Here is a 60,948-nt window from a genome sequence, read left to right on the forward strand (position 1 = left end):
CTCTTGGCAGACAGGATTAAAGAGGTAGCATCCCAAGTAGCTCTAAGACTTATGCTCTTTGTTTAAATTCTGTGTTCCCACACTCTAACAAATCTAAAGCATGTAAGATTGCAGTAGAGAGTAGGGAATGCAGGTCAGCTCTTAAAAGATCTGTCAGTTTCAGAACTCTACATGCTTACAATTTAACCTAGTTAAAGCCATTAAATTATAATTGAATATGGAAATGTACTGGCTAGAAAGTGAATCTGTCACGACCTCAAATCACTTCATTTATTGTAACTCTGAAATCCTGATCCATTATGAAACCTGTGCAGCAGTGCATCCCATGCTGACAAAGGGGCACCCTACAGATACAAATGTGGTGTCATCTCTGAGCCACATTTTAAAATGTGGTTTTTGAAAGCTACTAGCAAGAGTCGAGTTTGCTTTCCAGAGCCTGTTCCTTCCTGCCCAGCTGATGCCTGCCTGGCCAGCAGTAGCACATTGCTCATGAGGGGGTTTGAGCACACTCATCCTCACCCTAACAGCTCCTTAACTCCTGGCTACCTTCTGTATGTGCAGACCAGTCAAGAACTGAAATACCCTTTTAAACTGTTGATATCTGCTGACAGAGTCTCAACAAACTGATTTAAAAGCAGATCCATAGCAATTACACTAAAGTAGTTTCTGGAAAACTCCACAGGAAAAAAAAAAAGGAACAAATTTATTAACATGGGTAGTAAATAAAGCAATATACAAATATAGGGGGGATATTGTAACACTGCAGGTGACTTTGATTTGATTTATAAGAACACTTGGCATCAGTTCAGCTATAGGCTCTCTTACATACCTTGGATCATATTGAGCCAGCTTCTGCAAAAAATTACTCAAAACCCTTTCAAAATAAAAAAAAAATTCTACAAGACACACAATGTACATTTGACTGTGTACCTTAGTAAGCCTACGGTAAAAATGGCTTCTTACTAGGAAATCTAAATAAACTGGGATACAGAATATAGTGTTTGAATATTTTTTTCTTTCTCTGCTCTGTTCTTAACCAGTTAAAATCTCTTTCTATTGGAAGAGCTCATCACTAAAAGCATGGACAAACTTTTATACAGAATCTCTGGCCAAGGACTTTCTGCACAGCAGAAGTGAAACATTCCTGCTATGGGCCCTGTGAAAGAAGAGTATCTGACTAAAAATATCATCACAAAAACAAGCACAGTGTAGACCAGGAACTTTGGATTTCATACTTTTTCTGTCCATACTTTCAGCAATAAGATGTTTAATCTGACTGTATTTGAAATCTGCAACAGCATATTCAGCTTTTTTTTTTTTGGGAAATGACAAATTAAAATCACATCAGAAAAAAAGGCTGAGAGGTGAGATGGTGGCAATACCATTCTTACCAAAGGCTTCTAAAATTGTTAGAGAAGACAACACCCCCAAAAGCAAGCATAATTAGTCCATTTCTTCCTATAAAACTGTGTCACTTTACTATGTGATGCAGATGGTAAAAGTAAATTGCTTTAACGAAAAATAGTAGAATCCCAAAATGCAGTCAAATCAGTACAGCTGTATCCAAGAACTTTGTGGCACAGCATACAGATTTCTATACTGCAAAATGAACAAGGCAATAACTAATTTAGCTATATATTACACAGTTACTAAAAATACAAGCAGCAATCTCAAGTAAATGCTAGATCCCTCAGTAGTTAGACAAAATTTTATTATTTTCTTTATTAGAAAAAAATAATCCACAATAACTTGTCTTAAATTAATTTTTAAAATGCAAAAGACTGGATAAGCTAACACCAGTTCAAAAAGGATCCGAGTAAAACCAAATGATCCTTGTGACTATCAGCCCTATTTCTACCATGCACAAAACTCCCCCACAAACAAAAATGTAACAGAGAACCATAAAAAGAAACAAAACAAACTAAAAAGGAAAAAAACAAAATCTAATGAAAGGTGTACAGTTTTTCAGTATGAACTTTGGAAAACCACTCATGCACTGGATTGAACAATTTATTTCTGAACTCTTTCCTTCATACATGATGACTTTCAAAAAGGTTTTGCTATTTTGTAAGTAGCACAATCAGAATTAAATTAATCCAAATATTTGTGTGTGTGTAATGTAAACCACCCAAATTTAAAATAAATATTTGCTACTAACATGTCATATAGAATTAATGACAATTTTATTTTTAGAAAGTTCACAGAAACAGATCATTAGCACACATCAGTATTTGTTAAGATGGATAAGCACTTGCAAAAAAAGAGGTCCATATTCAGCATATTACTAATAACTAACAATGAAATAGAATGGGTATTGTCTATGCATAAACAAACTTAAGGTTTTGGTCAAAAAATATATATTATTTAAGTACACATTGTAAATAACAGGCTGAATGTACTATTTTTGTACTATTTTGTACTATTTAACTGAATGTGTTATTTTTAAAAAACATATCATAGCATATATCTACAAAACTGATTAGAATTTAGAACTGAAATTAAATCAAGAATTGTTTCTTGTATTAATCCCGTATCAGATGAATATTTACATTTGTTTTACTTAAGGCACAAGTCAATCTTATTGAACAGCAGCTCTTGCTCTTGAACTCAAACAAATACTTAAATATCTCACTGTAGCTCTGTCACCAGGGTACATCACCACATTCAGAGCTTAAACTATACCTGTATCTAAAAAATTTTCCTACTCATATTTATAAAATACTAGTATAGTGTATTCCTAAGCAAAATGATGAGATGTAGAGGAAAATGGCTGGATGGGACAGCCTTGTGGTGGCAACTCTCCCGCGTAATGTAGAGCTATACTGAGGCTAAACTGTAGGGCAAAAAAGGGAAGAAACCTAATGACCTCAATTTTTGACTGTTTTAATATGTTAGATATTGAATTGAAAGATAATCTGTGATCATCTGCATTTACCATGGGCTAAAAGGACTCGGGTAAGCTTTTACAGCCCAGCACATTCACAGACCAATTCTGTGTGCATACCCTACACCTGCTGCTGCTGTCATGCACTTGGCCTTTGCATTGCTGTGCTATGGATAACACAATGGTTTCTGTCAGGAACATCAGCTCCATTCCCCACTGGGACCAGCCAGCAGGATATACAGCAATGACTGACCTGTTTCTCCTGCCCACAACAGATGTTTTCCTAGGGAAGAATTAACATTAAAAAAATTAATCTGTCAAAATAATGTATGGCCTCAACAGCTTTGCCTCTAACAAGACTGGGAGCCAAATCTTGATGAGTTTCTTTACTATAAAATTGATTAAAGAAGTCAGTTAAACATTATTACATATGCATCTTTCAAAAACTGCACATAATTCTGGATCATCTGGTTCTTGATCACTGACTTCTGTAGGCTGTTCTCCAGTTCTTTTAAATGTACTTCATAGTGCTTTTCATTCTAATGAAAAAAGAAAAATGCATAGAGACTTAGGAAAAAAAAATCAATAAATCAAAATAATAATCTAAGACATGAAATAACTAATTTTTATAGCTTTATTTACCTGCAAAAGTTTTCAGAGGCTCCACAAAAGCAAAGGTGCTAGAAAAGGCTTTTATTTATGTTCAGTCAGGACTAACCTGAACATGTTTGGAGAGACTTAAAATCAAAAAAAGTCCTACAGTACTTTATAAGAATTGCAAATTCAGATTACTGTCATTAACTCAGGAAAGAAAAGAAGCTATCAGTACATTATTATGGGATTGTCATGCATCTAATGAAATACAGATATGCTTACTAAACACCATTGATCTGAGGGAAATTACAACTTCATACTTTTTTTTTGTCTTGCTGGGAAAACTTGACTAAGAGTCGTCAACGCAATATTATTTAAGTGATTTAGTTAGACTGGACATCTGTTAGGTTGATGGGAAGTGTCAATGTACAAAGTATATTGTCAAGTTGAATTAATTTACTGTTCTGAAAAGTGTGTATCAGCTGTATTAGTAGTTGTTTTCAGTAAAGGGAACATGTTTTTGTAAATGGTGATGTGGTAAGTGATTTCTTAAATCACAAACAGCATTATTTACTCACATGGTGAAATAAGAAGAGGAGATGTTTTTTTTCTTCTTGCCTCTTTCTCACTTCATCTTCAAGAAGTAGCAGTTTTGTCTGAAAGACTTGTTCTTTGTATGACATTTTTTCCCATTCTTCAGCTACCTATAAAAGCAATGGGAGAGAAAGAATATATATGTTATATATATAAAATATATTTATAAATTACATTATATAATTCATTATATATTATACAATATAATTATAAATATGTATATATATATATATGTATGTATATATATATATATATACATATATATATATATATATATATATATATATATATATATAACATATCTATTTACTCTTAAAGCCCAAATCAAATTATTTTCTTATCTCTTAACATTAATAGCTCTATTTCTTATTATTTAATTGAATACTTAACTTATTTCTCATGCCCAGGACTTAAACAAACCTGAGAAATATTCTGGCTAAATTTGAAACCTGTTTCAATTTGGAAAAAAAAATGAAATACAGTGGGAGGGGAACACTTTTTAGCTTATTTTCAAGTTAACACAAAATTCTAGTTTTCTCAAAACAAAAGAAATATCCTCAGTAGTGAAAAAATATCAGATGGTTATTTCTACATTTTTAATCTGAAGTTGCAACTTCATACATTTTTTCTGATTAAATTAATATAATTCACTACAATCTAAATTCCTACATTTCCTCTTGAATTTGATTGACTGTTTGCATAATTTCTACAAATTGTAAAATTCTGCTTAATACAGAATGAATGCAAACTCTTCCTCTAAAAAGAGAAGGATTTCAACACAAATGTTCTTGTGGACTTTTATAACAGAAAAAATAAAAGGTAAAATTAAGCTTTTGTACAGAAACTTTTTGCCATATGTGTGGGATTTAATATAAGGTGGTTAAAGAATTTTGATTTGTCAATTTAAAAAATTATAATAAAACGTTGGTAAATTGAAACTTGGTATTTATTTCCATAGTATCCAAATTTGACAAAGAAATTGAATTGTTCCATCCATATTTAAAACATGCAGAAATTAATAATAACTGTTCAGTATTTCTCCCTACATGCAAAATAGCGACAAAAAATTGTCCCATAATTTTTTCTCAAGCTTATTTTTAATGCTATTTTAAAATAGAAAGTAGCAAAATAGATTGAGAAATGTATTAAAGCACCAATACCATTTTTTCCCCTTCTTCCAAAGCAGATTCAAGTTGTCTAGTTAATGCATTATATTCTGCAATTTTCTCCTCAAGCTGCAATTTACTACTCTGAAGACTCTCATCTTCTTTTGTGAGCTGGTAAGCAAGTTCTTCATTCTGATATTCCATCTGTCCTAATTGCCTTTACGTGAAACAGATCAGTGCATTATAATTCTCTATAGCAGAAAAGTGTAGGAATGAATTTTAATCAGATTCTTCAAGTTACCTTTGAAGATCTTCATACTTCTTCTGAATGTTACAGATCTCTTCCTCTAAGCAAAGATTGTCCATAAAAGTTACAATATGTTTATCCTGTGAAAATGACAGTTTGTTTCTAGTTGAAAAGACCTGTATACAGGCTCTTACTGGAGTAAAGTAAGCCTGTCTATTAAAACCCATAAAAAAATTTAACTGTAATTTCAGATAAATGCTATGTTCATTCAGACAAATGCTCTATTATAATCAGGTAAATGTTATTTTGTATTATTGTACCTTGTATAATTATCTTAAATTAGTAAAAGACAGCTAAAGTTAGAGACTAAAATTTTGTTTGAATGCTTTAAGGCTGAAAAACTGCTATGTAACAAAGTCCTAAAAAACTCCATGTGCTGCTCATGCAGCCTTGTTTATTAGGAGTTGGTCAGGTCTACCTGATCAGCAAAAAAGGCTCCTTCACACTACAGTCACAGGAAGCATAAAAATAACACTGCAAATACATATGATTATCACAGGAGAACAGTGCAGCACTGGCAAAGAATTTCAGAAAGAAGAGAATATCAAAAAAGACAATCAAGTTCATAAAAAGAGATACATAAGCAGCAGAAGCTGAAGGAAGCAAGAAGCCAGTCTTCTCCTGCCCAGCACCCAGAGTGCTAAACTTTGCACGTTTTCTTTCAAATCTGAGAAAACATGAGATTATTGCTCCTTCTTCCACCCATCAACAACCTGTTAGGAATAAACAGGCACCTCAACAGCCTGTGGGTGTCGTCATTTAAAGGGGTGACCACCACCATTCTTTGGACCACCTCAAGCAGTCCCATCCAGCAATTTGAGCTCACCTGTCTGATTGTGTTTATCAGAATTACAGGCTGTTCAGGTGGCAGCAGACTGGTAGCAGCAGAAATTAGTCCAGCTGAACCTCAGAGAGGTTTTCTACAGAGGGAGCAATTGCTCCAAAATTAATTTTCCTAAATCTTGGTCATAGAGTCAAGGGTAAAGTACATCAATCACCAAGACTTAATGCTGAAATTGAACTACTGTTCCACCAGACTAGTGATTATATTCCCAATTATTTTGCTATACTTAAGAGGTTTTTCTGCACTTTTTCAAGTACACACGTAGTTAGATTAAAATTACATACATCATTTTATATGCTGTATAAATTTTGTACCTCAAAATTAATTATTGCTTAAGTACTTTAAGATTTAAGAGTTTATGAACATTCCTGGAGGAATCAAAAATCAAGACCAATGTTTTATATAAAGTCTACAGGACCACAGAGACTCACAGTACTTCAGCTGTAGTTTTCCTACTGACACAGAAGATGATTAGGCCCCTTTCCCAACCTGCCAACTTAAAAACCTTTGTCATTTGTGCTCTTATAACTTAAAAGCATATTACAATAAAGACAAAAAATAACAAAAAAACCCTCAAGCCTACCCTGCCATAGAAATTGATGTCAGAGAAAAAAAGAGTAGAGGAAGATTCATTTTCAGGCTTTAGAGAAAATACAAACATTAGTGTTAAATACAGCTAAAGATTGCAATTATCCTATTAAAGCATATTTTAAAAGTACTTACTCAACTAAAACATTTTAAAATTTTACACATCACCTAGAATATAATTTATCTGATTAAATATTGTATGGTTTATAAATTTGTCATTATAAACAAAAGTAATGTATAATTAAATTATTCTACTAGATACAAAAAATACCTAGACTTGCATTTATTTCCAGGGAAGAATTCTGCAACACATCTCAGGACATATGTATTCAAATAGATCAGAAATATAATCATTCTAAAAGTTACAAGTCTTGCCAGACAATGAATTCAAATAAATATAGTTGGCAACAGTTTTATTTGCATATCTGATTTCCACACAAGTTTTTGATTTATGAAGAAAATAACAAAGAAAACCTCACCACTCTCACACATGCCAATAGTAAAAAATGCCCCAGTGACTTTTTTTCCACATAATTTTCTCATTTGTCTTTAGAAATCAGCATGTTCTAACCATCTGAAGCTCCAGCTCCCTGAGGGTTTTGCATTTCTCTGCACAGATCCTTTCCCAGGCCAGAAGCTTTTGTTGGTTTTCCTCAGCTGCTTTCAGCAAGTCACAAACGTGTTCTAACTCCTTTAACTCGGCCTCCATTTTGTGCCTCAACTACATAGTAGCATCACAGGAGAAAAATGTAAATGTAAAACTATCAATTAATTGTAATACTTAATGGATTTTCATGTAGGTAATAAAGCTAAAATTCTATACAAGTTACCTATCATCTATTTTATAAAATATTGACAAAGATACAAGTTCGTTCCTGATGCTTAAGAATGTGTTGTCTTCCAATGTTCAGCTCCATCTGCTGAAAAATTTATAGCTCATCTCTGTATGGAGTCCCAATCTTAACTGTCAGCTAAAAATAAAAGGACTTACAATAGGTTTGCTTCCATGTACAACTTTCACAACTGTTCTGTCAAGAAGATAGTTTCAAAATCATCAACAATAAAATCACACTTTTGAAAGTGATGAAGGAATTCTGGAATTCTAAAATAGTAGCCAAACTACTTAGCAATTGTAGTAGGAATAATTGCTCAATTGTTTGCAATTGTGTAATATCCAAAAACCACCAGCTTTAGATAGCAGTCAGTAAAAGTCTCAGAAATTTAAAACCAAGAGATAGCACCTTGTGACTTCTAACAAGATCACAAAAATGTAGAAAAGATCTGTGTCCTACAGAATTGTTTGTAAACATTCTTTACTACTGCAAAACTTACCTTATCTGCTTCTAAGCATTTGTTTTCTGTTATTTTTTTGTTTTCATTTAAGAGTGTTTCACATCTGGATTTCAATTCTTCCACTGCAATTTGTTTTTTTTGAACCTAGGACAACATACATTTTTCACACACATTTGCAAGGTCCTTCATTTAAATATAGAAAAGATAGAATCATTAGTATGAAGCATAAAGGAAACCTCTGACTCAACACTCTGACTTCTAAATAATATCTCGAAGTTTGTCATTATTTGAAGTTACTTATTTTCATTATCCTAATTGTCACAGCATGTACAAAAGGGTTACCAGGTAAAGGGCACTGTCATATCAGCAGTGTGTTATCAACAATGGAGAATGAGCTAGGGTTGTGCTGTAGAAGCAGCCAGCATGACTCACACCTCTGTCCCCACATAACAACTGTCACTGACACTTCCCATCTGGAGTAACTACAGTCCTGAGCTAGGGAATTACACTCCACTCACTGCTTAAGGCTGGCTGTTACCTGGAACTACATCTACCATCTTAAAGCTGGCAGCAACTTTAATCATGATGATGCATTCCAAAGACAAGGCTCTCTGGCTCTACTCTAGATTTTTTATCATGTATTTCTTTTCTCTTGTCTCTTGTCAGGATTAAAAAAAAAAGTAAGTGAAGCATGTCAGTGAAATTGTGTCTATACTATAGTATAAATAGATACATATCTGAAACAATGTTCGAAAATTTCTGTGTAAATAAAGTGAAATGCTAAAAATTAATTGATAAAAAGCGCATTATAACTTTGGTTTATTTGTTTCACTTGTATTTCTATGTGGATTTACCCACTGAAATAAAACAACTCATATAACCCTATACTCATAACCATAACCCTAATATACATATTTCTTGAATGAACTTGGATTTCTTGAACATACTTAAGTGCTGATATGCTCTTAGGAACATGAAGATATAAAATGGCCAAATATAGGTAAAATATCATCAGTATATCCACTGAAGACATCAGACTCAAACTTTTTGAATATCTAATTTACTAGGTCACTAACCCACTTTCTAGCAAGCAAATCTGGTCAAAGCAATCTTGTCTTGAAGAGACAAGATTTGAGACTCTTGTTTTGAGACTCTTCAATGAGCTTCAAGTGGGCATCACACAATTCAGTACAGACAATGTGTACTTGTAACTGTGTGGAGACTACTCTTCCATAGTTTGTAATAGTCAATATTATAAAAATATTACAATCCCCATAACAACAAAATGGGTTTATTGCAAACAAAACTTTGATCATTTCCTCAAAATGGTTTACAAATTTTAAAAAATATACTTGAAGATTTCAAACATGGTAAGTCACCTCATATTTATGGTGTTCTACAAGGTTTTCCTGCAGCTTTGCTTTTTCTTGCATACGTAGCAACTCATATTCAACAGACATTGTACTTTTCTCCAACATAGCAAGGGAAGCCTTGATCATAAATAGAAAATATAAAAATTTTAAGAGTGTTAATAAAATAATGCATTCTACAATACAATATTACCAGCAAATGACTTGCTGGCACTAGGAAGAGTGACGCAAGTATTTTTCGTGTCAAACAAAAATGATAGTCTATAGTTCATTTGTCAGCTCATCAGAACACTTATATCACCTGATAAAAACCTGCAAACTCTTTCAAAATTGAAATTAATAATTGAGGCAAACTCAGTTTTTTAATTTGAAAGAAAGTTTAACAAACATAAAAGAATTTCTACTTAAGCAATTGTGCAGTTATTGACAGTAAGATAAACAACATCCTGATTAAGCAGATATATCAGCAGACAATCCTGTTCCTAACTTTGCCATAAATTTTCACTGGAAATTTTTCAGTATCTCATTTGTCCTTACTATTATAAATGGATGGCAAACCTTATTCTGCTGGTCTGGGGTCTCTAGACAGAAGGTCCAAAGAGAATTAATGTGGTTACTTCATTAGTGTATGAGATACGTAGAGCCATTAAACAATGATTTATAATCTCACCTTTAATTTTTTGTTTTCAAGGCAAATCTTTTCATTTTCAGAGTTAAGAGAATTTAGCTTTCCAAGAATTTCCTCTTCTGAGTTTCTTCTCCATTCCTCCCTTTTTTCCATGTCTTCCATCAGGCCTCTGATCTGCCTTGTTAGACAGGCAAGTTCTCTATAATACACAATGCTTCCAAAACTCTCACTATGAAAATTAAATTGAACCTTAACACATATATATACTTCATAGTTTATATATATATAATACAATATGCATTCCCCCTTTTATTTATATATATATAAAAGGGGGAATGCATTTATGTATCCAAAGAAAGGATTATCTACTTATATTCTGAAATAAACTCTCTGAAAGAGGAGAGTTTCTACTCCAAGTAAGGTGTCTTAGCTAAATTATAGAACACCAAATGATACTTCCAAGAGAACTATGCTTATGCACACTGTACAAAACGTAATTATATTGAATTTATAGGGTATAATGTCACATAATGTCCTACTAAGAACACTCCTTAACTCCTTAGCTACTTTAGGAATGTTACTTTCCATTATTAAAAGCAGCAAATTATGCTACACCCCATTTTTGCCTTTTTTTTTTTGGTGGATAAAGTTCACAAAATTTGTTTTGCTGTTTAGTCACCACACACTGCTTAATAGAACAAGTCTTGTTAGAATGGCACATTTCAAGCAAAGACTTGCATTTTCAGCTGAAATGAAAACAGCAAAAACCAGCTGGAAGCAGAATGAGTATTTATTCTTTCTTAGATGCCTTCCTATATACACTGGATCAATGTGGGCTAGACAGATTTCTGGACTGATGTCATCTACCTGCCCTCTGGTTAAATTTTAAAATCTACTGCAAGTATTTTCAGAAATGACAGATTTTCTGGGACAAAACCAAAATATTTAAATAATTTTAATGTGAGCTGTTAAATACTTGAGTATGAAGTAAATTCTTTGTGAAATAAACTTTGCCTTGGACCTAGGATAAAGCATCTAACCATTTCTTTTGCTGGTTTAAATTATTGTCCATATTTTGATCAACAAAAATGGTAAAAGGATATTTGTCATTGTCTGCCTAAAAAATAATTTATCCTTCAAGATTAAATCTTAATACATTAAGATTTGACTGCGTAGTTTGAATAAGATTGGATAATTTTGTTCTGCTTTTCCTTACATGAGTGACCTGTTTGAATGGCATCTGAGAGGAATCCTCTATCCTCTACTGAGTTGAGACATTAGTGGAACTGAAATAATTTGGCCATCTCTAGTCTGAAGTAGGACCTAGAAGACAAAGAACCTTCTTCTATTCTGTAAACACAAGGGTTAACACTCAAGCTGTTGAATCAGTTATTAAATAGGTGGTTATGTGGAGGCCACATAGGAGCTGCCAGCAAGTTCAGGCTGATCAGAAGTATGCAGGAAAAAGAATATGTTCCTTACTGGTAAAGGGGAATAAAGCTTCAAAAGAAGTGAAATGCAACAGAGAGGAGGCTAAAAATCTTAAACTTGTTCTTATTTCCAACTTCCAAATTCTGCTCAGAATTTTAAAATATTAATAAACCCATTTACATTATCAACAATGAGTATTGCACTACTAAATATCAACACCCTGTGACCACAGAAATAAATAAACAAAAAAGACCAACAGTCCAACTTACTTCTCAAGAGCTTCAATTTGAACTTCTAGCATTGTCTTTTCTTCAACTATTCTATCGTGCTGGTTTTTCCAGACATCAGCGGCTGACAGTATCTCATGCAGTTTGACTTCCTAGAGAATGCAGAAATTATAAATTATGTAACAAAAGAATGCCACTGAAGAATGCCATATAATTCTACAAGTTTTTAGATAATAGAGATATTTAATATAAGATAGTTTTATTAGATCTCTCTTGTACAAATCAATAGAAATTTTCTATCCTCTCAAAATAAAATCAACAAAATTACCCATATTTTTAAAAAAACCAAAGTCTATGAATAGATTATTTCAAGGCAGAGACATAGTTAAAACACTGGTACTGTATATCAACTGTAGAATACAACATTTCAAAATTTAAGATGGCAATCTTTTCTTACAAAAAAAATTGTCTTCAATACATCTCAACTACATATAAATTATATAAATTAATAAATAAATAAAATTGTGCCAAAATATTTTACGTATAAAAACAACTAGCTAGGTAAGAAATGAAACATTAGGTAAAATCCCTTAAATGAATATAGATAATTATCCAATACATGATATCTTGAAAGTACACCAGGATTTCAATGAGGAAGAATACAAGTGTGACTACAAAAAGTCAGAAGTTCAGGAGGTAGTTGCTGTCCCTCTGTACTGCTAATTTTTGTTAAAGACCCACTACTGTCTTCTCAAAAAAATCCAAGAATACAAAAACTATTATTAATCATCTCCTGGAACACTACATGGAAAAATATATCTTTAATACTGACATACCCAAAATTATTACAACACATCTAAGAGTATGAAAACATATTCTTCTTAGGAAATCCAAATAGGTCAATAAACACAGTTCTGATGCACCTGGCCTTTTTGAACAATTAGAAACTATTGATAGGCAAAGCAAGATTCCAAGGAACAACTTGAATTAAAGAAGTTTTATGCTTGGACTTTGAAAAGGCTCAGAGCAAGCAGCTTAGAAACAAAAAACTAAGTAACCACATGAGACATCATATATTAATAAATAAAGAAAACTAATACTTCAGACCTCAGTCATGGATTCTCAATACACTGTATTTCTGACTTAAGTCAGTGCTTATCCATAGAGGATTAACAGGAAGACCAGGAGAGGTTTAACCATAAACTGATGAGACTCCTCTTATTTTCTACAGCTTAAAATGTTCAACCTCTTGACTTAAGTCAACCACTAAATTTAAAAAAAACAAAAGCAGTTAATAGTAATGGCTTTCAGGACACCTACAGCAACATTTTCCTTAAGAAATGAGCAACAACATAAAAGATATACAAGCAGACAATAACCAAACAAATTTTTCTATTTTCCACAGGTGAAAGTCTCTTAGTTGTTCAATTTCAAACAATACAACACAACATTGCTCACAGCATAGTCACTTACATGTTCTTTTATTTTAGAGGTTACATCTTTCACAGCTTCTTCTAAGTGTTGAGCTCTTTGTTTCTGGAACCTTTTTGCTTTTTCCAGAGCTATCTTCTTTTGCTCACTTCTTTCCTTTAAGGCTAACTTCTGGCCTTTGTATTCAACAATTTGATGTTTCCACTCTGCTATTTTATTTTCTAGAGTCTGCAACATAATCAAAATCAACTCTTCAAATTCCAAGCCTTACAGATAATTTTGTGCTATAAAATAATTAGGAAGAGCTGTTACATTTATAACATCTGTTTCCATATAATCTTGGTATCTCAAATCTTGTGGTTGATACAAGGAGCCAGCTAAGTACAACAGTTGACAAAAATGCAGAGAGAATTTCTTCAACTGTCAGCATAAGTAAACAGCTGCTCTGCCCTATTATAACCACAGGAGGTCAGGATCACACTAAGAATAAATGCTTCGGGCATTAGTGGCTGAGGTAAATTCGAATTGAGAACGAATTTCATAGTGGCAATGCTAAGCTTTTGCTAGCTTTTGTCTAGCTATTAACAAAAATCATCTCCAGGATTTAAGCTAGCAAACGACTTCACCAATTTCTGAAAGTGAACAAAACTTTTAAATAGAGATTGAATGACAGAACAATTGCCTATCATTATTTTATCTAATGAAAATGCTGTTGGAATTCTATAATTGTACTAGGTAGAACAAGAAAGCAATTTTTATTTAGAAGAAAACATGAGGCATTTATGCAGACATAGCCATGTGATTTGAAATTACCTTGATACAGGTTGGGTAACAATCTCTAATTATTCAATTAGCAGGGGATGTATGCTAGTAAAAATGTTTAGAAAGTAGAAATACATTGTTTTCAGCCAATGTTTTCTCACTTATGCCTATGTTCTTGACAAGTTTCATATACTGTATTCTGAGGCCACATACAGCTCCAGCCTTTCACACATGACCTCCTCCTTACCTTTTTCTAAAGCCAGTAACTGATTCAAATGCCCAAATTTAACTTGTGCTTTTTAGAACAGAAAATGGAAATAATTTAACCTACTTTAAACAAAGTGAGATTAGGGATTAGTCCTAAGTGTTTCACTTTCAGTCAGTATTAAGAGGCTTATTGATTCTTCACAGACAATAAGAAGAAAAAGGCTGCGGCTGTCACTGCTCTCCTAGAACAGGAACTCACCATAGGGCTTGCTTGTCTCTTGACCATATGGAGACTTTCTTCTAGACAGCGCAGTTAAGTGAGTGCAAACACGTCTATGCACGTTTCACTTTGCTCCACCAGAACTGTACAAGTGTGCATAAGTTGAGAAAAGAAAAAACCCCAAGAAACAACCTTGCCATTCAAATAGTGTGTTCAGGCAGATCTTGCAAAACATAAATACTTATGATTTTATCAGGGATTTTTTTCTACCAATAATTTAATTTCAAAACAGGTCACAGCAATGCTTTGTTTTTTTTTTTTTTTTTCAATAAACGGAAATACAAGTAAAAACATTTTGACCTGTATTTTCACTTTTAATTCATAATTTTCTGCTTCTTTTCTTTCAATCTGACGCTGCAGGTGAGCTTGTACTTCCTTTACTGATCTTGACAGGTAGTCCCCTTTCTGTACCTTGATCTAGGAAAGATGAACATAAATTTATTGGACTATGCTGTATGATGCTCTCTGTATTTTTTCTACTATGCCATAGTTTCTAACTGACATTTGAATGTCCTCAAAACCTGGAAAAGATAAAACATGCTCTACAAGTATATTCACAAGCAGTAACTTGCAACTAACTGTATTAATGTCAAACAGAAATCACCAACTTGAAACAATTTATGTATAATTTTACGTATAATATTTAATCTGAATTTAAGTAGCAGGAATAAGGTCTGGAAGCATGAATTCAGACATCCAGGTTAAGGAAAGGCATCCAGCTAGCAGGATGACTAACACTAAGCCACACTGATCGGCTGTGCTCTGACTAATTAAACCTGAACTGACCTTCATTAAATTCCAAAGACCACCAACTCCTATTAGAACTATGGATGCATTTAATTCAAACTCCAATTTTGGGGGATGTGTAAATCATAAGAGAAGAGGAAATTTATGTCACCAGCACTCAGGTCAGATGATTCTATGAAATTTCTTTCAATTTGATTCCTTTGGCTCATTCTAAGTAAGAAGTAATAAGGTAGATAAGTATCATATTATCAGCATAGACTGCAAGAGCCTACAAGAATGTACCAGTGGAAGTGTTCATTATAGACACCAGTAAGAAAGGCAGATTCAGTCAAGTGTTGATGAAAATGCCATGTATTTAAATTAATATAAGAAGGAACAAGGGGATACCATAGACAATTATTTATCCTTTCAGATGCTAAGCACCCTAAATTGTTCAACATTAGGTAGTCTCCAGTCAGGGCATGGTATGCCACATACATCCCACCAACAGTGAGGTCTGCTGGCATTGGGGTGTTCAGAATTTTGATAGGCTTTTCTGTTCAGCATTTCTATTCTCAAGCAAAAAGATGTTTCCATGAAAATGTACTCCTTCACTTCAAGATAAAGACAAGGACATGACAAGAGCCTCCAAAGACTCCTCTATTATGACCAGCTGGTTAAGTTTACTGAGCAGCCAAGTGATACGTTCATTTGGTTAAGCAAAAAAAAAAAAGTCTTAAAGAAGAACCATGGCTCTTAAAAACCTGCAAGGAGTTACAAATATCATAGTACACTGCTGTCCTCTGAAAGGTTTAACTGAGCCTACACTGTCCTCACTAATATTGAACCATGCTGCATGGCACACACACAAAGGGCCCTGGAGGTATTCAATCTGTAACAAGGTTGCCAAACTACCAGTAAAATAACTTTCAAACTTTGACAGTACCCTCTTATACAGGACAATTCTTCCCTTTGGACAATTCTTCAGTGTTGGTTTTTGCACTGAGCCCTTCTTTTTGGTGCAAAGAATGAATGAGCTCTCGCCAGACTTGTCAGCCTTTGATGATATTAGCTCTGTTGTCTGTACTACCTTTCCTAAAAGAGCCATGGAAACCAACTGAACAGTAGCTGTTTAACTTACTCCATATTATTCCTTATGAGTACTTTTCCCCCAGCCCCAGAATATTGCAAATCAGTAAATGAGAAGTCAAAAGCTACACTGGGATATTAGTGTTAAGAATAACTGTATCCTTAGTTGGTTTGAATGCAGTTCTGATGGTTTTAAGATAATTCTGTAGGAAACACCTTTCAGGATTTTACTTTTTTATATGTCTTTGATAATTATTTTACTCAAAATTTACATATTTTTAATTGGGAATTTAGTATGTTGGAAGAAAATATTCATTCTAATGGAACTGGTCACTCACTTTTTCACACTGGAGCATGGATGAAAGTTCTTTAATCTGTTTCTCCCTTTCAAGTATTTTTTTCCTGAGATTCTTCATATAAAAAAAAAAAAGAAATTATTTTAATTACTGTATACAACAAAGTATCAGAAACGGATAGTGATGAATATTTCAGTTGTTAAACTAAGATTCAATTTTGTGATTATAAACCACAAATACTCCCACTTTGACACTCTTAGTGGAAATTGTATGACTCTGTAAGGTAGCCAATTTCAGATATTCAGCACAGAACATAGTGAATCAAATTTTAATTTACTTACAGTATTCTGAATTTCACTTTCAATTAGCTCCTGCATCCAAGTGTCAATGTTTTTACTGTTTAACTGTAACACAGGAAATATTAAAATTTTCTTCTGATTATAACTGATTTTGTATTTTTCAATGTTTTTTAATTGGTTACATATAGTTTGCTACATTTTTAAACCCGGTACGTGTAACTAGAAAAGCTCACATATTCACAAGCTACTTGGTGGTTATAACCTAAAGATTCAATTTATTTTGTGCATGGAACTTTGTACCTGAAGAAACAAACCAGGGTTATTCCACACATCTATTTATTTCTTTATTTTATCTAGAAGGGCTCTAAATACCATAGGTAAGTGTTATTTTACTTGATGTTCTAGACTGTCAGATTCTTTGCTCAGCTCAGTAAAATACTTCCCATCTTGGATGGCTTTTGTAGTTCTGTGACAATCCTTTTTATCTGTCTATGTCAGTGAACACAGTTTTCCTGTTTCTCCAGGTGGCACATTATTTCCCTGAAAGAGCATTCATAATTATGTAACATTTAGTTTCACTCTCAGGTCACTGATATTGCTAATTCAAGGATATCAACATAAAACAAGTCAGCTCCTCCAGCGAATCCTTTAAGAAAAAGTTTAAAGATCAAAGAATCATTTAGGACTTTCAACAAGGATAAAAGCCTGTCATATTACAGGATGTACCCTCAAACAGTTTGTTCACAGAACACACCTAATCCACAAGGCAAAGGCAGAATACCTCCAGTGAAGATGAAGGCCAAGACCTGCTCAAATTTCAATGTTGCTGTTTTTCACAGCAGACTTCTTCCAATTTGGAGGCAGCAACGGCTTTCCTCTTTTCCCAATTTGTTAAAGCTTCTCATCAGGCTCAGCTGCTCAAGAAAATGATGCTGCCCATGCCATGGCAAGTCCAGAGTCATATCAGACCTAAAACCTAAATGAATCACATTCCCCACCTCCTGATGACAGCAACCTGTCATCACCCTCACCCCTTCTCTAAACACCTCTCTCCTGCCTCTATTCTAGCACTCCAGAATGATTAATGCTTTCACCAAGCACAGAGTTATCTGTTTACTCCATTCAATGCTCCACTGACTACTCATTACTTTTTCAGAAGTGGATTGTGTTGACTTCTCCACTCACCAGGACCCATTTTTGCTGTGCTTAGCCTGTGCAAGGTGCATCTCCATCAAAAGGATTTTTCAGACTAAGAGTTTCAGTTTTTATATCCATATTGCCCTTCATATAATTGAGAAAATGAATAACAAATCTGGGGAGTTCCCATCTTAAATAATCACTTCCTCACAGAATCAGAATGCAGACTGCTCTGTTTCCAATTGTTGTCTTAAGGCAAATAAGTACAATCAAACATCTAAGGTTTTTTATTTTATATATGTGTATGTGTGTGTGTCTTTTTTTATTACAGGATTAGATTTTCTGGCAGACCTCAGCTTGTATAACACAATGCAACTCAGTGTAGCTTTTTCCTGGATATACAACCAAAAACCAAGTTTGTGAATTTAATTACTTCCAGTGAAAACAGCACCTTGGAAGATTAAACACCATGATTCATTTATCATAGCCAATTGATGTAAGGATAAATAACAAAGAAGAATTTTGCCATAGTTTCAGTATACTGTTGCCATGTCCTGCACTGTCACTTAGCCATTTTTTGAAATATCACCTACTTCACATCTATAACTACGAAGTATATTTTTAACCATGTTAACAAAACAAATACAATTTAAAATATCAAGCCTAACAAGAACAGAATGAACTTGCCTCAACAGTGTGAAGAATAAACTTTTCCTGAAGATCAAAGTCCAACGAAGGAGCAGTACAGTCATGTACAGGTAAAGACAAGGATGCTTTTGATGATGATGACATTTTGATTTAATGCTGTATAACAAGACAATATATGTTAGCATATATTGGGGTTCCACGAATCAGTAACTGAAACATTACTGGCGTGTTAGGATATTCTCACTACAGTGGGACTACTGGACTGGACCAAGTAAACCCCAATCACAGCAGAGATGTAACACAGCTAATGCACCTGAAATCTTCCACAAGAATTCACAATTTGCAATTGCTCAGCACTGAATTCACAAACACGGTGCGCAGAAAGCAAATCCTTCCCCAATTTTCCGGCAGAAAACTGAACACACTCGAAGGACAAAGTAAAGCTCGCAACTGCTATTTCCCACTTCCACTCTCCCCAGCACAGAGTGGCAGGCTCAGGGGCACGGGTCGCTCAACGCCAGCCCTCGCCCGGGCCCACTCGGGCTCTCACCTCGCCCAAGAACCCCGCGCCGCTGCCGGCGGCTCCCGCCCCTGGGCGTCCTGCGAGCCGCCCCCAGCACCCGTCCTGCGGGGCAGGGTCCCCTCAGCACCCGTCCTGAGGGGCAGTGTCCCCTCAGCACCCGTCCTGCGGGGCAGTGTCCCCTCAGCACCCGTCCAGTGGAGCACTGTCCCCTCAGCACCCGTCCTGCGGGGCAGGGTCCCCTCAGCACCCGTCCTGAGGGGCAGTGTCCCCCCAGCACCCGTCCTGTAGAGCACTGTCCCCTCAGCACCCGTCCTGCGGGGCACTGTCCCCTCAGCACCCGTCCTACAGGGCAGGGTCCCCTCAGCACCCGTCCTGCGGGGCAGTGTCCCCTCAGCACCCGTCCTGTGGAGCACTGTCCCCTCAGCACCCGTCCTGCAGGGCACTGTCCCCTCAGCACCCGTCCTGAGGGGCAGTGTCCCCCCAGCACCCGTCCTGTAGAGCACTGTCCCCTCAGCACCCGTCCTGCGGGGCACTGTCCCCTCAGCACCCGTCCTACAGGGCAGGGTCCCCTCAGCACCCGTCCTGCGGGGCAGTGTCCCCTCAGCACCCGTCCTGTGGAGCACTGTCCCCTCAGCACCCGTCCTGCAGGGCACTGTCCCCTCAGCACCCGTCCTGCGGGGCAGTGTCCCCTCAGCACCCGTCCTGCGGGGCACTGTCCCCTCAGCACCCTCCCGCGGGTCCGCACCTGCGCCCGCCGCCCCTCGCCGCCGGGAGCCGTTGCCGGAGCAACGCGCCGTTGTCGCTGCCGGCGGCGCAGCCGTTGCAGGTGCCGGTGGCTCTGACGGTGTCTGCCGGTGCCGGTGGCTCTGCCGGTGTCTGCCGGTGCCGGTGGCTCTGCCGGTGCCGGTGGCTCTGCCGGTGCCGTGCCGGCCCCTCTCGCGGCGGGGGAAGGCGGTGGTGCCGTCCCCGGGCCGGCCTTGCCCCTGTCCCGGGAGGACGAGGGGCGCGCGGGTGGGATGCAAAGGCGCCTCAGGGGGCGGCCGCGCCCCTTTCTCGCCGGGACGTGCCCGGCGCACCCGGGTTACTGCCAGACCCAGATGGACAAGAGACCGGGAGACCTCTGGGGAGCTTTAGATTCTCCAGATGATTGTTTTCTGGGTGTTTCCATTAATTTTAATTTTTTTTTTTGAGGTTATACACGAAGTATTCATGTACCCTGACCGTGTGTGACGTTGTTTTGGCAATACATTGTCAAACACTGTAGAGAAGCCACATATTTTTAAACAACCACATTCATATGAGGTGGCAATTCATAAAATATCATAGACACCGCAACAGATGTGTGGAAAGCTCTTTCAAATCATAAATTGTGCAAAACTGACTGATCATGTGATACAAACATCATTTTTAGAGGTGCAAAGGTAAATATGTACATAGACATATATACATGATTTTAATTTGTACATTTTGTTTAAAAAATCGTACTGATAGAAACGTTACTTTTTATTATTCTAAGTAATAGCAGAGTCAGCAATGTATATTAAAAATAAGCTTGACAGAAATAATCAAAATAAAAATCAAACATGTCCTTTGGCATCCTTTGTAAACATGCCAGTGTGTATTTTCTTCTATTGCTGGCAATGGAATTTCAGAAAGCAGCTACTCACTCCATATACTCTTTGGAAAATATTACCTAGACATGTGTGCCTGGTAATAAAAATTAAATGCTAAATTTCAACCTTTTAAATTCAAGTAGACATAAAATCCCCTTCATTATCATTATCGGGAGTGAGTGTGTGATTGTACCTGAATTCCATAGGAGATTTTATCTTTGCATGTGCAAAAGGCCAAAGGCTTTGTTCTCTATAGGACCCACAGCCTGGAACTGAGAATTCACCATCTCTGACAGAGCTTTTATTTAGCATCACTGTTACGAGCTGTGACTTTGGCACCCCATAGTCAGTACCTTAGACAAAATCCTTAATTTTAGCTGCCCAGGACTTGCTATAAGATTGGCTTATTTTAAAAAGAAAGCAATAAGTTTTTGCAATTTTCTAAAAATCTGGTCATGGTTTATAAAATACCACAAACACTATCCAGCAGTGACAGCTAATTAGCATGGTAATTAGCATTGCACTCTGTACCTCCTAAACAAAGAATGAATTACAAGTTTCAGTCCTCAAAACCACATTTTAATGACAGTGGCACAATCCACAGAGTAGAAAATAATTAAAGTAAATAGGACACACAGCTCCACAATGACATAATTACACGCCTTATTAAAAGAGATGTGCTTCAGAGAAGCTTCTTTAGATACCACAATAACACTGCTGAGTGTTTGTCAGAGCTCATGACTTCATCTGCTCTAAAGGTATAATCGAACCTTTCATTTCCATGTCAGAAATTCATTACTCCAGTGTGTTTCTTTGTTCACTGGTTAATTTTGGCAATAGTCTGCTATTGCAAAAGCTGAAGATTTGCTGTGATCCTGTTAATACACTGTTCTTCCCCCATCCTTGTATGCACTGCTTGGTGCAGTACTGACCAGATTTGATTTCTCCAGCAAGCCTTAGACACTCGCTGCCTCACACAGAAGTGGATATCTAGCAGAGTACTGGTGTTCAGATCTAAAATTTCACTTTCCCAAGCAATAATCAATGTTGTAATTTCTGTTCATATCAAAGCCTGAATAGACGTCACATTTTAGAGCAGAAAGACTCCTTTGGAGAAAAAAGTACTCGCTACTCTGGGACACCCAGTCCTATCTGCCTAGCAAACAGAGCTGCAGTAGTCTATTGTACGGAGGCACTGACATCTAGTGGGCTCCAACTACATTTCCAGTTTTTCCAAATGTTCCAAAAAATCTGTCACAGCATCTCTTTTTGAGAGGCCATGACCTTGATATTAATGCATATTTAAAAGTACAATCAAATAATTTGGAGGTTGAATTTATTAATTAAGGCTGACTAACTGTAGTAGCAAGAGGAAGATTTGTTTTAATTAGCAGCTCATGCTCACTGAGCTCTGTCTGTAAAAGCTTTGAAGACGTCAGTTCAACTAACACAGGATCAAGCATTTCCCCAAACACCTCTGCAAAAGACAGAAAAAAAGAAAAGGTTTGCTCTGTCATGCTTTCTGACAAGCAGGTGTAAAATGACAGGGTAAGGCTTTTGAAATCCATTTTTATGTTTATATGTGTATGTATATATATATATGTATGTATGTGTATATACATGTGTGTATATATATGTGTATATATGTATGTTCAAAAGCTATGTGGGCTGCAGTCCCAGTTGCCAACACAACTGCCACATGCCAGCCCAAGCTACCAAGAAAATATGTGGTAATTGATGTCAAAACCATAAAAACTGTGTTCTCAATATGGTCTTTCCAATGCTCTTAAAATAATTTCAGCTTCCAGATTCCTACATGGATTTCATTATGTTCCATGAAGAAGGTAAATTTAATTATTTCTATGCCACATGTGGAGAAACTGTAGTACCACGTGATGAAACAACTTTCTCACAGTCACTATTAGCAGAGTGGTAAAGCTGAAAATATACCTCCAGTTATTAAACTATCATTGCATAGTAAAAGCAAGAAGACTGAAAATTTTATTTCTATTTCCACAGGGGCCATTTCTTCCCAAGTATAAGATAGCCAACTTCTTCTAAGATAGACAGCTGGGGTGTGGGACTAAATTATTATCCTTCCTGCTCCAGGAAAGGACAAAGACTATGAAAACAACATATGCTATACCTTGTCCAGTTCCCTGAAATATCAGGACTTTTGCCTACTGAATGTTTTGCCAGTTGCTGCATGCAATCCTAGTACAACTCCAGTTTGAGTGTTTAGGGGAAGCACAGCAACAGCTGCCACAAGGACCACTGAAAGGGTGCAGTAATGTGCAAAGAGCATTAATTCTCCCTCAGATCGCTGCAGCTTCTGAGAGGAAGTGTGCTGTTGAGAACAGCTGCTTTCTGGCTCTGTCAAATCCAGTCCCCACATTTTTCATGAAAGCCTGATTGTACACAGGCCAGGCAGCTGGCATTACTGATTTTATAATCTTTGCCTTGTTATTATCAAGCTAAGTTTACAGTTGTTAATGTTGGCAAAGAATCTATAGACTCACACACAAACAAATGCCCTTACCTATTTTAGTAAAACAAGTTTTGATTATTAAGTAGATATTCTGCTCCTTTTATTTTTATATGTCTTTTCAATACATCAATATACACATTTATCTGGAAAATCTGGTTCTAGGATTGCTACTATTCTTCAAAGTATTAGCTGGAGTTCTGCAAGGTTGTGGCTGATGCCACTTGTGACTTTGTCAGACCTCTTGATTTCCCACTGCTAAACTGCATTAAATAATTACATAAATATGTTAAGTATTAATAAAAATATATCATGCAAATATATGCTTCAGTTACATAATCATGAGTGGGAAGAGAAGTGGTGTATATACACGCAGTGACACAAGACATGACCTTCAGTGTATTACAGAATTAAATAGGTATGAATTCCAACATGGCCACTACATTACTGGGATTAGATGTGGTACCAGAGTGTGTTTGTTTAATTCACAGCTTTTTCACAGGATATAAACTGATTTATGAAGGCATTTCTGGGACTGTATTTTTCAAATCTTTGACTTCAAAGTCTTTGGTGTAACCACTACCTTCCCATACTATCAGAAAGCAGTACTGGAAGTCATCTGAGAATCATTTCTGTTATAAGCTATTACTCTTTACATCAAAATATTTTAATTATACTATAAACCTTTATATTAACATAGTTTTCGTTGGTAGTTGGTTGGTTGGTTTGGGTTTTCTGTGTGAATTCTATTTCTACTCATAGGAAGGGATGTTTCAGGGTCCATTTACATCCAGCAGTAAAATGCTATGAAAGGTTATTTCTTCTTTTGGGGTATGTTACAAGAAAGGCTGAAGATCAGACAGTAGGCAAAGTTATGTTGTTCACCATACCTCCTGGTACAGTGGTCACCCACCTCTGAATTCTCAGACTGTGCACATGGCAGGCTTTAATTTCTTTTTCAGCCTGAGACAATTCTTCAGCCTGACAATCTTATGTCTCCAGCACTTTTACAAGTGACCTTCCCAGCTGTCTACCCCATACTTAGGAACTGTTTGATAGTGTTCCTCCAGCACAGCTCCTCCGCCCTTGCAACTGATTGTCTCAGAAAGCATTGATTTATATCCCTACATGCTGTGCACACTTTAAATTCACCTTCAGCACTCCATATGTCAGTATCTGGCTTGTAACTAAACTTGTGTGCTAAGGTATGGCTTTCCTTACCTGAGCCAGATATTTCAGCTTATCCCAAACCCAAGTCCCTGAAAGTGCTTTTGTGTCTGAAGAGTACTTGTAGAGAGGGACCTAATTACCTACTAGAACCAGGTATTGAAGCTTCCAGTAAAAACAGGGCAGACAGCCTGCATGTGGAAATTTCTCAAAATGACAAAAGCAATCTCCAAAATAAGGCTGTTAACACCTTCTAGAATGACAAAAAAAATTCCAGTTTGCCCTGAACAGTATGTAATAGGACTACAACATACAAAGAAAGAGAATTACAAGTAAGGGAGAAACACAGTAATGTTTTAAGAATAGTAGAATACTGTGGAATTCCAAAAGCATTGAGTTCCAGTTGTGATCCATTAAATGAATTTATTTATACATTAAATACAAAATGGGATAAAATTATCTGAACTAGAGTTTTTATGAAATATATAATCATGCAGTATAACAGATCTTTCTCTTGAATAAGTGTAGTAATCACTAGCTGAAGATTTTTTTCCCTCTCACATTCTGAGTGCTTAACATTCATAAAAAGGGGAAGGATGTTAAAAGTGAGAACTGAAACACCAGATCCAGTGCCAAGCAACCCATCTGCTAGTGGTGGAAATACTTGCTACTTCAGGCATTTTCCTAAGAAGTAGTACCACTCTGTTTGGGGTGCCTTAGGAAAGCAGCAACTACAAGTAGGTTTTCCAAAACCTACAAGATCAGTCTAACCCATGGGGGCTTAAAGGATGGGAGTTTTGTTCCTCTTCCAGCCAGGCATTTTCTGAAGGAAAACCAATACCAAGGACATCAGACAATGTAACAAAATGCAGCACTTTCCTCTCTGGCAGGTGAGGCTTACATGTCATGGGTGGCAGCAGGCTGCAAGTTTTAGGGAAGAACTAGCAGCATGCTGATTTGGGAAGAGCTAGAATGACTTGATGGCTCTTCATTCCACCCTGAAAATACCACACATGCAGGGCTTTACTGGGGTACACTGCAGCTGAGCTGGTGCTTCTGCTACAAGCTCAGGCACCACTGCTTCAGTTGTTTGGTATTTCTTTTTTGTGGAAATTCATCAACGTGAACTGCTGGAACTTGGTGCCAATGGAAGTTATGAAGTGAAATAATTGCATCTGTAGATCCAAATGTAAAATTTTTGATGTTGATGTCTTTTAACATAAGCTAAATTGATATCACAAAGAATGTAACCAGCACTTACATGATTGCAATCAGCTTTCATCAGGTCATATAGTACTGGGCCTTGAAAGAGAGACTCCTGGGACTTCTATATACCAGCAACATTAATTTTAGGAAATGGAAACAAACTTGCCATATAGCTTTTATATGCAAACATTTATACCCATGTATAAGCAAGACAATACAAGCTGAAAAAGGTAAAATTATTCAAGAAAAGGAAACACACACAATAGTTTTCAGGCCCTTTTCTTAGCAGGATACTTTTATCCTAGAATAATACAATTCCTGGTACAATAGGAACTTTACACAGCCTGGGTTTTGTTTTGGTTTTAATTCCTGGAATCTGACCAGCATGTAAGCAAGATTGCTTTGATTGTTAGTTATTTCCCTTCTCTGGAATTCACCTCTTGTCATAATGCCTTAGGATTTCCTCTGACTTTATCAAATTCAGCCACACATTACTTACTATTTGGATGATGAAATAAATTACTTAACTGAACAACCAGGATAATTTTCAAGCTGGGTATATTAAGTTGCTGCCAATGATGCCACAATGTAAATGTTTTCTTATTCCTGGCCATCTCAAATGTCCTTTCTTCTAGAACATTCAATCATCATGATGAGAGATGTTAAAATAATGGGAATTATTGAATGTGATTTAGTAATTTTTGATTTGCTTGATTACTACTATTGAGTTTTGCTACTGGACTCAAGGTTTTCAAAACCTCTGTGATGTTTTGGTGCTAATGCCTAGTTGCATCTCAGTACATGTTTATCCAAAATCTTTTAATAAACACTTTCTTTCTTAAAGACGTCTTAAAAATTCATCCCCAGCTTACATTTTGACAGTTTATCCGAAAGCTGATTTTCGTGAAGACAAGGTTTGACTTACTAAACTCAGGACACAAGGAAAGGGAACGGAGGTGAGACCTGTCCTCCCGGAGCCGGGTCGGAGGGGTCCAGCCCCCGGGACAGGCCCGCGAGCGGCGGGATGTGCACGCCTGGGACGCGGGCGGACGTGCCCGGGTTAACTCCGCCCGCCTTGTAGCGAGTGACGGCAAAGGCCGCGGCCGGCACCCAGAGTCTCCCTCGCCCAGGCCTGGCGGGCAGGCTGGCCCGGCCGCGAAGAGCCGCAGCCCTTGGGCCGCCGATAACGCTCGGGGCTAGCCGGCATGAAATTTCTGCCGGGCGCCGCGGGCAGCCCCGCCACCCCACCCCTCCGCCGCACCCGCACGCCAGCGGGGGCGCCGGGGCTGGGGCGGGGCGGCGCGGGGCCGGGCGGGGCCGGGCGGAGCCGCGCAGGAAGGCGGCCGAGGCGGAGCGCGGCCGGGCAGTCTGGGGCCAGGGCGGGGCGGCCGCCGGCGCCGCTCACCCGGCCGATCCGGGCCCTGGGCTGACGCCACGGCCCCGCCAATCCGCTGCGGCCGGGCCGGGCCCGGCACCGCCCCCGGCGGCTCCCACAGGGACGGGCCGGAGCGGCCGCCGCCGCCGCGGGTGCGCGGGCTGAGTCAGCGCCCCCGCCCAAGATGAACATCATGGATTTCAATGTGAAGAAGCTGGCGGCTGACGCGGGCACCTTCCTGAGCCGCGCCGTGCAGGTACGGACCGCCTCCCCTGCCGGGCCCTCGCCGGGCCGCCGTTCTGCCGGGGCGGGCCCGTCCGGGGACGCCCGAGCCGCGGTGGAAGCCGCGGTGGCTCCGCCGGGCCGCCGCCGCCGCCGGGCCCGGTGCGGGGCGCTGGCCGGGGCGCTCGGCCCCGCCCCGGGGGCCGGGAGGGGCCGGGCCCGCCGCGGGCTCCCGGCTCGGGGGGAGGCCGGGCCCGGCCGTGCTGGCGGGGACGAGGCCGGAGCAGCGGCCGGGCCGGGCGGCGATGGGCTGCTGCGAGAGGTCTCCTCCAGCCGGCCCCTTCGGCCGCGGGCTGGGCGTTCGCCAGGCCGGCTGCACGGCAGCAGCCTCGGGGGCTGCCGGGGCCGAGACAGGCCAAGGTCAGACGGGCAAAGAGGGGCGAGGGCGCCAGCGCTGGGAGCACGAGATGCGCGGGCATCAGCTGCCGGAGATACGGCCGGACTTTGGGCATGCCAAGGACAAAGGTGTGTCTCGCCTGAAATAAACACCTGGGGTTTACTGCCTGCTAAAAACGTGTTCACATCGCTGCCTGATCGGTGAAAGTCGAGCTCTGATGCGACATGAAAGTCCAGTATGTGTCTGCTTAGGCTGTTCGATTTCTTTTACCTTTAGTATGGTTTTTAAGCTTCTTTGCTAGCCCATTGTTTCCGATTTGGTTTTCCCCTTTCTTCACAGTGACGGCACTGTAACTGTCTTTTGTTCCTTAGCTCTTGTCTTGAGACGTAATCCCCTTTCCTTATATTATCAAACTTGAACAGATTTGCTGTATGGAGATGGGCATCCAAACAGTATATAATAATCCACTACGGTTTCTTACGAGTTCTCACTGGGTCACAGTCAGGTTTGGAATGTGATGTGTTGTTGTCTGGTCTGGTCAGTCTGATGTATTGCCCTAAATCTCAATATTCAAGCAGAACCAATGATTAGCAGCACAACAGAGCTCTGAAAATGCAAACTCGTCAAAACATATCGTTCAAATTTAAATGACGTTAAAGCAGTCATTATTACTTCTCTTTGTGATGGAAGTATTTCCATGCTTCCCCCAGTACTCCTGTCTTCTTCCCTATCTGCCTGCTTCCCAGACTGACTTTCTTTCCTGCCTCCACTTTCTCTTTCTTGTTGGACAAGGGAAAAAAAGGAGATGCAGTTTTATCCCTCCTTGTAAGATCTTGTGATGTGTGATGGGACCTTGTGATTTCATTTAACTGTATATGTGAAATCTAATACTGTGGTCTTAATTTAGCAATCTTCACACTGGTGACAGGATTTATGGAAATACTAATAATTTTATATACAAATATTTTTCTCTGTAATTAGTAAAAAAATTAATCCCAGATCTATTTTTACTGTATTGTAAAGAATCTGTACAAAGTTTTTGAGACCACCTGGCATAGTTTAAAAAGCCTTTAAACGGCAATAGTACATCCATGAATAAATTCCCTTCTTCCCTATACAACAGCTGAACTTTCTCTTTACTGCAGTTTGCTTTTATGTAGAACTGTAAATGCCTGAAGCATTTATCAAGATGTGCATGCTATCAAGGTTGGTTAACCTACATGTGACAGAAATGAAAACAAACTTGGGCAATGCAATTTACTTCTATTGTATTCTGTTTCTTACTGGACACCAGAGAACTTGTTAATAATTAAATTGGACAGTCAGAATGCTTCCAGTCCAGTTTAGTTCCTAATTGGTAAATTTGTTAGCAACTGAATCACAAGCCGGATTCTCCTGAGAATGCCTGACTGAACAGAGGGCTGTCAAGGGATGGGATCATCCTTGTGAGGAGCTGCTGCTCTGAAGGGAGCAGGCAAAGCCTCGCTTCCGGCTTTGCTCGCTTCCCTGTTGTGAAATGTGTAGCTTCTCCCTGGCTGGGATTGAAAAACAAACTGCTTGTGGATTAGTAAGATTTGGCATGAATTTTGTATCAAATGAAATGAATTGTCTGATGGATTTATTTAGCTAAATGAAGTTATATTGTATTTCATGGTCACTAAAATCACAGCTTGGACAAGAACTGCAGAGGTGATCTTACTGTTTCTATAAGGCATAATAGGACATCTAAAGAGTTTATCAAACAGTGGTTTATCCTGTTCTAAAAAGCAACATACTCCCCACTGCCAAAAATATATATTTCACAACTTCCCAAGAAAGTTTGTTTTAGCTTTTAATCCTTGTCTTTAGAAGCTTTCCTTAATGTCTAATTATAATTTAAATCTTCTTACTGAAGTTTAAACTCCCTATTTTTGTCCTGTTTCCTCTGGCCAGGATATTTTTTCCAATACATTCGAAGCAGCTGTGATTGGAATCTGTTTTGCCTTCAGGTTTATACAAGGGTAATTGAGGCATTCTTTTAATTTTCTTTATTACCTCTGGACTTTCATTTCAGTTAGTTTTAAAGAACTCTGCAGAATTGGACAAACCTCTTCACATGAGAATTCTCAGATTACCTGTTGCATCTTTGTCTGCCCCCATTTTTACCTGATAGTATGGATGTGTTGGTGAATTTAATAATTTTTAAATTTGTCCTTAGATTTTTACAGATGACTGGGGAATGGTTATATCTTTTAAAACATCATCTTCAAAGTAATATAAGTGACTGTTTTAAATTTGTCCTGGAAAATTATTTCTATGAACTGAATATTTTTAACCTAACTTGCAGTTCACAGAAGAAAAGCTTGGTCAGGCAGAGAAGACTGAACTGGATGCTCATCTGGAGAACCTTCTCAGCAAAGCAGAATGCACTAAATTATGGACAGAAAAAATAATGAAGCAAACAGAAGTATTGTTGCAGCCAAATCCAAGTAAGAAGCCCTTCAGGTTTTTGTTTTCAACTTTTGAATTAATAGATATGCCAATGTAAATATTTACTGCATTATTAGCTATTGCATAAGTGAAGACAAAATGCAGCAGATTTAAAATTTGAAGGATGCAGTTATGGAAAGCACATTTTGAAAAGCTGGCAAGAATTGGAGACACTGCCAATTGCTGGTACTTCCTGAACCTTTCAAATGGGGAAAACTTTATACAGAGCTTTTTAAATTGTTGTATTGGTTCTATACTCAGTCTCGGGTTGATTGGTTTTTAGAATTGTTTACTGTTTAATTGAGTTTCCCATTCTAATTCCAGATATCTTGGGTAGCTGTAAGAACTGTGAAGTTCTTCATGGGGTAAATACAGTGGCTCAGAAATGTCATTATTATTTCATTATTTAAACTCTTTGCACAATGCAGATCCACTTGAAGCAGGCAAGATGAACTAAAATACTTGTCTTTAACAATTCCATTACTGAAGAATTAGCACCCTACTTAAACAATACAAAAAAGTGTCAAATACGATTTCATCACTTTTGAGTCTTACTGTAACAGTGACAGAAAAATACATGGGCAGAAGAAATAAAGTTTTATGGTGTGTTTTATTTGTTTCTGAAATTGCTGCTATGAGTAGTAATGTTGAGGACATCAGTTTCAGAGTCATCCTTTGGTTGTACTAGAGTTTAGAGCTATAGAAATTTTCTTAGTGTATAGATCTAGATTTTAAGTCAAGACCTGGTGTCTAGTCAGTGGGTGAACTACTGAAAAAATCTAAACCTCCTTTGGGTTTGCTCAAATGATAATTTTACGAAACGGCTACTACCTCTGCACTGAAAACAAGTATTCTCCTTGTAATGACATTCTGAGCTAGGATTTATTAGTAAAGGTAAATCATACACTGCTGACACTTCTCTAATGCCAAGTAGATTAATTCTGTATTACAGAGATGTTTGAAGTATTACTTTGGAAGTGTGTTGCATCTTTTAGTTCCAGAAAAACAGTATTTTAAAAATAAACCAACTAATCCTGTGGGAAGAATGCAGTAGAACTTGCAGAATATTCTAGCTCCAATTTCTACTTTTGTCGAGGTCAGAGGAAATAGTTGTCTTTTTCATTCAATTCAGTATTTGTAGTATCTCTTGGACTTTTTCAGAAACTTGTAAGCTTCAAATATTGAAACACTGACTGGAGGCTACTGGAAGTGCATATAGAAGTTTCAGTAGAAGGATGATATATAGTAGTGTCTCAGTTCTGCTCTCCAGTCCATTTTCTGATGGCTAAAAATACTCAGCATTGAGCAGTGATCTTTGTGAATGTAACTTCAGCTGTTTGCTGGCCTACTTAGGAGAAGGATCAGAGAGCTGTTTTGGTGGTTGTTAATGGAGTGACCCTGTCCAGGGGAGGAAAAATCATTTTCAGTCCTGTTTATAGTTGTACCTATCGATCAGACCCATGTAATAGTGCAATAATTTTAGATTAATTTCCAGTTCTTCTGTGATCTAGTAAAACATAAATATTATGGCTTGAGTAAAGAAAACAAATCACTTTTGATAATTTCTTGTTCACTCTTGCTGCCAGGAAGTGGTCTGGTACCCCTAATTTTCTGTCTTAGATTAATTTTTGTGACCTTCATGAAATAGTAGTTACTTAATCCATTGCTGTTGAAAGTTATCTAGTTAACAAGTAGTATTAAAGTGGCAGGTTTGTTCACTGGAAAGTTTCTCTGTGGTTGTCTGTACTATTGTAGGCTGAAATTAGTTCTTACTGATTGTATAAATAAAGCCAGCTAGGTGAGAAATTAATGCAGTTGGTCAGAGAAATTGGATATTGTATCTGAGGAGTTTACTTTTACAATTACAGAGTCCCTGTTTAGGTGTGTGAGGCCTTTCCACCTAAGCTTCCTGTGGCTTAGTATTATGATAGGTAGTAATGCTCACATAGTCTTGACAAGTTTTTCTGATAATTTTATTGCTCAGACTAAGAAAAAATGAGAACGCAAAATGAAACATTTTCTAATAACTTTTAATGGTTTCTTTCAGAGTGTTTCAAGGGAGCATGGGGCACAGGAAGGAGGATATAATTTCTGGGGTTATTGAACTTTCTGAATATTTTAATAGGGAACTTAGAGTAGTAGTTGAACTTAATTCCTACTGCTAATTGTAGTGAACCATTTTTGTCTTTTTAATGGAGGGGGAACAAAAGACTTTTTTTAAGGAGAAGTGTTCTGTTAACTGCTCTTACTGTGGAGACTTCTGATCAAAATTCTGAAAAGCTTCATAACTGTGCTAATGGAGAAGAAAAGTATAAATTTTCACTTTCCCAGATGACTCTAGGAAACGCTTGAACATAACATGGAACATGGTCAGCTTCCAGTTTTCAAGAACAGGATCTCCAGCTTAACATTGTTCACTTAATGTTGAGTTTAATGGCTGGATTTTGAAATTCTTTTTTTGTGTTCCTTTATCTTCTTTGTTTGCTTGTTTCTGAGTTGTGCTTTAAATGACACTAATTATTTCAAATAAACATTTTTAGATGCCAGAATAGAAGAATTTGTCTACGAGAAGCTGGACCGCAAAGCACCAAGTCGCATGAATAACCCAGAGTTACTAGGCCAGTATATGATTGATGCTGGGAATGAATTTGGTCCAGGAACAGCCTATGGTAAGAAGTACAGAAACCCATAGATACAGGCTTTTTTAACAATATAAAATTATATTTCTTGTCTTCCACTAGCTAAAACTGTTTAATGACATTTGTATCAGTTTGACTTGACTTGCTGTGTAACTGGATTCTAGGGGATCAATGATGAGGTTTCTCTCCAAATCAAGAAACAAAACTTGTGGTTGGAATGGTATCCATCTTCATGGATGGATAATTATCTTAGCAGAGCAACTACATTTGGAGTTTAGTTTCCTTGTTAAAGGAACACATCTGCACATTTGACAGTATTTATTGATTTTATTTCTTGTTTGGATTGAAAATGTTACCTGAAATTGACTTTTGTATTAAGAAACCTCCCTAACTGTACAGTATTTCTGCTTTTCTTAATATATAATATTTTGATAAGGATAGGAGTATGGAACATGGTCTAAATTTTATTCCTTCTCTAGTAAATTTATATACCTATGACGAGATGGTTGGGGGTATTACCTCTAATATTTTTACACTGCTGTTAATTTAAATGTCTAATTATAATGTTCTCTAAAACTCTTTAAGTTGCCAATACAAATTCTGCTGTTAATTTAATTAAACAACTGAAAAATGCAGGTGTCTGTATATATTATGGTATGCAAACTCTGATAGTTTACTCTCTTCAAGTCTTTATTTAAAATTACTGTGGGAGAGAAAACTTTTCTGTGAAGAATGAGTTCCTTATATTTGTTAAGAATTATGTTCTTTTTCAAAAAAGGAAAACCCAATTAAATAAAAGTAAATGTTTTATAGAATTCTTATGCCAAAATCAATAATGGCAAGCTTTGTTCCTCTTCCACATGATTTTTTGTATCTGTGGCTTTCCTTCTGATCATCAGTCTCAAGTCTTGCTTTTTAACATCAAACAAAATTGTACTTACAGGCATGCTGTCCCATAAGTTGCAGAAGTTTTTGAATTCAGGCAAATAAGATGAAATGTTAGAATGCAGATAGACTGTTAGGGTTTCATGGGTGTCATAAAGTCTTCTCTGAACACTTAGTGTCCATTCTAACTAAGCAGTATTAGCCTGTTGAAATTCCTTTTGATATATTAGTTTCACTTTCAATACTCCACTTGCATCTAAATTTCAAAGTATTGCTCAGTTAATGTGCAAATGCATATTTTAAAGTTTGAGTAGATGGGGGTGAGAAAAAGCACATTATTTTCCAATATCTTTATAAGCTTTTGCCTTGCTAACAACTAATCCTGTGTTAAGAATGTTGTATAGGAGAGGAAGTTGTTGAATTAAGATAAATAGGTATGACACCCAGTTCTGAAATAGGTGTTCACTATGGAGGTGCCATAATATGAGGTCTCATTGAAATCTTGCCTTGACCTGTGATCGTTCATAATAGAAATGGTTTGGCTTGTTTGTTTGTTTTTATGTTGGTGTTTGGAGTGGTTTTTTTGGGGGGGGGGGAAATTTGAGGTTTTGGGGTTTTCTCCATATTATTTTCTTTCTTTTGAAGGCCCTTTTTAATGGCATTGTGTTGTTTTTCAAACTACTGACCTAAACTTTCTTGACAGTAGCAACTTGTTTTGTTAACCTCCTGCCTGAACAATATGATTAACATAGTTTTTCCTTTGCAGGAAATGCACTCATTAAATGTGGAGAAACACAAAAACGAATTGGAGCAGCAGACAGAGAACTCATTCAAGCTTCTGCTATAAACTTCCTCACTCCCCTAAGAAACTTTATTGAAGGAGACTACAAAACTATTACTGTAAGTTGAATTGTACATTTTTCAGAATTTCACACCAATTGTAACTGTCAGTCTTCAAAATGTAGTAGTAGATAATGGTTCATTATTACTTTCCTCCAGGTAATATAGAAAAAAATCAATTGAAATTTGTGCCTTTGGAGTATCTTCTGTTTTTCTGCTGAGGTGAAACCAAAATAATAATGAAAACGTTTGTTTGGTAACTGTTGTTGTATGAGAAGTATGCATATTGAGCATAAACTGTATGAGAATAATTAAGATCTAATTCTGCCTCTCTCGAACTAAAGAACTTTTTTTTACATGATAATTCATTAAGAGCATTTCCAAGTAGACAGCCTTTTGCTTGTGTGTGTACCCAGTCTCACAAACTAACTTACTTTCAGAAAGAACGTAAACTGTTACAAAATAAAAGACTGGATTTGGATGCTGCAAAAACCAGACTGAAGAAGGCAAAAGTTGCAGAAGCTCGAGCTGCAGTAAGTAGAGGGTTTTTTTTTTAGTTTGTCCATAACTTTCAGACTTACTGATAAATAATTTTCAACCTGACTGCTTGGTTATGTTTCCAGTCCTAGCTTCTTACCCTGGTTGTTTTTCTAGGTACTTTTGTAAGAAAAGCCTTAGTGGAACACAAGGAAACAGAAGTGAGTTACTGATCAAGGTGTTAGTCTTTTAAATATTCCATCAAGTTAGACTTACTCTCTTCTTGCTTTATAGTAGATGAGCCTGTACTGTCAAAAATTAATTTATACAACTTGCCAATATGGGTGTAAATACAAGTGCTTGAATCTCTGCAAATGTTGAAGTGTGTGTATAATTGCTTTCAACTGATGAACCTATCTATATTTAACTTCTCTATGTTCAAAAATATTTATGGTTTCTCTTTATGTATTGCTTACTGTTTTACACTTCCAAACAGAGGTGTGGCACTTCAACCCACATGACTTAACCATTCAGATTCCCTCAAAAAATGCTTATGCAAGGAGATTAAATTGAAAATAAATGTTACTGCTTTTTAAACTCTTAAAATGCTCTAAGTGAAGGAATGGACTGTTGTCTGTATGTAGTTTCATCAGGATATATTTACAGTATATTCATAGCAATTTTTTGACTTAATCTCCAAAGGGTCAGCCTTTAATGATGGATAGTGAAGTGATTTCTTCTGTAAGGGTTACTGCAGTAAGGGTCATGCGACTAAAGAAATCCAGTCAGTTTAAATACACAGGGACAGTGTACGTGATGGAGAGGCAGAAGAAGGACTTACAGATTTTACTAGCTTTTCAGAATGCACAATTGTCCTGAAAGATCTGAGAGGCATCATCTTGAGCTTTGAAGTGAGTTGCATCTTTGAGATCACGCTCCATCTAAAAACCAATATAATCTCTACCTGACAGTTGTGCTCTTCTGTGTCAGTCCATGTCATGCACACTGTCCCTCTGTATTTAAACTATCTGTATTTTTAAGTCTATGCATGCATTTTCCCTTGTGTAAATTCTATGCAAAAAGTCACTTCTCTATTTGTCAAGCTTAATTTGTAAGACTAACTATGGAGAACGGAGAAGGTTTTGATTAGCAAGTAGTGCAATTTTGAAGCAATGGGTAGAGGAAGACTGGATAGTAAACTATTCCTTTGCTTGACTTTGTTCAGAGTTAAGTTAAAAAAAAAAAAAGTGTTTTTATTGTTAGCCTCCTTTGTGGTGTGGTAGCAAGTATGGACCTTACTTTCTAAAGCAATGAAATGACCGTAAGGAATTGTTCCCCTTGAGCCTGGTATTAAAATGATACATATGTATATATTATACTGAAGTTTTAATTCCATCAGCAGTGCAATCATTCAGAGCTTGGTGCTGATTGCTGCTGCTACTACTTGATTCTAAGTATTCATACAGCAAGTATGCAGTTTTATGCACATAATTTAGTGCTGGAAGAGCACGAAACCCTAAACCTCTTCACAATTTTGCCTATACTTTGCTGTCAAAATGTAATTAAAATTAATGTGCATGTGTAAGAAGTATTAGATTGTAGAATGCCAGCAGAAATATCAAAATTGCAGCTCTTCCTTATCCTCTGCAATATAGAAGTGAGAACTAACCTGGATGTAGGTGTGATGCAAATATTCTGCTGGCTCCCTTATTTTTAAAGGAAGAAACCTAACAAACAGGTCTGGACTGATAGGTTAGTGAAGTGTATTGAGCTATGACACAAATTTTTATGCTTTTACTATTTTCTGTGACAGGTTAAAGTGCTAAATTTTATCCACATGTGATAACATGTTTTTATAACTGGGAAAAATAACTTGAAAATTGCTTGTCCCATGCTTACTGTACAACTGAAACAGCTTAGTTCAGTATTTAAAATCAAAATCTAAACTGTTTTATTTATCTATATTCACTTCACAGTCTTGTTTTGCTTAAACTTGCAGTGTTTTGTGGTGATAATCTCTTTACCTGCTATATTTGCAGTTTTATAACTTTCTTTTGTTTTTTTTATCTATACACTTAAGCAACTAAACATCTCTCAGCCTGAAGAGAATAACATTATGGTAAATGTCTCTTACATGCTCAACTTGCTGCATGTAAAATGGCTAAAGGTTTGTTGGCCTCCTGTGTTCATTCATTTTTCTGTCAAATGTTTCCTCTTGCTATCCAACTCATTTTGGTCTTGATTCAGAGGTTTTCCATTCCAAAATGGATTGGTGTAATGCACTAAATACACTAATATCAGTACAGCATTGGATGCTTTTTTTATCAGATTATTTCTGATAATTTGAAAGATACAGTATTATATTATAAATTCTGTGATTTTATGAATGTAAACTTAGGACAAAAAGGAGTTAATTTTTCACTTCTGAAATTATTTTCAGCTATTAGAGGAAAGGAATTATTTAGTTTTCCTATCTTTTTAATATGAGTAAAACTGAATTATGTGGAACAGCCTGGAATATGTGGGAATTATTCCTTTCAAGCAGTGTGTTACAAAGAACTGCTACTGAATAATGTCACAGAAGTTAATGGCTTAATTTAGACTACAATGTATCCTAAGCTTGTTGCAAGGACTCCCTAGTGCAGCTGGTTTTAGCACTATAGTTGTGAGAGTGGAAGAGAAGGGGATGAATTAGTTATGTACAGCATAGACTGTGCTGTCCATCCTGTTCTGGTTGGGGTTTGGATCTGCACAGCATATTGGGTCTCATCTCAATTTAGTGTTCCAGATTTCTCAGCTGTGATCAGATAAAAAATGAGCAAATAAACTTGTTTGTTGCAGTTTGCTCCTGCAACCTTTATACACATTTCTTCCTACTCTTGATTGTGTCATCATCTTACAATGAAAGAAGATGAAAATAACCACATTGCAAGAGGGAATTGAAGGAGCAAGCTGAAGTAATTAACTTTTAGACTAAATCCCTTGCAGTTCTATGATTTTGCTGTGCTGCTTCCTACTACTCTAATACTCAATGTGGAATACCTCTGTAGCTGTTTCAATTAAATTTAGGTTTCAGTCAAAGTGCTTGTGAAATAGAAAACTGGTAAGGAAATTAGCAAGAGAAAGCATTCATATCTTTCAATGTAAAAATGAGAATAGCCTTCCATAGTTTTCCATTATTATAACACATTAAGGTAACTTAAGTTCCTCCTAAGGTAATTTGGCTTGTCTGATTCATGCCATTTTTTGAAGTAATTGTGTCTTGTGTTGTAATAGCTTGTTTTAAGTAGATTCTTGTAATACATGAGTTCTATGAATCACACTCTCTTCAGTATCTAACTTTCATAGATGTAATGCTATCCATATTCATAATAGATTCATTGTGTATGAAGGGCTTTGGGCAACTGACTTGTAGCACTTCTCAAATCCCTGTGAAGTTCTGAGGACAGGAAAGTACTTAAAAGCCAAAGTGTGATATATACTGGAGTAGAGTACCACCAATGTCTAAGTTTGTATTTTTTTATTTTCTCCTCCCCCACTCTAAATGCTGACTAGATATGGGCTGAGGAAGTGACAAAAGTAAGTAAACACTTTTAAAATTGCAGAATTCTGAAATTATAACTTGTGCTGGTCTACTGTAATAAGGGATATTACACGTTGTTGATTTCAGTCTGATGCTGGCAGCCTGATGCATTACATCAGAATCCACTGGGCCCCTCCAGGACCTTTCAGGTTTCAGTGGCAAAACAATGCCTGGGGCTTTGAAAAATAACAGTAAGCTGTTTCTGGCTGTCACTTAGTACCAGTACCATATGATTCTCATGGGACAAGATACAAGAGACAGCTACAGGACTTCTCTCAAAATTTACTGGTACGATATCCTCATAAGAACAAGCTTATTTGAAAATTTTCAGAAATATTGGGGTCTAGTAATCTAAACTTTCCTGAAAACACTGATCTTCAAGTTTTACCCAGAACATGGGACACCTCACTTTTCTCCCCAGTGTTACTAGATCCTCAGCAGCTTAAGTTAGGGAGTAGGCACATCTGAAAACTGCACCTGCCCTGAAAGCTAGTTTGTAAGCTTAGCCTTGGGATGGGTTGCAGCATGCTCTGTCATGCCATCCCTTGCCCAGGGACAAACTCAGAGGAGCTCAGTGGGGTGTTTGGCAGTGGCTGCTGCAGTGCCTTGAGAAGGGCTGTTCTTAGGCTCACTAGCTCTGACAAACCAGCATGGGCAGCAGTCTGTGAGGGGGAGTGCAAACAGGGAAGGAGGGATTTCTGTAGAGGAGGGGTAATTAAAATAGAAGCAGAGCAGGGGCTTTGGAGTACAGTTGTTAATGGGCAACTAAGCTAGGCAGCTGTGGGAGGTGTAGGGAGAAGCTGGGATATGCAGCTTCAAGTGAAATCTTGGGAGTTGTGGGAGTTGCTCTTCCGGCTTTGTGAGTTACGGTGCCACAGGTGAGGATGAGTGTGAGTTCAGAGGGAAGGAGGCATTTAAAGTGAAAGGAGGGTTAACTGTAAAAGGAGGATTAGGTCAACTTTGATCCCAAAGTTTGAGAATTATGTAATGAATTAAATAACGTAACATTTGGAAGCAGGAAACCTGTCTGCTGGTTCTATATTGGGGGAAAAGATGGCAGGGAAAGCATACTGCTGTATTGAAAACTAATCTTGAAGCTATTTGCTTTTCAGAGACAAGGACAAGCAATTTTTAGGGTAGTGAAATTTAACAGATTATGTCTTGGAAAGAAGAAATACTACAAAGTGCTTAACTATAGTATAAAGAAGACAAAAAACTTTAGCTCTTGTAATAAATCATGTAATTCAGAGTCCCCTTTTTATTTAGTATATAAATAGCAGAGACTATTGAGAAGGAACTACAGCATTATGTACAGCCAACAGAGCAGTAATCCATCCACATTTCTAAAGGCAATCTGTCCTGTGTTTGAGAGTTTGAGGGGATGATTCATAAGTGTTTTCAATTTAAATATAACCTTCCCAGCAAAGAATTCAGACCATCCAGTCATCTGGCTCCATGACAGTTTGGGGTTTTTTTCTGAGTTAGAATAAAAGATATGCATGGTGGCAATGACAAACTTTCTTCAGTTTAGCTTCCTCTAACTGCATTTCAGAAGGAATATTAAATACTAGGCACAGCTGTATATCCACTACCAGTGTTTTACTAAAAGTATGTCTAGTAAAACAACATTAGCAAGGTGATTTTATTTCATATGCATTTATGTGTGTTGTCCCTTCACTGAAGGATTGCACAGTATTTGCACAGTATTTCTGAGTCCTGTACTCCAGTGTGAAATCTGGGGAGGTTATTTACATATGAATATGCAGATTCAAGACCTGGGGTCATATTCTGTATTTGCAGAGCAAGTACCATTTTGAGGAATCTTCGTGACACATACCTAGTGAGGCCTTTTAATGATCCTAAAAACACAATACAACTGCAGCTGGGAAGTTTAGTCTTGTGTTTTTGAGCTCTTCACTCTGTCCAGAAATAAGGTGATCAAGCCATAAACTTCCCAGGTTTAAAGTAGCTGGTTTTCACCTTTAGCCTAAGGTGTAGAATAGATATGCTGTCCTGCTACTGTTCACTTAGCAATACTAAGGGATGGGCAAAATTCATTAAAGACATTATCACATAATTCAGTTAATAGAAATCTCTATAAATCCAGTACATTGGGCTTGTGTAAAAATATTTTAAGTCACTCTGCACTGAGTTAATATCTGTTACCACATTGCCTACTTTTCCTTTTCTTACAGAAAGTAGTTGATTTGCTAGAATGTTGTTGAAACAAATACAATTATTGTGATGGATATGTCCCCTTTTTCTAAGTTCTTGTTCTTCTACATTTACTTACTTAACAGGGAGATGGAAACACATGAGCAACTGCTGACTTCAGAGAAGCAAGAGACAAAACTAGTTCTCTCCAGATAAATGATTTACTTACTGCTTTGATGGATTTTTAAAAGAAAATTAAGATCTTGCTTTTCTTCCCCTCTTGGCTATCAGATTAGCTTTTTTCATGTGTTTGTTCTTACATTTCTCTCAAAGACTGACAGATTAATTTCACTGATACTAATTTAAATTTAATCAGAAAATTCCAAGCAAAGATTCTTTCCTCAAGAAACTTTGAAGACCTAACTAATTTGAAACTTGATACAAACACTGCTATCTCAGTTTTGAGTAAGAGGCACACAGTTCTCTTTAGGTACTTCTTCACTGTTGTAATTACTGTGTAAGCCCTTCCAGCTGCAGTGACTTCAGATGGAAAATGTTTCTTAGGTAACTGTGTCATTCTTCTGTGCTCTTTCCTGAGGTTCCATTTGACTTTTCATTCTGATTAACATTAGCTGAACACAAGAGCAGAATGGTTGCAAACACATAAAATGCTTTTGAAACCAGTGTTTTATTGGTATCACCCCATTAATTTTCCTTAAAATATATTTCTCCTTTCTGAGAAGAGTAATTGCTGCATCTTGGACCTAATGTAGATTTTTGCCCTTGGGTTTGTTTTTAGAAACAAGGCACTAAATGAATATAAGCATTGAGGCGAGGTAATCCAGATTCCAGTCTGAGGACATTCTGTCTTGGAGAAATGGATCTTAGAGCACATATTCTGTATGTGTGTGTTTAGTGTAATGTTTTTCTTTTCCCTCCAAAAAAGTACTCTAAAGTAATTTTAGCTGTGCTAGATTGAAGCAATTGAAAACTTAAAAATCATTGAGAACTATATGTAACAAGGAATAAATTTGAACTATTGAAATATGAAACTTGTGTTACATAATTTTAATACAAATTTTACTGTAATTGTAGCATCAAGTGTTAGAACATTTTGTATAGTTCAGGTTTATTTATTTAAAAGACTCGTTGATTACAAGCTCCAGAAATAGTTGTAGTAATTTGGTGGCCAGTACAAGACATTAAATTGAGACATCCTGATAAAACTTCACATCAAAGAGTTGTGTACAGCTGATTGCTGTGCAGTTATGTGGCAAAAATAACATGAAATTTACCTTGAATTATTTCATCAGAGACCTGTTAGTTTGAAGTATAGAAAAAAATTACATTATTCTTGGCTGCCATTGGTATGCTGACAAAACCCCTGGTGCAAACATGGTTGTGCCAGTGAACAATTGGTTTGTTATGGGGAGAGGTGGGGTAATACTGCTGGCAAAGCAATGCCTTTCTTTTGCATACATAGTAGGTGTCTGATGGTAAGCTGCAGTCTGTGTACACAGAGCCTCAACACTTCTGAACCCAAAATGCAATTACTGTTTTTGCCTAGTAAAGATCTGCAAAGAAAAAGCCCATTTCAAACACCTAAGCTTGTGATTCGTGCATTTGTAGGAGCAGTTCTGCATCAAGGGGGACTGCTGCAGTGGGCAGGTGTAGCACAGAGCACTGTGCCAGTTCCTGATGTGCATTCTTGCTTTTAGTCCGAACAGGAGGTGCGAATTACTCAGAGCGAATTTGACCGTCAAGCAGAGATTACCAGACTGCTGCTGGAGGGAATCAGCAGCACACATGTGAGTACCCAAAAGGTGCTGAGGAGGAAAGTCAGTATCAGGGTGCCTTCTAACCATAGCTGCACTAAACTACTTGGGAACTCTGGTCTATGAGGTTTCACTTCAGTGCATTAAAGCATCAGACCAAAAGGGTTGTTTTTTTTTTAATTCTAATTTAATATTCACTGAAATTAACTTTATTTTCCCATTAACCTTCAGAATGCAGGAGCTTTCATTTTCATTCTTTATACCCAGCTTCCCATTCATCAGATCAATTGAGTGTTGGCACCACAAAAATGTTTACTCAAGTATGTTAATTTTTGTGACATTTTATCCTGTTTGCCTGGGAAATCCAGGCACTCTGCCTATCTGGTGTTTATCCCTAAGTGCCAGTATTGGCATTAGCACCTGACTTGGTGCCTGCTCTTTCTAATGCAGCTCTGTGCCCTGGTAGATTAAACTCTTGAATTCTTTGCTGTGTTACAGGCACATCATCTCCGCTGTCTGAATGACTTTGTGGAAGCTCAGATGACCTATTATGCACAATGTTACCAATACATGCTGGATCTCCAGAAACAACTTGGAAGGTAGGAATACTGTATAAACTTCAGGAAAAATCTCAGTTTTTAATAAATGCTTTTGAATGGTAGGAAAATGTACAATGTGTCTACAGTGGTGGACACACAGGCATGCTGGACTGAAAGGAAATATATCTGTTCTCAGGTAATTAATATATAATTACCCAGTGCAACTACTTCCTTAAGCCTACACACAGCACTAAAGCTTTTTGAGAGTTGATCCACTAAGATTTTATGTATTGTGTAATTGAGGAAAGTGAGCTCTTGGTAGCCTCATTTAATGTGACAAAAAGAAATTTCTAGAGATTTATTTGTAGTCTCAGTTGTTGTCTCAGTATTTCAGCTGTCTTATGCTTCATGCTACTAAACCACTGTGCAATGTGGGATAAGTTTTTATACTTCCTATAAATTCCTGTTGCCCCTTAATTCGCTAGAGGTCATTATCTGATTTTCTGATGAAACCCTGTTCTCCACTCTTAACTGAGTTGCCAGCATAGATACAGTATAGGAAGAAATCTACCTCATCCTACCTATTATCCAGAGCACACACAGTAGAATGAACAAGATTGTCTTGTTTCATGGGTTTAGCATTTTTAAAGTAAGATAAGAAGCTGACATCAGTTTGTGCTCTTAATCCTTTTTGTGTGATGGGTGGGAATACAGAGAGATCTATATACTTACACTTCATAAAGTTTCTCTATTCTAATTCTGCACAAGTCACCCTTTCTCAGAGTTACACGGAGAGTAACTCTGTGAGTTTATGTGAGAGTATGCCCTGAAGAATTGTCTGTACTTAGAAGTTTACTGTGATGTCTGTTCTAGGTAACTGTCTCTGAGGTATCTCTGTTTATGTTTTCCCTGACAAGGAAGTAAAAACAAAAGTGTTCTTGAGTCTTACCCTTTTCCTGACTTGCAACTTCCTGTGGCATTTGATTTCCTCAGTTTGTTTAAATTTGTAGTTTAAGATTTTTTTTTTTAGTCTTACAAAATACTAAACTGCTAAATTGTAGTTTAAAGTATTTAAAATTTCCATCTAAAAAGCTACATCTTTAAAGTTACATCCCAGTCTAATACAGTCCAGATATTCAACTATAAAATGTGGCAGGACATAAATACAAATTATGGAATTGAAAGCTTGAAAACAAACATTTACAGTATTAAGGAAAAGCCACTTTTAAATTAGAAATTAAGTGAAATATATTTACACAACTATTTTGAGAGGATATTTTTAAAATGTTTACTCCTATCCTAGTGTATTTATCAAACAGAAAGCCTTAAAAATAATATCCTTATTCTAAGGAAGAACATTTTCCTTTGTTAAATTTGTTTTCCTTTGTTAACATTTGTTAAATTCTGCTTTAGGATGTATAGCTTGTCCCAGAACTGCTGTTTTCGTTTAAAATTTGAGTAAGTTGCTACCACATATTAAAAAAAAAAGTGTATTTGAAGAAAACAGTGTCTTTAGGAAAACAGATGTATTTTTATGTGGCTGTGATCTGATTAGTATTTTTAATAAAATTACTATGACTGGTAGAAAACCAAAAGCATGGAAGCTTTGCAAAATTCTAAATGCCTCTAACAGTGAAATGAAGTTTCTCTGCCTATGTGGATTAAAATAGTTATGGTATTAATCTTGGGTGTGTCTTTCCTTCCTTGTGCAAGGAAATCCCACTGAAGTATAACAGAGCACTGGGACAGGTCTCAGGTTGTGCTCCTTGCTGCCATTTATAGGGGCGTGGTGTGTAGCCTTTGCATTAAATAAGCAGATGAGCAGGGTTTCTGCTCCCGAGGTTATGTGGGCACACAAAGACCAAATAAACAACTTAGGCAGCTCAGCTGGATGTTGGTTAGGTCTGCCAGTGCTGTGTTGGTTAACACATTGTGCTGAGTTACACAGCTTTTCACACATCTAAGAATGGTATTGTGCAACATTCTCACATAAAAGCCAAGAACTGTGAAGCGCTGAGTTTCGTTTTGAGGTTGTTGATAGACCAGAGGCATTCAGCCTCTTAAGTGAGATCAGTTTGTTACTTGAAACAAACCTGGTTCTCAGAGGAGATGCATGTGATATTTTCCCTGGGTCTGAATCTAGGGCATACAGCCCCTCTTGGTTCCAAAGCTGAGCACTGATCTTCCTGATGTACTCTCCAGAGGCAACTGTAGGGAAGGTGGAGGAAAAACTTGTACTCGGTTCTCTTTATATAAATAGACATATTTTTATGGATGTTTCTCTTCAAGGCAGCATCAGCTGCTTATCTCTGTATTGCCTTCCCCTCCTGTGAGACTGGATTGATTCTTTAAATCAAATCTCCCATTTTTTTTTATTTTCAGTTCCTCAGAATTAACTAAACAAATCTATTTCAAATATTCTGGTACTCTGGCTGCTTTTTTTCTTCCTGATAGCTGCTTTTCCTCTGAAGTTTCTCAGCTTCCCTAACAGACAAATGTAAGCTGAGGCATAATTTTTTTCAGATTATCTATTAAAAGTATCTTACTCTACAGGCTGTGAAACTCTTTTTACTCAAGCATTCAAAATAAAAAACACTGAACCAGACAACCTCTGTATAGCTGAAGCCTTCCAGTAAAATGCCTTACATACAGCTTTGCAAAAGGAGTGAGACTTAATGCTCCACTGATTGACAGAATGATTATAAAGTTTTGGCTTTCTGTTCCACTGACTGTACGAACCAGTGACCCTTTGAACTGAGCAGAATGACTTGCAAGTAATTACTGTGTAAATTGAGAACAGGTTTAGCAGTATATTGAAGAGTCATTTAAGAATATTGAGAGACAGCTGATTGTCATTTAAAATTAAATCCCTCTGGTTGAATGCCAGCTAGTCATGTAATAAATACATCATGAGGCACAGCTGAGTTATACCTACAGAAATGTGGGGTCTGGTTTTGGCTTCCTTTATTCTGCTTGTTGGATTTGTTCAGGATATGTGATGAACTAGCTTGAAAAACTAATCTAGCAAATGAAAAAAAAAAAAATTGGTGGAGTTACCTTCTCTTCTTGGTGAGTTGAACCAGCTCTTTGTAATTAAGTGGGATCAAGGTAAGCCTCAGGGGAAGTGGGACTTCCTCCTTTGCACAGTAGTAAGTTGCTGCCTAAATTCATAACAATTTCCTGAAAGTCTTCCCAATTTTAACATGCAATTCGGTCTGACTGTTAAGGGGCTAGTGCTGTCCTCCATATTACACTGCTGCTCTTTTCTTTAAGTCAGATACAATTGTGACTGCAAAATGAACATGTTTAATAAGCTATTCTCATGGAAATTAGTTAACTTCCTGATTTTTGGTTAGTTCAGGTTGTTGAATCAAAAGCAGCAGATTGCTAGATCTGACTCAAATGATAGAGAATGAACGTCTGTGCAAAAAAGGAGTACAGGAGTGGGTGTCCCTGTTTGGTGGCATTGTGCATTTACCAGGTTATGTGTGAACCTGGAACCTTGTGTGCATGAGTGCTTCAGCTGTTACAGATATGAGCTGCATTAGTTCCAGTATTTCTTGTCAGATGAACCAAAAATTAGTTGCTGCATTGATAGGTTTAGTTTTTACCTGCATTAGTCCCTAAACCAGCTCATCTTATGATCATATAAGCACCAGTAATGCTGCAGACATGGTTGTGGAAGTATACTGATCTGGATTTACATGGGTACAGCTGCCACTGAACTGCACCTTCAGAAACATCTGACTGGGAGCAGAGGTGGGAAGGGATGAGATGAGGCTGTTTTCTGGTGGGTTCATATGTGTGGTGTGGATAGATCTTCCTTATGTCTAAAGAACAGGCACACAAAAGGAGGGGGGAGGTAATATGCCCATATCCCAGATGTTAATGAAGAGGCATGCATGTAGAAGGACTGATGAGGGGAGTTATGTGGGAACTCACTTATCAAAAGAATGGGAGGAAATGCAGCTACAGTTCCAGGTCATCATGACTCCGTCTAACTCCTATTTGCTGGCCCTTTTTTACTGCATCAGCTCCGTCACATTTTAAAACCTCTATTGACCTACTCGTAAGGTGGAATCCAGATGGGTGTTAGAACCAAGTAAGGCAGCAAAGGGACAAGAAATTGTTACATCAGCTGCTAAATAACTGAGTTTAGTCTGCCACAGGACTGCATCCCAGAATGTAGGGCAGAGGGACATGAGATGTTCTCAGAGCTCATCATAGCTGGTCCATTCTTCCTGCTCCACTGCCCCAAAATCTCTTGCTGCTTTGCTCTCCTTTTTGCTCCTTCCATTTTTCAGTTGTTATTCTGTGCTTTCCCTTGTATCTGCTTTGTCACTCATAACAGTTTTTTGTGACTGAGCTCATTAACTGAGTAGATTATACACTTTTTTCCCTCTTTTTCAGTCAGGTTCATGAATTTAATTGACTTCATGGGAGGGTCTGGCAAGCACTATGGCTGGCATTGAGCAAGTAGCAGCCTGACCTAGAAATGAGGAGCTTAAGTTGATATACATTCATTTTTAGTGTAAAAAATGTTTTTTTTTTTGCTTTACAGCATGAATTAGGTGAATCAATGAACTGATTTAGATTACAAAAATACTCGTGCGGTTTTTCTTGCTTCCAGAGGGAGGCTGTGGTTTTAGGTTGTATTATATTTCCCTGATCTGGTTCGTCAGCACAATCTTTTGTGTAACCACATAATTGAGGAATGAACAGGAGGAGGTGGAGGCTACTTTTCCTGGCAGAGCTGTCAAAAGAATTGTTTATCAAAGTACAATCTGAATTGAGTTTGACCAACAGTACTTTCTTGGTTTTGCCTTTTTTTAAGAGACAACTAGCCAAGGTTTTTTAAGGTGGCAGTATTCCTTTTCAGTTATGTTGATTTGATTTATACTACTTATCAGGAACAAGCATCTTTATTTATGTTATACAACTCTCAGTGCTGTTATCTTACTACTATCTACTGGTGTTTATTGCTGATAAAAATAAGAATGCTAATTTAGGCATGGGAGTATGTATAATGCCCTGTGTAAAATAGATTCACTTGGAAGTCTTTTTTTTTTTTTAATCTCACAGCTTTCCATCTACTTTCCTCTCCAACAACAATCAGTCTTCCACAACTCCTGTGCAGAGTGTTTCTTCTCCCTCAGTCTTGGCCTCAGCCTCTGCTTCATTGCCTTCAGTAAGCAATTCAATGGTTACTTCAGGCCTCAGTGAACTGAAGTCATCAAGTGGCAGCAGAAAAGCAAGAGTTCTCTATGATTATGATGCTGCAAACAGCAGTGAATTATCTCTACTTGCAGATGAGGTAAAGGTTTTCTATATACCTTATTTATTTGAAAGTAAAATGGCAATATTTGCAAGTCGCCAGTTAAGATTGCATTATTTCAATATTTTTATTTGACTTTTTTCTTATGTAGAAAGTGACTTAGAAGCTGTGGGCTCAGATTTTCTGTAAAGATGTAGCACATCAACACCATCTGTCTTTCCTTCATGAAGTCTACAGAAGTTTCTTCTAGGCTGCCTGTTTAGGCTGAGGGTGGATACCCAGGTTTAAGATAAAGCATAATAGAAAATAAACAGTAATGAATAGAATTTCAACAGAAAAAATGTACTTTAAAATATGATACTGTGTCTATTCTTTTCCATGGACCAGTAAAATTATTTTTATGAGCATTAGATTATGTTCCATGGATGATCGTATTAAATGCTCTGTTTAACCTGGTTAATCTCAATTCCAAGACACTGGGAATCACATGAAGATAGACTGTAACTCTTCCCTGCAAATGAAATTTATAATAATGTGTTTGTCTTTTTGTAGGTGATAACAGTGTACAGTATCCCTGGCATGGATTCAGACTGGCTGATGGGTGAAAGGGGAAATCAGAAAGGCAAAGTGCCTATTACTTATTTAGAACTGCTAAACTAAGTGGCTGGCCTCAATAGAGACTGTTGATTATGGCAACACCATATTTATATACAATTAGCGTTATGTAAGCAGGTTTATGTGTCTTCCATGTTATTGTCTTGAGGGACAAATACCAGCCATTAAAATCTGGCTTTTCTGCCAGCATGGTTGCACGGTCAATACTCTATTCAAATTTAATGTGTTTAAAGCTTTTACTTCATGTGCCAAGAACGTTTCCTACAGATTTGTTTCTACTGAAGTTTTCACTAATACAAGCTTCTACTTTTGAGTAATCTAGATTGAAAGCAGGAGGTACTGTTTTCTACTGAAATTTTTCATTAATGGCAAAGCTTTTCTTCACATAAAATAAACTTATTGTGAACTGATGCAGGTGTAATGCACATTATTTGAATAACCAAAACCAAACGTGAAACATAAACCATGTGGTTCTGTCCCCAACACTTGTGGAGCTCAGATGTGCTGAGGCTTCTCCTGAATGTCTTGTGCATTTAGTCACCTCTGAAAACTTCAGGCAAGTTCTCAGTATGCTGAGCTTTTAAGTTGCATCTAGGTGTATTGACACAAAGTAGGGACATATATTCTGACTTGTTTTAACCTTGCCTTATATTTTTTCCTTTAATTGCTTTCTAGAAAAGAGACTAATTTAGTTTGATTAGTAATTTTAAAAATTCTTTCAACTGCAAGTCAGCCTTTATGTTAAGCAGTGCATTTTGTTAACCAAATATGAATTGTTTCCCTACATTTAAGTAGTTGTATAGAGGAGTGTACTGTTGTTCAGATTATAGGTTGTAATGAAATTCTGCATTCCCAATTCTTATGCAACAGTTTATTTCATGTTCTAATTGGATTCAATTAGTGTTAGGCATTTTGCTTTGCAAGAGAATCTCCTTTCAATGCAGGAAGGAAAAAATGTTTTGAATCTAAAAATGGCTTTATGAAAGGTAGTATTATTTGTAAATAAAACAACATTTTCCTAAACACTGCACCCTTTAGCATTTCATAAGTAGCAGATTTTTAAAGCTGTAAAAAGATTTAAAAAGTGTAGTTGAGGAGAATCTTCCTTTCTTTCTTTCTTTTACCTTTAGTTTCACTATAGTTAGTTAATTGGGTTGGACTTGTCGAAGGAAACTCTTCTTGCAGATAATGCAAATGACCAGAAGTCCACTTTAGCTCTCAGGGAACACTGGTACCAGTGCTGAGCAAACTGCTTCTGATCAGCAACTTTGTTTGCAATGACATTTCCTTAACAAATTTTTAACATTGTCATGTGAGCATGTAGTGATGAAACATTTAGCAATAGAAATTACTTCAGTGGGATGACTAGAACTATATTAATTTAGGTGTTATGGCTATTTAATTAAAAAGTGATGATTTTTATTTTGACTTTCACTTCCAAAATTACTGTCTTTCATTTTTAGAGTGCAGAAGTTACATTAGAACAAATATATTGCATTGGTTCATCTCTTGCGGTAACTACCAAGAAAATCCAAAATTTAATCTGTCTATTAAATGCAAATATTAGAGAGAACAAGAATAATAGTTAGTGATGAAGTAAAACTAATCATGAATCATTCATGATGCATTAAATAAAATTAATTGAAGATAAGACCCTTTGGTTTAGAAGTAAAAAGACTGAGCCATTTACTACAGTGATGATATGCAGTCCTCTCTAATGTGAACTGCAATCAAATCTGTTTCAATTCAAATTAATATTGTTCATTTGACTTAATTTTTAGAATATTCAAGATAATTAAAAAATAACTCGGCTATATTGGACTATTTACTTTGTATTTAAGTGCAATAAAATGTTACAGAACAGCATGTTAAGTTATGATGGAGATTTAGTGAAATCTGAGTAGTACAGCTATGTGAAGGCAACATTTAGCAGCAGTCAAAATTTCTGTGTCAACAGCTTAAGCTGTCGAGAGAAATTGAAGTTGACCCTCCATCTAAAAAAGCTGAAAATTTGTATCTTCTCCCTGGTTTTGTTTAATTTCAGCCCAAAAGTAATTTTTACTGTAATTGTTACTGTTTTCTTAAACGCATCTATTGTGAGATTCCCTGTTGTACACCTGAAAAGGGGAGCTGGCAGAACAGTGCTTGCTTGCAGTTGTATTGCACTGAATATAACTTTACTGCAGGTAGTCCCAAAACTCAATCTTTGCATGTCACTTTTTTGGCAACTTTCAAGCAGAAATTAACTGAGTTTTTGATTTTGTTTGCTGACTCAATGATTATTGCAACATATACAAAAGTAACTGATTTTGGCTTTGGGTCTCTTATTTCTTTGGTTTGTTCCCTGTTTTCTTAGAACAAGCTTTATTGGTTGAAAGAAAAGAGAAAGGATAGACAAGGCCAGAAAAATCCTATGTAAAAGTTGTAGACATTTATGAAATCAGATTTCAATCACAGAAAAATATACAGAATGTGCATTACCTTACATTTAATAACTGGTTTGGCAAGATAAGTGCGTTCAGAATTGATACCTAAGGATATGTGCAGGCAGGGGACAAGTACTTCCATCGCTGTTCAATACATGCATTTTTTTCCTGTATTCACTGGCATTTCACTTCATTCTAATTAATGCTAAGATTTTGAACAATTTCAAGTAGAACAGTCATCACATTTATATTCTGTAACAAACCTGAGTGAGTCTTCATCACAGCTTATCAGTTTTTATGGCAGATGGGATAATATACGACATCATTAGTGTCAGTAAATTAATACTTTTAGAAAAATACTTTTACATCCTGGTTTTATATAATTTCTGCCTTAAGTGCTGTTGCAATGCTTTCTTAGCCAGGCCAAGCTTGAGAATTAACTCTTACTGATTCTGAACAGGAATTCTGATTTAGACCTCTTGCAAACGATGAGATTTTAATAACTTTTATTACTTCTGTTCCTTTCTAGAGTAGTAGTGTATCTTGGAGCAAAATTTTCTACCATACAGAAATTTTGGCCACAGGTAGACCCATCAGTATGTAGTGTCTAATTGAGACAAATATGTGTGGGAAGGTGGAAGGAAATATCTGTGGAGTGTGTGACTGTGCAAAGATATTGAACTTAGCATAGAGCTGTGCCCAAACTAATTAGTCTTCTGAAATGCAAGCATGATTAGCCCACAAACAGCAGTGTGTTAGTACAAGTCTGTTGCTGCTGGGATTGGAGCTGGCACCCCTGGATCTCTACACAGTGCAGAAATTACTGTGCTGCCACTGTCACCAGTGCAGGTACCAATTTACTGAAGGTTATGGAAGTTGTAGGAAGGGATAGAGTTAAGCCCCTATATTCTAGTTGTGAGAACTTCAAGGAGCACTTTAGGGAGAGTGTCTTTCTTGTTACAATGCAGATGCCATAGCAATAGACTAAAGCAGGCATATGAAGATTGAAAAAGCTGAAGTTTAATAACTAGGTGCTCTGCTAAAATCAACTTGAGAGAATTGCTTACAAGCTCTTTAGGCAGTGACCAGCAAGTTACGTCCAACAAAAACTACGAACAGATGGTTCTGATGTTTTTGGAAGAGAAGCAAAGTGGGAAATGTCCAAATGTGAAACCTGAAGATATTTTGACAAAACCATGTAAATAATTGGAGGTGATATGCATGCTTAGCATGGGGCTTACAGTATGTAACCACTGAAAATGCATAGGTGTATTCTGAAACAATACATTGGTACAGTAAATGATAAGAGTGATCTAGATTAAATTTTTACATCTGGTAGTTGAAGCTTGATTTTTTTTTCATGCAGGTAGCTGTACAATTAAGCCCTAAGTTTGGCCACAAAAAGCATCTTCATAATTGCATTTTGCTGTACTGTTCTCAGTAGAAGAAATACACATGACAGTTTCACTTTTAAATCTGCTCAGGGAAAAAGATAACATTAAAACTGTTTCGGTTCTGTTATCAATGACACATTTAGAGTTTAATCTGGGAATTAATTGTAAATTGTTAGATTAAATGATATTAAATATTTGATTATCTGAGCTCAGTCCTTAAAAAATTGTGCAAGAGTTACCTGAGGTATATTCTAGGAGCCTAGGTGTGATAATATTTAGAAATTCAGTTAATTTGCTTCTATAGTGGTTCAAAATAACTAACAGTGCAAAAACTCAGTGAACTACAGGCAACTTGAGTGTAACTGAGCAGAATGTGGGGTTTTATGTATTATGTCTGGGCTTTCCAGTCTCCATCTAAAAGCATGCTTTCTACCAAGCAGCTTCATCAAAGTTCAGTCTGGGAGTTTGACAAATGGTTTTTGCTCATCCTTAATACTTGAACCAGTGCATACACAGAGCCACTTTAAAGATCAATTATCATTTTAATATTCCATGACAATGCTTTTTGCTATTGTCTCAATCAGTAATGCCACAAAATAAACATAGGAAGTACAACATATGTAGCTACTTTTGCCAGAAAACAATGATGTTTATTGCTTGGTTTTTGTAACAAGTTTCTGCTGTCAGCAGTCTCTCTGTCTGGCTTTTTGACTTGACAACACCACAAAGGCAGAATGATGTTCCCTTTCAAGCACAGGCATTTGAGAATTTGTGCTGACTCAAGGAAGTGCCAGTTCCAGTGCTATTAAATACAAAGCACTATGAAGGTACCCCAGCAGAACCCACTGGGGATATGGGTTGCTTTTGTGAGGGTTTAGTTTTCTTCAGGAGTCATTATATTTTTCCAGTATTAAGATACCATGCTAAAGTTTGAGGTTTAATATGACAAGAACTCTCCTTTTTGTATAACCTTTATAGCATAATACCAGTAGTCACTGAAAGATACATTTAAGATACAATATATTGAACAGAACTAAATTAGAGCCATGCTTTTAGATCAGTGGTGGCCAGCATCTCGGTTATTAGGAATTAGTCTGACCACACCATCTCATTTGTCTTAAAATAATTCTCCTGATTCTCTTTATATCTGGAGGTACTGAATATAGAGATGCCTTGAATTTATATTTTGTCTTTCTTTTTTTAGCTTATTCTCAAGGTTGACTCTTGCTATGAAACTGGCCATCAACGCTTTCAGAATACTTCTGCCCCAGAAATGAACTCAAGTATTTAGGAGTAAATAAGTAGCTTCAGAAGGCAGGAATTGCTAATTCCTAAAGAGTCCAGTGTTGGAAGAAAGCCTGAGTACAATCTGTTGGAGATTTTTTACAGAGGGCACATACACCAGAGATATGGGATTGATACATTTTTTCTTGCAGTGTGCACAAAATTATTCACTAGTGCAGGATATATTCTCCTATATGTAGGTCTGTAGGTCAAACACAGAGGAAAAACTTATTTCAGGCTTAGTTTGCTGTAAATGAAAGGGCTCTCGTCAGCTTTGGTGAGGCCTGAACAGCCCTGGTAGCTTACTGATAGTCTCTCTTTACTCATGCAGGTGGCATCATAGCCAGGGATTTAAACATGATGACTTTAAAAAGCAAACTGGGTGGGATTGGCCTTGTTTTGTATTTTGTATGGTAAAGATGTGGATGCCTCACATTTTACAAGAAACTGAAATGGGCTTTCTGATTGTTACAACATACCAAGAATATATTGCAACTCAGAAAACAGAAGAACAAATGTAGAACTTGTCAGGATTTGTAGTGGCTATGTCTGTGCTGTGTATGCACCTTGTCTGGGATTTCAGAATCAAAGGTATTATTCACTGTAAAAAATGTTGGTACTGGTGTCCACATAATACCATCAGTATTGATTGGAATAGGTGAACTGTGCTTCATCCTACCTTGAAAGCTGGGGCGGGGCTTAAAAACTGACGTTGTGAAATGGATTTTTGGTCTGGGCTTTAGCCAAGTTCTGCAGTCCTGTGAAGTTGTAGGGGAACAGCAATAGGCTACTCCTTCCTGTTTGCATTTTGGAAGGCCCAAGAGTTCACCATTTCAGTGTTGTAGACAGAAAGGCACTTGTGACAACCTACAAAGTTGAAAGGCTTATGAAGCAAATGTTCTTTATTCATAAACTATATTACTTCTCTGACTCAAATTTCTGGCAGGAGTCCTGTAAGTAATCTTTATACTTCCACCTAGAATGAACAGGCATAAACATTCCCATATGTATTCAGTATAAAATACTTGAGCATAGATTTTCAGTTCCCCAAAAATGTAGACTGAAATGGTCAATGGAAGGTAGTGAAGCTGTGTGAAATTCTGCAGTGCAACATGCTGCCTTTTAATCCCTCTTTTGGAATTTTTGGAGTTTCTCTACCTTACCCTGCAACTCCACATGAGACTTAGAGCAAAAGGATTTAGTGTTTAAATGCTTTATCAGTAGTTATGTTTGTGGTTTCCCCTATCCCAATTCAAAGCTGGTCTTTCAGAGGGTCAGGTAGTCATGTGGTCTGAAATAAATACTTCTGGGAAAGGGAACAGGACTATGAAGCCCCATGAGCCATAAATAAAGTTCTGGAATCCTGTGTAACAAGAACTCCTGTGAGAGTTTGTAAGAGGTGATGGGAAATTAGTCACTGCCTCTCTGGCACTATGGCTGCAAGTCCTATCTAAACAAGGTCTGCAGAATTAGACTGCCTTATTTTCCATGGACTGCCAAAGGTATGTATTTACTTGGGCTATAGTTCTGAGTCCTGTGAGGCTGGTGTTGAATCCCTGTATCTCAGAACTCCTTGAAACTTTTTTTTTTTTCTTCCATGTCATTCACCTTAAGAATTTATGAACTGATACAAATCCTTGCTAAACTCGGCCTCCAGCCCAATCCTGATTCATTTTCTTTAAGCAGAATTCCTGGCTGTGTTTGTTCTAATAATGGGCTGTAACCAATTAATCACACAGCTATTAATAGAAGTACAAGGCAGTACACTGCAAGCTTGTTAGTTTGGCCATGCAAATTTGTGTTTGGTGAAGATGCAAAGAACATCAGTCAAGCTGACAGACAGCTTCACTTGTCTTCTGTGCTGCTGCCCTTACCACTGAGCCGTGACTTGGAGCATTCAGGGTGGCATCTGGGGGTGAGAAACTCCTCCAAGCTGGGTAACTTGATGAATTCTGTACCTCAGCTGAAGGAATGGCAAGAAAATGCACCATGAAGGCAAACACTGAACTACTGTGTGAATGTTATGCTTTTTAAAATAGTTTCCTGCCAGAAGTGAACGAGCGAAATGAATGTAAGCATGGGAGCTTACATGCAATTAATAATATAAACTTTGTCTTCCTGACAGCACAGAATTGTTTTATAAATTTTTAAATACATGAAATAGATGTTTGACATGAGCAATTAAGGAAAGCTCTTTGGAATTGCAAAATTAATTAAAGCTTTAAAATCTCTTCACACAGTTATAGACAGAAGCAAAAATACTGGAAGTGGAGTAATGAAGGAGGAAATTGTTCATACAGAGAAACATTTGAAACAAGAAATCTTCCCGTTTTACTTCTGAATTAAGTTGCTTTTAATTTTAGATGCTCAACAATGATATTTGTGTACATTGGGAGTCTCACAAAACCAGGGAGCTTTTCTATGTTAGAAGTCTTGAAAATGTTCAAATTCCCTTTTTGGAGATACTGGGGAGTTATATTTTATCTATCTTTGGAAAAGGGAAGGGCACATACCACTGAGGCTTAATTTCATGTTTCCCCACATCAACCTTTATATGCCTTCCAATGGGAAATGCATTGTTTTTTCTCCATTGAGAGTATTGAGCATCTAGAAGAATTTCTAGGTCTCTAATCATGTTCCTTGTGCAGGGAAACTCTTCATTATTTTCAGTTTTAATGCCTGCATATTGCTGATCATAAACCTCCCTCACAAAGGTGAGTGTCATTGTCTTTGTTTACCTGGGAGAATGTGCAGCACAGGAATGGGGGATGATTCATCCACATCATCTTAGTGATCTGGTGATTGAGGCTGCTGTTTTCGTGATGACTTGTGCCTTACTCATATCCTCCTGTAAAGGCTGGCTCGGACATGACCTCTCAAGGGCTCTGCTCATATGTTATATTAATAGCAAGAAGAAAAAAATACTTTTAGATAGAATTTTCTTTCACTTGTTGGAATGAAAAAAATTTCCCAAACTTTAATTTTGCTCTTTTATTTAGCACCAGTTGTGAGAAGGTCTGGCAGCCACTCAAGGGAATACAAAAATAGACAGAATCCAACCTGGATCAGGTCAGACGTATTTTTGCCCTGTGAATCACTGTTGGTGTCAACTTAATAAGTATTTTCTTTTCCTTGACAATTCAAAGTTTTCTAGCCTTTTAAAGATCTTTAGATTTTAATATTAAGATACTTGGGGAGGCAAGAGTATTTCACTCCAAAGCAGCATCCAGTGACTGTAGTGCATCAGGTGAAGTTACCGTGGCTTCCCTAAGGCTTTTGCAGGTCACCTTGGCTGACCTCAGGCCAGTCCTGCCTCCAGAGCTGCTGCACTGCTCACGACCACAGCCTGAAGTTTCCCTGCCCCACGTGTGCCACTGGAGACCTTCTCTTAGATGAGCAGATTCTTCTTTCCTGACAGGCTGGAAAGAACCCTATCAAACCCTGACAATATTCATGAGCAAGAAGGTAAGAGGTTGTAGGGCTCTATGTGGTGGGAAATTACTGATTAGAAAACCGGGATCCACAGCTGTCAGGGTGCAGCAGAAACCCTGTGGTTCCAGTTGCAATCCCAACCGGGGCCATTAGGTAGCATGTGTTCACCAATATGCTGAGAGGTTTGGAGAAATCACTGGTAACAAAGGAAGGAACTAAAGCTTTTCAATGATAATGTAAATCCTGTAAAAAAGTGTAGATCACACATACTTTTTCTCTTTTTTTAAAATTATATAATTCAAAGACATGCCTAAGGATAAATAGTGTTCAGCTGAACTTGGCATAAATAAGGAGACTTTGGAGATGAGGGGAGGCTTTGTATGTGAGTTCTTGGGTAAGTGTTATGGGCTAGATTGGAAGCTCAGTCTTTAAAACATTGTACAGTTGGCTGGAGAGCTGTTTAAGATTTGGTGCCAAATGACTTTTGACCAGGTGTGCAGGAAGCTTCATTTAATTCTCACAGAGACTTTGATCGCTGTGTAGGAGACTTGCCTAGACAGCAGCTCTCCCTAGACTGCCCACTGCCAGACACTTTCTGGCCCAACAGCCCCTTTTCTAGCCCTATTGCTTCTCTGGCTGCAGAGGACTGGAGCAGTGGCATTAGTGTCTACACTCCACTGAACTCTCATCTTATGCAAAATCCTGTACATTTGGAAGCTACCCTTTATTTGCTCCACTTTAAAAGAACACTGATATCTCTTCTTTTCACTTGCAACGGACAGCGTTACCAGTCTGAGACCAGCAGACCTTTTAAATGTCTTTGTGAATGGGATAGTTGTACCTCCAGATTATGTATATTTGTAAGGTGGAATTAAATAAAGTGGATTACTGCCTTGCAGCAGTAATTATCAGGAGAAAAAATAAGTGGAGAACAGTGTTATTTTAGCCACTCTGGCCCTGCTGCCAAGTGCTGAGTCTGTCTCAATGGAGATTACTGTAGTTGTTTATCATCCAATCAATCCTGCAGCAACTATCAGTAACAAATATGCTAATTATACTTTTAAATCCTCACAGTACAATCTGGAACAATCGTGTCCTTCCTTAAATGTACACATGAAGGGATTAGGCAAGATTCTTTGTCAAATATCTGGGCTCAGGGAAGGGAGTATTGGACTGTGCAGTTGGGAGTTTGATTGCCTGCATTAGTGTTTTGTGTGCTTTTGATGTGAACCTCACACTGTCCTTGTGTAGTGTGCATTGGTTTGTGTCACGGTGTTCTTAGTAGGCCATCCACATTCCTTTATTGTGACATGAAAGTGGGAGATGTTTCCTAGGAAGACATCTGGAATGTGCTATATAATGTTGGATTTGCAGCACTGTACGCATCTCCCTCTGTGCCACACTTGTGTAGACTGGAGGTCAGAGACACCAAAGCAATGAAAACTCTTCAGAAAGTCTCACAGTGTTCTGAGCTTAGCTGAAGACTTTTACCCAAGTTTTTAAGTCACTCTTGTAATGCTGCTGCTTTAAGAAAAATCACAACTTCTGCTTGTCTCACAAGCCTTGGCTTTCTGCCAAGAGCCACCCTTCTCCTCAAAGAGTATTATCACAACTAATGCACTGGAAACCCACTTAAAATGCCAACATCTTCACACTATACTCCAATGCCACATGGAGCCTTGTTCATTGGGGGTGGGACTTGTGCATGTTGTTCAGTGCCCGAGCAAGAGGAGATTGGTCATAGGGAACTTGTCACTCAGACACTTCACTGCAGGGCCTTTCTGCATGTAGGATCTATCTGCTAATGACAGCAATTCTTACCTGGGTGATGAAATTTCTTTACTCTGTCACAGAAGTTCATCCAGAGATTTTCAGGGTCTGTTTCAATGCAGTTTCTACACCAACACTGCCATCACAATAACCCATGGAAGATGTCTGTAATGGTGCTGCTGTGGGGCAGACATGGCATCTGTCACACATGTGTGATCTTCATGGTTTCCACAACTCTTTTCTCTAGTCCAGGTTTCAACTTGGTGCTCAGCATGGGGTGAATTGATGAAGTGATGCTGTCCCTCTGATTTTGTAACAAAAGATGCAAAATAAAACTGGGGTAAAATTTCTCATTGAATACAGATTTACAGTGTGTAAGCAGTACTTGTTGAATTCCTTGCAGTTTAAATGAATAAATATGTTAAAAAGGGAGATGTCATAGTTGGGACAGCCATGATATACAGAATAACATCACATTACTTCAGAAGGCTGCAAGCTCTGCCCTTCTTTTTCTTTGTCCCAACCTTTTATACCCATCGTGTTCATGCATTGCACCTGTGAGCCCTCTGTTCCCTTTGGTAGTTGGTCAGTGCACCTGGGCACTCCAGGTCTCATTGCTTTCAGTGCTGGTCAGCCTGCTTGTCACAGCTGTAGCCCATTCCCAATTACCACAAACTGTGCAACTACAGGGAGATTTGACTAGGTGTAGCTTAACTTAAAACCAAACACACTCAGCCTCAAGAGAGCCTGTGAGAGCAGAGCCCTGGCACTGCCTGTGTGAGACAAGCAGCAGCTGCCAACCCATGTTCTTCTGAGAGTTGCTCCTTGTCACCACGTTCCCATCCTGAGCAGGACATGGCTGGGGCACAGTTCCAGAAAAGGTGAGAAATAGGGTAAGAAATGCTCTTAGCATTACAGAATTCTGTGATCTTCCAGTGCTTGTACCTGCATGAGTGGCAAACAGCAGCATTGGTCCAGGGCTGTGTTTCACTTACACAAAACTAATTTATGGCAATCCCTAGCTATTACAAAGATAAATGGCAATCAAATAATTTCATGGTGAAAAATCTGTCAGCAAACTAGGAAAAGGGTGAGCCAGGAAGGCTACAGCTGGGCAGAGCTGGACCTGTGCAGAGGTGTGAACATAGGAAACTCACTTTATTTTATTCAAAATATATAAATTAAGAAAAGCCCACTCTTACACCCATTTCCTGGCAATATTGTCTCAAATCCCTTAGGAAAACACTTCAGTGCAACCCTGACATGGGTGCTCACCCACCACAGTGGAGATTGGTCCCTCAGCAGTGGTCAGTGCTGGGGCAGGAGTGGGGGCAGCCAGGCTTTTGGGCAGCAGAGCCTGGAGAAAGCTGTGCTCTCTCTTCACACCTACACACAGCTCCTCGGGTGGCTGTCACATGTCCCCTCCTTGTCTGACAGCAGTAAGTGCATTGCCTGATGGCAGGATCTGCCTTTTGTTCCAGTGATGCAGAAGTGATCTGTAAAGCTTATTTCTTGGCCTGACAAAATCTGTTCTGAGGGTTGGTGACAGCTGCCATGCTTTTCCTCAGGAAACCTGAATCTTTGCCACCAGGATTAGGAAGTAAAAGCTGTTTTGGTTTAGTTTCTGTGCATTTGCTGTTCTGGTGGGCTGTTGCCTCTGCT

At 37.7% G+C, this 60,948-nt stretch overlaps 2 protein-coding genes across 4 annotated transcripts; one reads left to right on the forward strand and one right to left on the reverse strand.

The window, feature by feature from the left end:
• Window positions 1-2,925: 2,925 nt before the first annotated feature.
• Window positions 2,926-18,891, reverse strand: ODF2L (outer dense fiber of sperm tails 2 like). Its single transcript, XM_077785431.1, has 13 exons — window positions 18,781-18,891; window positions 16,999-17,061; window positions 16,700-16,771; window positions 14,847-14,963; window positions 13,340-13,525; window positions 11,909-12,018; window positions 10,251-10,386; window positions 9,590-9,700; window positions 8,250-8,354; window positions 5,480-5,565; window positions 5,233-5,395; window positions 4,057-4,182; window positions 2,926-3,423 (listed from the first exon to the last, which is right to left on the reverse strand). Exons 1-13 carry the CDS (start codon window positions 18,883-18,885, stop codon window positions 3,295-3,297), a joined length of 1,509 nt encoding a protein of 502 aa, XP_077641557.1. The 5' UTR covers window positions 18,886-18,891; the 3' UTR covers window positions 2,926-3,294.
• Window positions 18,892-27,203: 8,312 nt separating this feature from the next.
• SH3GLB1 (SH3 domain containing GRB2 like, endophilin B1) lies at window positions 27,204-49,390 on the forward strand. Of its 3 annotated transcripts, none has more exons than XM_077785432.1 (11): window positions 27,204-27,366; window positions 30,056-30,197; window positions 32,739-32,867; window positions 34,489-34,622; window positions 35,003-35,095; window positions 37,120-37,206; window positions 38,595-38,618; window positions 42,495-42,584; window positions 43,050-43,150; window positions 48,173-48,404; window positions 48,918-49,390. In XM_077785432.1, the coding sequence occupies exons 1-11, from the start codon at window positions 27,295-27,297 to the stop codon at window positions 49,023-49,025; spliced, it is 1,212 nt and encodes a 403-aa protein (XP_077641558.1). In that variant the 5' UTR covers window positions 27,204-27,294; the 3' UTR covers window positions 49,026-49,390. The 3 variants fall into 3 exon arrangements, with proteins under 3 accessions (XP_077641558.1, XP_021382388.1, XP_021382397.1); XM_021526713.3 differs by having other exon boundaries at window positions 37,120-37,158; XM_021526722.3 differs by lacking the exons at window positions 37,120-37,206; window positions 38,595-38,618.
• The last annotated feature ends 11,558 nt before the right edge of the window (window positions 49,391-60,948 follow it).

The sequence above is a fragment of the Lonchura striata genome, chromosome 9, assembly GCF_046129695.1.
Source record: "Lonchura striata isolate bLonStr1 chromosome 9, bLonStr1.mat, whole genome shotgun sequence".
NCBI classification, from domain to species: Eukaryota; Metazoa; Chordata; class Aves; order Passeriformes; family Estrildidae; genus Lonchura; species Lonchura striata.

Bases quoted from the DNA above. Each gene is read 5' to 3' on its own strand.
- ODF2L (XM_077785431.1), bottom strand. From the start codon at position 18,885: ATGTCATCATCATCAAAAGCATCCTTGTCTTTACCTGTACATGACTGT. The intron at 16,772-16,998 runs GTAAGTAAATTA...TTTTATATGAAG, and splicing joins AAAGTGAAATTCAGAATACT to AATCTCAGGAAAAAAATACT. The intron at 12,019-13,339 runs GTAAGTGACTAT...TGCATTCTCTAG, and splicing joins CCTCTAAAATAAAAGAACAT to GAAGTCAAACTGCATGAGAT.
- SH3GLB1 (XM_077785432.1), top strand. From the start codon at position 27,295: ATGAACATCATGGATTTCAATGTGAAGAAGCTGGCGGCTGACGCGGGC. The intron at 27,367-30,055 runs GTACGGACCGCC...CCTAACTTGCAG, and splicing joins TCCTGAGCCGCGCCGTGCAG to TTCACAGAAGAAAAGCTTGG. The intron at 43,151-48,172 runs GTAGGAATACTG...TTAATCTCACAG, and splicing joins CTCCAGAAACAACTTGGAAG to CTTTCCATCTACTTTCCTCT.